The sequence below is a fragment of the Scomber japonicus genome, chromosome 21 (genome assembly GCF_027409825.1).
Source record: "Scomber japonicus isolate fScoJap1 chromosome 21, fScoJap1.pri, whole genome shotgun sequence".
Lineage (NCBI taxonomy): Eukaryota > Metazoa > Chordata > Actinopteri > Scombriformes > Scombridae > Scomber > Scomber japonicus.
The window spans coordinates 9,463,890-9,524,837 of NC_070598.1; the positions used below are offsets into that span (position 1 = coordinate 9,463,890).

Below are 60,948 nucleotides of genomic sequence, written 5' to 3' on the forward strand. Positions count from 1 at the left end.
AAAAACATAAAAATTGAAACCATAAAACCATAAACGCCTGCAGACTTTACTTCCATCTTCATATTGCATGTTGTATGTGCATGACATTCCTATTAGATATGACATCTCTTTTGTGGCTTGTGTCGAGCATGAGTAATGTTAAATGTTGATTTTAAAAAATGACAAATAAAACAATGAGTTGTGTTTAACATCTTTTTAAATACAAATTAAGTCTTGTTAACTAATATGAAATCATTTTTATAGTGTTTACAAAGTAGCATAGAAGCAGAGAGGAGCTAACAGCTAATTTAAATTATTTCCTGTTATCTTAAGATCACAATTATCCCCGTTATCTCCAGAAATCATACTTTGTTTACTTGTGAGTATAATTTCATTATCTAGTCATCATGAGATGGCACTGAACTGTTTTCTTGACATCGCAACTTAATTATGTGACTGATTATCGTTGTAATGTCTTCCTGCGTCATAGCTTAACTACAATGAAATCTTATGTTTAGGCAAATTGTGATACAGTATCTCCATCCAACAATGTTGGTTCCACTCTGGTGTCTATACACTAAATTATTAGGTTTGCTGGATCTGAATCTCTTGAAAGTCAGCGATGACAACAAACCAAAGTTAAAATAACACAGGATTAGTTAGGATTCTGACAAAGCCATTTTTTTTCTCACGTTAACATTGTTGAATCGTGAACATGATTTTTACTCATAATTTGTGAAGCTCATGTACAGTATCCTCGTGACCGTAAAGTACCAGAGTTTATTACACATACAGTATATGCACACACACAAATGAAATATAACAGATTACAGAGAGTAATCTGGTCAAGGAAGGGCACCGGATAAAGCTTTTATGAGCTGCATTAGTTTGATTACTCTATAACCCTGCAGTTTACAGGCTTGGTCAGTAATCAGATTTCCCTTTAACCCTCTCCGAAAAAGAATCTGACATCATTAGCAGCACCATTGTAAACATCAATGAACAATGTAGAACAAATTAACTTCTCACTTGAAAGTCAGAAATTAAACACCTGAAGATAATAAGCTCAATAAAGCAACTAAACTGCAAATGTATGTCAGTAAACTTTACTACTAATAACAGAATAATGTAACATTATCATTCACTTTGGTCAACTTGGACTACACAGTGTGTTACAACCTGCAAAATGACTATGGCTGACACAGTTTCAGCAAAAACTGAACACTGTAACCTTCATAAAAGTCAGCTGTATATTGCAGAACTGTTGTATTAGACTGCATTTCTTTTATTGAGGTCCAGCTGGGTGTATTTGATCATTTGGTGCACATACTATAATAGCACTAGTACAACAATTAGTAGCAGTACCATTGTTATAGTAGGCTATTAGTCATAAAGTAGGCTAGTTACAGCAGGATGCAATAGTTGTAGTAGCTGCAGTAGCATAATATAGGCAGCTTTGGAGTAAAAATAGCAGTTGTATGTTAATAGTTGCAGCAGCATTATTATTAGTTTATATTATGTTCAAAAACTTGACTGTCTTTCTTTAAGAAGAACTAAACTTAGTCTGCCAGTCCCTATTATAAGTAAATAAATGAATAAAAACGTTTTAAAATAATATTTTGAAAGTGTCTTTAGTGGTGGAGAAAATATTATTAGAGGTGCTGTAAGGACATTATTGTACAGTAGTAACATGGTGGTATCATAAAACACATTTGTCCTGGCTTGATAGCTGCTGGTGCATTTATCCATTTACTTCATGCAGAGACACCCAAATTGAATTAGCTATTGTAATCATACATGATCTATGTCTTACAAGCTTTTATAAGAAGCGGCAAGTCTAACTGGAGGCTTTTTCAAAAATAACCATTTATTGATTGATTCAAACCCGCACTCAACCTCTGACTTTGCAACTATTAATTAGGGATTATGCAAATGTAAAGAAAGCGCATGCACACAAAAAAACATTTAGCTCCTATTATTAAACTTGAACGTCGCTTATTGGCAGTTGAATCGCAGCCACACCGGAGCTGTAATCCCCCATTATTCTATCCTCCTTTTGTTTTTGTCGGTCGTGAGTGTGTGCGTGCGTTTCTTTCTTCTTCCTCTTTTTTTTTTTCCTCCCCTTCCCCTTTTTTTTCTCCACCGTGTTCTGCTGGGGACTTGTGAATGGCAGCCAATGGGAGGGTTGAGTCCCCTCAGCCTCTCAGCCTCCTCCCTGACATCCACAGCGAGAAGTGATGCAGCGCGACTGAGACGCGCAGTTGAGGTGGAACAACGGGCAACAAAAGCTGCAGTGAACGGATACACTTGGCTCCGACGTGCGCCTTCACAAGCCTGGGAAAATTTCCTCCCTAGAATAAACTTCATTATCAGGTGAGCAGGGCTTTGCTTACAACTTCTATCCACTGTGGAAATTGGCACATTTGTGGGCACATTTGCTGCTCGATCAGTTACTTCTTCTGCAGCGTGTGTAAAGCCTGTTTTGAATTGTCCGAGCCGGGGTTACTCCTGGTTGCTCATGTAACTGACCAAAGCAAAAAATAGTTGTTTCGCCTATATAAGGGCTTGATATCCTCTTGTATAGATTATAATGATATCGCTGGTGGGTTAAAATCCATAGTCTGTGTGCAGTAGACTAATTAGTGGAATAACTTCGGGCTTGGAATTTGAAATGAGTTTGAAACGGAAGTTATTTGTATTCACGTTGACAGCTTATTCATTCAACTTATAGCGGAGGTCAATCGATGGACAGCCGCTTCATCAACTTTTGTATTCAGTTGAATGTGGCTCAGTGCGTAATTCTCGGTCATTGTGGAGGGGGGGGGGAGCGGAGGAAACGTGCCTCTCCTGCAACTGAGGTGCACGACGGTGTTGCCCCGCAGCGCTGAGGTGATGCGAGCAGGCCTGGGCTCTTAAAGCACATTTGCCACATTTTGTCACGCATGAAACTTAAGGCCTTTGCAATACCTGTGAAGCTGATCCCCCACTGCCCCCCCCCCCCTTCCTCACCCCCACCCATCCCATCCCCCTCCATCCCATCCCTCTCTCTCCCTCTCCACCGATGATCTTGCTGCAGCCAGTGGCAAATCCACGGGATGCGAATCGATGCAGGTGGGACAGCATGCTCTGATAAAGGCGGATGACTGTCTATCTGCGGTTGCCTGCAGTCGCACTGTGATGCTCTGCTGCCTTTTTTTTGTACTTGCTGTTAGAGATCCCAGAAAGGCCCCTGCTTTTGAGAGAGAGCACTCCTGGAGTTGACTCAAGTTTTCTAAAAACATGTCCTCCAGCTTTATTGACATCAAGATGATATCAGATGTGTCTGTGAATATTTAATGGACTTGCTGAATAATGCAAGCAGCTATAAAAGAATTAACTTGGCTTCTTTACTTTAGAAGTTTCAGGTATTGACAGAGAGAGGTGTAGTGACTCTAACAGGCGTATGCAATCCTGAAAATTGAATTTAGTGCTTGGTAAAGTTTTACTGCCCTTCCTGTTGCCTGCAGATTGCTCCATGTTAGTTTTTGCTCTGGCTCAATGTAAGCCTGAGTTAATATGCCTGAAGGCAGCCAAGAAGTTGTTTGGGGGAGTTGTCAAACTACCCGGGGAATATTCTGCAATAATCACTCCTCTGCACACACACTTTCAAAATTACAAACACAGACGCGTGCTTATCATATCATGTAAGATTGGGCAAAGATGTTGACTGTGAAAAAGAAGATTTGGGAAGAGGGTTAACTTCATTGCTTCTCATTCATTCCTATGCTTCTCTTTTTTTATTTTTTTTTATTGAACAACTTCCTACTTGTTTTTATAAGGTAGAGAGCAGCTTGGTGAAAGGAGATTGTCTGAACCAGAACAGGTTTTGTGGTCCAGGTTTTTCATATGCTGGTTTGAAGTTCAGAGATGAAAGGGACAGAGTAGAATCTGTCGCTGATCAAAGTCATACAGAAAACACGGCAGGTACTGAATATTTAAAGGCCTTGCAAATAGAGTTCCTCTGCGTGTGTGCATGTGTGTGTGGTAACATACAGCACGGTGTATATGTGTTTATGGTCCGGTCTTTGTGAGCGCTTTGTATGAAGATGTTAAAAGGAATATTGCAGAACTGATTTGACAGGCAGGGGAATAGACACATCAGAGCCATCTGAATTTTTTAAAACCAGAGCTCAGATTACAAAAGAAAGTCCCTCACATTTCATTTTCTTCTTTCCCAAATATCGTCACTCTGCGGGTCATGTGCAGCAGCTTAGGGGATATTCCAAAAAGCCGGAGTTTCAATCTGCCGGCCGGCTCCAGCCTGTCCCTGTGAGTGGTGACGTCACAGGATGGTGGGTTTACCCGACGGCCAGACGATGATGACCGGTGACCCAAGTTGATTACATTATTTGTGCTCCAGATGGGCAGCATCATTTTGATGTGCCCTGCTCATAATATTGAACGTTTCTAGTCCTCTCTTCAGCGGCATCTGGAGCTAATAAAATCATGTCCCAGTGGTTACTGTCTCTGCTAAAGCCCACTCTCCCCTATGGGAATGTCTACGGCCTTCTTTCCTCTTCATTGTGTGTGTGTGTGTGTGTGTGTGTGTGTTTGGATACTTATGGACATTTGTTGAGCCTGCATGAGCAGCGTGTGGCTCTAATGTGTGTGCTTTACTTGCGAGCATTTGAAGTCAGCAGCAGAGAGCACCTCTGGGCATTGTAGTTCACTAGATGCACCTTGATTGTTTGACTGCATTAGTCACGGTCTGTATGATGTGATAATAAATCATGACGTTGTTTGTACAGCGAGTGCTTCGGGATTCCTCCGAAGATTTTCTTGTGCCAAATATTTATCTGGAGTTGCTGCTTTCAGTGCCAGCCAACTGGGCTTTTCTTTTCTTCTCTTTTATGTCTCCAAAAACAATGCCCCCTGGTGTACAGGACAGACTTGCTTAGCCACTTCACTAAGGAATGGCAGATTTCACATTTCTCCCCACACTATGATGTTGTCTTTTATATTTCTTGAGGCTTGTTGTGACCGTTAGAGCAAATTTCCTGCAGGCACATTGGCAGCTTCATAACTGCTCCTTACGAATGAGACAGATTCCCTTCAGAGATACCTATTTACAGAGCAGTCGGAATCGTAATTGCACAAAACCCAAAATATGGCACAATGGATTGCTCACCCACCAACACACTGATACAGGAATTGTGACGACTGTTACTAGTTAAATCTACTATTTGTGGGGGCTGGCGTCACCTTCCCTCTGAAGGTCAACCTGACCCCCAGATTGAATTTGCTATGACTAAAAAAGACATTAAAACTAGACAGGATACAGCTAAGCCACGGTGAGGCTTTTTCTCGACAGGTTTCGCTAAAAGGGATTTTAAAGCTGGACGGTGGTGAGGAGAGTAGAACGGTGTACTGTAGAGTCTGTCTAAATCCCAAAAAAGGCCTATTTTACTTTCTGTGTGTTGAGAAGATAAATACACATGGATCAGACAGTTTACACCTCACTTAACAATGGGTAATTATCTTTCCCTCCTTTGTGCAGGAGAACACCAATTACATAGAAATATACTCATAAATCTATTTTCAAAGCGGTTGGATGGAGATATGGTGTGTGTGCGGCATGTGTGTACAGTGCTGGATAAAGCTGATAGTATACGGTGCATGGCTTAAGAACTGGTGATAAGAGAAGAGTCCAGCTTTATACAGTATGGCACACAAGGACGGATGTGACTATGAAATCACTTAGATTCATGTCTTTGGGGTGGGAGACAGAGTAAATTGCTGCCAATGTTGAATAATGCAGTCTGCCAACAGCTTTTTTTCTCCCTCTTCCCCCTCAAAACTGTGGCTTGGCTCCACAGCTTTTCTAATTATGAAGTGGCTGAGAGATAGCTTCACAACTCCGATACTGTGGTTGTGGTGGTGGTGGTGGTGGTGGTGGTGGTGCTGAGCGGAAGCTGGCCGAATGGCAATCTGACTGAATTACCAACAAAGCCTGACAGACTTGCGGAGTTTAGTGAACATATTTGCAAAAGTAACATACCCACCTACCTATTCAGTCAAGAAATGTGGACACATAGACACACAGATGTACAGACGCAGACCAATACACATTTTGAAGTAGGCACACTCAAGCACACACACAGGCAGGCACAAATGCAAGCAAACAAACACAGTACAAAGAGGGAAGGTGTAGAGTTCTCCGCACGCTTCTCAGCACAATTTAACAAGATATATTAGTCACCCAGGAGGCAGCAGAAAGCCAGGCATCCACAGTGTGCAGCAGACTGCAGTCTGACAGTGGGAGATAGTGATTTACAACAAAGCCCTGTAGACCATGGCACAATTTCAGAGTTGCGGAAATGACACTGGTAAAGCAGAGGCATGAAAGTCTATCCACCAGCCACGTCTCATTTCTTACACCATTTGCCCTGGGAAGGGGAGGGTGGAGAAGGAAGGGGCAGATGACAAATCCAGTATTGTAGCTACCACACAATGCCGAGTTTAGCCTGAGAGTTGAATTCCTTTTTGGGTGTCATCTAAAATATGAGCAAAAACTAGAAGGAAGCCACCTTCAAGGACAGCGAACATTCCTCCTTTCTTAAATTCGAGGTGAAATCGATTTCTTGACCCTGCCAGCGTAGTGTTAGGCTTTGGATTGGATTTGGAATTAAATCTCTATATCCAATATGTGTGGGGAGAAAACAATAATCATCTAACAGTAAAAATCACAGATCCAGATCACTATCAAAATCTAATCAACTGTTCCTTGGCTTGAGGCCAATCTCTCCGCCAAATTTCATGGAAATTTGCTCATGAGTTTACAGACACCATGCTGACATACAGATTAACTAACAGGGGTGAAAATGTAACTTCCTTCACAGAGGTACATATGTACCTATTTATGTTTCCAAATTAAGAAAGTAATTCATCAAATATTATACCATGTCAAAATTTCATCTTGAGAGCATCTTGCTTTGTTAATTTTTATAGGGAGGTGTCAAACTTTAACCCATTCAGATCCCTCAACCATTCCAATGGAAATAATATTTCTAGGATGTCTAGATCTATGATTATAATCATCGGACTCCACCCTGTGCACAAATTCATTTGATTGGATGTATGTTCCACATCATCTAAAGTGGACTGCAGTAGAGCCACACCCCTTTCCTTTGTGATTAAACTATGTTTAAAGTAAACATGAGCAGTTATATTACTTATACATATCAAAATATCATAGATTCATATTTTTTATGCAGGATTTTTTCAAAAACATCCATCTATAGCAGTGGTCCAGGGATCTAAATGTTACCAGGAGGGAAATGAGGAAATTAATTGGGAAATATGGTTTTGATTTAGTCTGCCTGCTCTGATATGATTGTATAATGTTAATCAATCAGCTTATAATGCATCCTATTGATTATGTAGACAGAATATAGAACTCAACCCATCAACACAATGAACTGAACTAACCACTCTACACTGACCCCTTGTGTTTTTTATTAATAAAAAATATCAATTTTTTAAAGCCTCACTTTATTCATTGATATTCAGTTAACCATTTGTGAAAAATCAATAAACCTATGTTTTTGGAACGGACAGAAAAAAGTAACACATAATAAAGTATGTCAAAAATGTTTGATAGCCAATGATAATATATATAAAAATACACTTAAAATGATGGTATTTAATTATACTTAAATGACCAAATATACTAAAATGTTTTTGTTTTTATAATTTACTTCAACTTCCAAAACGGGGAATTCTCTCCCAATTTCCTCCTCCAACCCTGAAAAAAGATCAAATATTTTTACTTCAGAAAAAAAGAATTTTAAATGTTCCTAATCTTGTCATCTGCTACTCTGGTACTGTACATTGTCTTAAAGGAAAGGAGAACCTCGTGCAGGTAATGTCCTGTATGATGAGTGTGTTTCAGCCCTGCCTTGAGGTAGCTGGTGCAGGAGGAAGAGTGTGAGTGAGTGCAGCAGACAGATCATGTCCGCAGGTCCTGCCTTTCCCCTCTAGTTGGATTCCTGTCTGTGCAAAGCCCAGAGGCTTAACTCTGGCTACAGTAAGTGGACTGAGGAACGCTAAACACTGTCTGGGGGAAGGCTGCTCAACATGACAGCCAGTTAATAAGTGTATGGAAGACGAGCAAGTGCATGAAGGAGTAGAGGAGGTGGGTGGGTGGGGGTCAACATTGTCTGTCTGACTTTTGAGACTTTCGTGAAAGCAGAGGGAAGGAAAGGCGTGGATTGGTCAGGACGGGGGGATAATATTGACTGTCGGAAGACGAGAGGGTAATAGGAGATCAGAGAGTCCAGTCACAGGACAAGGAGCATTAGCGCCTGACTGGAGTACAATGAAGACAGAGACGGCAGTGAAGGAAAAGGGTTCAGTGGTGGATAAAAGAAGGGAGACTTTGAAAGAGCGTTATGCTTGTTCCAAGTAGAGAGAGGTATGGTGAGAGAAGACGATAATGATGCTTACTTTACTCCTGCAAGGCAGTCGCAGTGAGAGCTGTCAGCTTCAGGCAGCACTGGCTGGTGGAACACTGTTGGGATGCCACTTGGTATGTTAACCCCCCAGACACTGCTGACAGTATGTGATAGATTGTGGGTGTGTAATTACATGTGTGTGTTTGTTTGTGAGGTGTGTGAGGGACGGTGGAGGTAAGGCTGTTTGTAGGCCTTTGTGCGTGCATGTGCATATTGAGGTGTGTCTTTGTGTGACTTTTAGCGTGTCAATTTTTCTTGGCAGCAGTGAAAGCAGAGTGATGTGATTTTCCCCTCTAACAGCCTCCAGGAGTAATGATCCAGGTTATTGCAGATGACGTGTAACACCTCAACCTAGCGGGCAATGGTGCTGCAAAAACCTGTCCTTATGGGTGAGGCTTCAGGGAGACTGTTGTCTTGGTGGCAGCGCTGTATGCACAACTCCTCTGTCTCCCAAACCTGTCACCTTCAGATGGGCCCCTCCTTCTGAGGATAATGGTCTCCTGTCTATGTTGTGAATGATATCTGGACTCCATTGTGCACCTTTTTTCGTCCGCTGCGCTATTGTCCTGCAGAATGCCTTTGTGAGTTTTTTCTTTTCATTTTTTTCGTAGAGGTACAATGTGCAAGCTGTATTCTGAGGTGCTGTAAATGAACAGGCAAACACATCAGCAAAGGTCCTATTTACTTCCAGTCCCCAGAGTGAAAAAGAGAGGTTTCTGCCATTGTTCTGCTACCTCTCAAAATATTAGGATTGTTCATTGTGAATGAGAGAAATAGACCTCCACACAAACTACCTGCGAATCAAAGCATGCGTACCATTCTGGGACCATATATTCCTCAGGGAAGGACACAATACAAGCTTTCTGCAGCAACATGGGACATGCAGTATTAACAGTGCGCCTACTGTACTGTAGGGAAACCTGTCCCCTTTGCGAAAAGGTCATTCTTTGAGACCTCCAACAGCTGAACACTGTGCTTTGACATGAATAACTGACAAACGGATGTGTATGGGTCTCAAAGGCCTTGAATTACTGTTTGACGCTGCTCTCTGTCAAAGAAAAATGTGGCAGGACCTGCCAACGGACCTTCAAGTTGCTGAAGAAGGCAGCCTCAGCGTCCATCCCTGTGCTAGAAGAGCTGCAAGCACTCTGCAATAATTGAGTTTGATCTAATGAAGGCAATGCCCAACTTGCGTTATTGTTTGCCTGAGGACAATGTAAGAGAGTTGAATTTGTTGTTGGTAAAGATGCCGGGGGAATTTCTTTGAAATGGAAAAATTGCATTAAACATTCCATTTGTATTAATTATATTGTGCCTCTCATTAACATTGGTGCTCTTAGCAGCAGCAGCAGAGCTGCCGGTGGTATTGAGCTTAAAGCAGCACTCTAAGCAATAATATTAGAGGCAACCATCCATGCCTGAGGCACACTGAAACTGCCTGTGATGTCACCGAATGAATGAATATAGCTTTATTCTGAAGCATTGTGTCTAGACCTTTGGTCCTACGAGACATCAGTCACTCAAGTTACTCACCACTAGATTCAATTAATCATAGCCTTAATTCAATCCGATGGTCGGGCCTCCCAGCTGTAAGCCTCTAAGTGGGTTTTAAGAGAGCTGGAGTCTGCTGGTGTATGGTCCTCCACGCAAGAGCTGAAAGGACTGCTTGTCTAGCAGGGATTTAGTGACACTCCAGAGGTCAAGGGTTAGACTCACAGAAGCAGGTGGAGTGGTGACTTAGGTCTGGCATACACGTGAGTGAATGTGCCAACACAAATATGTAAGCACACACTTGTGCATTTGAGCAAACGCTCAAAAACTGGACCTGTACATTCAGCCACCCACTCATCAGCCTCCCACACAAACACAGGGAAGCAAGTGGAGGTGTGTGAGTATGTGTGTGTGTGCGTGTGTGGACACACACACAGAATACAATGTCAAGACTTGACCTACAGTAGCAGAAGCAGACACTTGTGAAATGCAGTGTGGATCTCAGTCTCATAAATAATGGACGTTGGTGAAGCATCTGTCAACTTTTCTGTCAACCCTGTTCCAGATGGAAGTCAGACAGGCCAGGCCGGAGCAGCGTGTTACATACACATAACAAACCTCCATCCAGTGTGTCTCATGCGCTCGCGCCCTGTTTACATCAGCACACTGACACACACGCTCACCTACATGCCTCATCCTATCTGCTGATTTATTAGGTCTTGCACCCAGCTTCCGCGGCCATTTCTTCTTGGCCTGTACACCACACAAACACACCGACCCAAATTCAATCATTGTGAGAAAAAGAGCAAGTCCTCCTCTTGGTTCAATAAATAAAAGTACAAAAATACATACTGCTCTCTATCTAAATACACACATATTCTCCCAACAGCTCTTAGAGTAAACGCATCAGTAGCACCTCCTCAGTTAGTGGTACAGAGACAGTAAACACACACCTCCAGTGCTCTACGTGTTTGTTGACTTAAATGTGGCATCGTTCACTTAATGTTAAACACTCTCTGTGAGTTCCTTCCCAACATAGCCACAGAGCTTTGAGCTCACTAACCATACTTCCTTGGCATAAAGCTCAGAGAAATCTGAGCTAGATGCCAAGCTCAGGGTTTGTGCGCTGGACCAAAATTCGTCAGTGGCTTGGTTTCTGTCTTGCTTCCCTTCCCCCCTGGCAGCTGGGTGGTAGGATGAGTGGGTTGGGTGCTACCGGGTGGCGGTTACTGTACGGTTGCTTTATGGACTAAAGCACTGTCTTCCCGGCCTTGTCGTAATAGAGGATTCAGCTCATAAAGCAGCATCATGATTTGCAATAAGCAGAGTTAGGGGAGAGTAATGAAGGTGTAAATCAACTGAGCCATTCTCTTTTTTTTTCTTCTTCTTCTTCTTTTAATCTGACGTTGGCAGTCTCTCCCTCTCTCTCCTTTCTATTCTGTCCGCTCCCTCCTCCTCTCCTTCTACCCCTCTTTTCTCTTTCCCTTTGCAGTAATGGAAAGCCTGGCACTCTGTAATAAAGCAGAGTGAGCAGCAGTATTAGTAAACAGTCTCTGCAATCATTCAGTCCAACTCCTTTATTTTGTGTGTGTGTGTGCGAGGTATTTTATACCCCCGGTATGGTGTTAGGGTTGTGGGCGTGGGGGCTAATGAATGAGGATGGAATGAAGAGTATTTAATTCCAGTCTGGGAGACGGAGAGGCTGTTTGTTGGGCCTCCTCATAAGAACGCCTTTGTTTTCATTTTTTCACAGAGGTTCTGAACAAAAAGCCTTCTTTTTTCAATGGCTGCATTTGGAATGTAGATGCAAATTTGCTGCATACAAGCCTTGCAAAGAAGAATAAGACCACACAGCCATCAGCAGGGCACCAGGGCCTGCATCACTTGCTGCCCTTTCCCTAAATAAAGACGTCATCAGAATTTTGAAATGGAGTAGTGAGTTGGATTGGAAGCAATCATCAAAAGAGAGGGTCCAATACTACTGAGTTAAAATGCCTGGCTGGGAATCATGTTAAAATTTCCATTCCTCGCTCCAAATCGATCGTATGGGTCCCTGCTCTCCAATATCCATGGTCACCTTTGCTATAAAGTGGGGTATTACTTCTTTAATGCAGTGGGGTTTCATTCTGTGACCAGTGAGGAGAGGAAGGAAAAGAAATGTATCTGCTGACCTCAAACACAAAGAAATGATGGCTGACGATAATGAAAGAAAGTGGCCTGAATTTTCAATACATATATATCGGTTTGCCAGTTCATGAGCAAGATTAGTTGCTTGAAGTCCGCCCATGACATTGGGTTGAATTATTTTCCTCGTCTGCCTGTTTAACTCCAGGTAGCCTCAGTGGACACGTTAATGCAGTATTGATTGTTTATCTGTAATAACACCATGCTGTTGCTGCGCTGGTGACAACAGGGGAGGGAGGAGGCAGGAGAGGGTTTGGGGAGAGAGGGGAGGGTGCCGCGGGTGGTAAGGTGGTGATAGATAACGCACTATACCCTCTTTTGACTGGTGGCTTGCGATTGTGAATATCGGGTAAAACGAGGTGGCTGAACATATCCTATCTGGCAATAGTCCAGGTGTGAAATGGGAAATAGAAACTGAGGTGAAAACGTCAGTGCAATGTGGCCTCTGCTCGATAAGGCTGTCTCCTGTCTCCGAATAATTCAATCGCCTGCCCAGACCATTCTGGTAACTTCCCGGTGCCAGTGCCGGCGTCCACCCACTCGTTGCCCCTGGGCCTGGAGCCCATATGGCCAGCTACAGTGTCTCTCCGTGACCTATGGCCGGGCCTGTTGTTCAGCCAACCCCCCCGAGGAGCTTGGTAATTACAAATAAGCTGGAAGTCACACCAGCCACAAGAAAAGGTGAGTGTGATTAAAGATGTGTGTACAGCAAAGTTCAAGGGGTGCTCCACCGGTATGCCAGCATATTGAATCGTGTGTGTCGGCAGTACTCGGGAATCAAATGCTAACTTGGATCAATCAGGCTTCTTTGTTCATTAGAGTCGTCTGTTCCCAGGAGTGGGGATAAAAAAACAACCCATCACAGCGCTCATTTCAATGATGAGACCATTGTCCCTCAGGAATAACTAGCTGAGGTAAATAAACATGAGTCACAGTTAAGGTCAGAAGAGATCATGGCTGTCTGTTGTGCATCTCAGAGGAGGCCTGAATCCCTTCTGACATGATTGGCTGAACTGTGCAGAAAGAACCTTATTTTAGTAGCAATACTATAACATCAAAATGTACCACAACAAATTAAAAATGGAAAGGCAACAAATATCCCCCTTTCATTTCTTGAGGAGCAGGCACAAAATGTGTATTTATACGGAGCATTTGAATTCAGATGTCATCACAAATTGCGTGGCTCATTTTTGAATGGTATTCATTAGGGATGGGCATTTGAATGCATTTTCTTGATCGACCATCGGGAAAATTAACGATCAATTATCGATTAATCATTATTTTTTATCTTAAAAATGCCATGATACAGGACGCTTGTAAAAGCAGCTGAGCCGAAAGCCCTGAGCAAAACCTCTTCACATATCAATCAATAGAGCACTCTTAAACACAATTGAGCCTCTTTTAGAAACACTTCCAAGAAAACAATCAAATCTAATAACAACTGAATATTACTCAGGACTGACAGTTTTTGCCAAAATATAACATTAAAGGACTTCAAAATGCACCCAGCCGAGCCGAGAGAGAAAGAGGGAGAGTGAGTGACAGTTACTTCACAATTATACTTATTTAACTAGAGCCTCATAAAACAACAAGAGTGACTCACTTAAAGGCTGCAGTGGTGACTGTCCACTGCTAACAAAGTAAAGTAACTCCAGCCTACTGATTCGTGTTGATTAGCATGTTAGCATTTTGGCATGCTCAGGGATCAGTGAGCGTAGCCTGGTGACAGTCAGTCGAGCAGCTGAAACGCTCTGACTGGACCGAAGTAGCCAGGATCCAGGATGCAGAGGCATCGTCGTGCTATCCTGGGTAGCCTGGCCAAGGTGCAGGGCTTACAATGAACTCCGTCATTTTTAGTTCGAAAAGGTCCCACGCCAAACTTCGCCTTGACCTCTTCACGTTTACGTTTGATATCTGCAGCAGCTGGTAGGTAGCTGAGCCGTTTTCTGTCAAATATCGCCCCCTGTTGGTAAGATGTCTCATTTCTGCCACGTAGTGAAATTCATTGCATTGCTTCAAGACTCACACTACGCAACACAACTTCTGAAACCAGCGTTTGATTGATAAACATTTCATGTGATCGACAACATTTTTAACAATCAATTATCGATTAATCATGCCCATCCCTAGTATTCATACTATTCACATTATTTGTGTTTTTTATCCCGAGGCCGGCCTGATCCCCGGCCACAAGTCCTGCCTGTGACAAATGGCTTTCTTAACACTTGAATGCCTCAGTAGTTTTAGTTGGGTGCAGTTTGAGAAAATTTTGTCCAATTTAAGAACTGTCAAAAAGGCGTATCAGTGCACATCTCTAGCTTTTGAATGTGTGTGGAGCCTCTGCTATTAATAATGTAAAAACAGGGGCTCCGAACTGTCGCTGTGTTATTTTATGGTGGACTTCGAGGAAAGGTCATTACTCTTAGTCGAGGGGGAAACACATTTTCTCTGTGCAGCCTTTTATTAGGGCCATATTTTAGGTGTGTGATGTCTTTGTTTTAGCTCCATGTATTATTTAGTGTTGTGTGACAATTGTGTTTGTAGCCATCTTGTTGCTGACCTGCTGTTACAGTCGATATATGCCTGAATGGAAATGTGCTTTCACGTCATTCGCTCTCATGTAATTGTCACAACGGGGAGACTGAGACAAACGTGGGAACATAGCTCCTTCACTGATTTTCAATTCACTGCACCAAGTTTGACCTTTGTGTAGTCCAATCAATGCATCTGCTTCCAGAGACGCACTATTCATTTAAAGGCAACGACTGCAGCGTGATCTAATATCCAGGTAGGACAATAATATTAAGAAGTAAACAACTGTATTGATATATAACAGCTTTTAATTACAATATTTATGATGAGTATTATTCCTACATTGATTCGCCTCTGGCCTTTTGCTCCAGACTGTGTAAGTCTAAATGTACAGAAAAACAGACTCTTGTGCTCGACTGCACAAGGCACACACAGACACTTGGGAGGCAAACACTGATTTGCATAGAGACGGAGGCTCCCATAACCACCAGTGTATTACCACAAAGGCCACAGTGGGGAAAGCAGGAAGCCAGTAGACCCCACCATTCAGCCTCCGCTATCCTCTCATCCCTCCCCCCCTCTGCCATTGTCAGTCCCTAAGAAGAGAGCTGTGTCAGACCGCAAGGCTGCTGGTGACAAAACATGTGCTCTGGTGAACACACAGGAAAGCAAACAACCGAGCATGTCTCATCCACTAACGTGTCACCGGATGAAGGCCATTAAGCTATTATTTCTTGCTCTTTATGTGCGAGGATGTCTCGTGCCCATTTGTTCTGCCGTGGAGCAAGGATGACCACATCTGTTTGCCAACAGGGTACTAGGCATTATTAATCTTCACGAGAGGACATTTAGCGAAATCAAACCTCCATTTATTAGCCCCTAGCGCAGGATTGGAGAACTGGCGAGGGCAGATAATGACTTTAAGCTCCCATTTAGTCAATTAATTCTGAGAGGTGGAATCAGAAACTGTTCACTAAAAAGTGAGAGTCAGGGTTGTTTATGATGACACAGTTCAAAAACATATTTCAGGGTTGAAAGTCACTATTTAGCACCAGAGCTGGAATAAAATGATGCTGCCATAATACAATAAGTGAATCTGGATTGAATTCAGAGAGGAGGGACCCTTTAAAATAAAGTGCTGTGAGTTTTCTCTTCCACTGCCCTGTCGCTCGATGGTAAACACAGCTATAAACACTGGTGCAACTTCATAGAAACCCATCTTTGTTTTTGTCAAAGTGACAACTGGGAGAAAGGAAAGGCAGCGAGCTGAAAGACAGAGCAGTGTGTGGAGAGGTGGCAGCCCACAATTTAGTCCAGACTGTGGAGACATAAAATCAAGTACACTAGAGGAAGGGTTACTTCAGGAACCCTCTGTGGGTTCTTAACTGGGCCACTCTGACAATGGTTGTGAGAGCTTCGGACTGAGTGATGCAAGCTCTGCTGAATGATGGCACAGTGGGAAGAGCTAGAAAACAGAGAAAATAGGGAGCTCTCATTGACTTGGCCCAGATTGTATGATTTATATGGGTTATTTGGTATGCATTTGGGCAGCGAGGCAAGGTAATGTGTTTGCAGTGAGCTCTGGAGTGGAGCACTGGGATGAATGCTGTGGGCTCACCCCTGCCTCTGACAGGGATAGAATGAGCTAATTTGTTTGGATTACTGTCATTCAGTCAAAGACACAATCTCACATTGCTGTCACGTATGATCAGGAAATTGATACAAGTCCACATTAAGTTTTTCATACCAAATCAGCATGTGTCCTTTCTGTGAAAAAACAGCTGTCACCTGAAATTTATATCACATTGTTTCTGAAAAAAGGACCTCTGATATGTTTGTGGCTAAACATCCAGAAACAGTCTGCAACTCACATGATATTGCTAAATTGGTATCACATCTTGGAAGGAAACTGAATGTGCTATTTAGAAGCAGAAGGGGGACTTAGAGAACCGTTAACTAAATCTTTGTGCTATTTGAGTGTTGTAGGTTGAATCCTAATTTCAACTAGAGGACTCTGGTGTTTTGCTCTACAGTGCTGACATTCAGCCAAGAATTTCAGTTCATCTTTGCATTCCAATTTGACTGGGGATTTTCAGCTGTTTATTCGCCAACGTTTTATGATGATGATTTTGCCCTGCTCAATCCACAGACATTTTTTTTATTTTCTTTTGTGGTAATGTCCTCCATCTGTCTGAAATCTCCTTTTAGTGATCAATTTCCTCGCCTTAATCTGTGAGGCGTGTGCATCTGTATGTCATATTGGAGTGGGGTGAAGTTATTTTCAAGACAATGCAGCAGTGTGTCTAGACGGTGTTTCTCAGCTAAACAAAAGATCGATATATATTGACAGGATTCTGGGGGATTTTTTTTTTCTGTTTGGTCGCATCTGTATCCACGTTGCTGCAAGGACAAGGGACACACAAGACTTGTTTTTCTACATTTGGGGAGCAAAAGTTCATCCAGCTACCCAGTTTTTGATCATTTGCCATTGGGAAATCTGTTGTGAACCAGTAACCCACATGGGCATTAAAGACAAATGGAGAGCCCTAGATTTGGGTCGAGCGTATGGTTTCCAAAATTTACACTTGGGGCTAAGCCTTAAATTTCACCATCGAGCAGCGTAACATGGATTGTATAGAGCACCTTTTCTCGGTCTGAGTCTTCTTTACAAACTGAGTCCAAGACAAGGTGAGGAGGGAGGAGGAAGGGGAAGCAAGGAGGCCAAGACAGAAAAGATTGTGGAACAACCTGCTGCTGACACCGCCACATATTAACAGCCTTTAAGGGCCTCCGCTGTGGATTGTAACATGACCATGTTACCTGTGGCACCAATGCCCAACCCTCCTCCTCACCCACTCCCACTCCATCCCTCACCCCTTCTCCACTCCCTTGCTCTCCCCCCTGGCTGACATTCTCCTCTCTCACTTTTAATTGCACCCCCGGGGCTCTTTCTGGGTTGCTGTGGAAGTCTTCGGCTCAACGGGCGCGATAGGGTGCTTTGCCGTGTCGCTCATATCTCTCGTTAGGGAAAAAAAAACAGGAAGACAAGGTTGGAGTGGTAGAAGAAGGTAAGGAGGAGAGGAGAGGACATTCCCAAGTCTGGATTAGGCTAAAATGCCACGCAGGCCCATTGTGTTCAACAGCACATGTGCACTAGAAAGGCCATTAGCCAGCCAGATCCAATATATATTGACAAATGCATTTGTGTGACCTGCTGTGTCCCAGTCTCTATCCTCATGGTCCTGTATTTGATAAAAACCAATAGATACATTTAATAGCTAATTGTTCTGATTTGAAATGTTATCCCAGGCAATTCTTTGAGCGTAGAATCACGGGGCATTCGAAAATTGGCAGCAGACACATTAATCTTGCTTAACCAGCACCCAACACAATGCACAAGTCTTATTGCTCTATGGCGACTCCGCACAATCTGTGACAGGCAATTTAAAGCAATTTACTTTTTTCATTTTTTCATCAAGCATTTTTTAATGCAATTAAATGGCACATGATTTGAAGCGAAGACGGGGCAGGCGAGAGAGCGAGACAAAGAGGTAGTGAGTGTGTGTAAGGAGCGAGAAAATAAAGGCAGCCTTGTGCTTGTTGTAAACACTGCCTCTTAACTGAGAGAATATAATTATGGTGTCATGTTCTATTACACACCTTCATTATGACGATGGTGCTCCCTGTGAAAGCGAACAGGGAAAGACGAGACCTGTGGCTCTTTTTCAAAAATCACCTAGAGCGACGGGTGATCGAGGAAGACGGCTGTGATCAAGAACACACTCACTCTCACTTTCTCTACCATGGATATACAGTGTTGCTCCAGTTTGTATTTATTTAAAGGGAAATTACAGTTTATTACTGTGGTTCATAGTTTTTTGTCCATCAATTTTGTGGTTTATAACATGCTGCTCACTAAGTTAATTGCTGAGATCTGGAAACAAACTCTGATGGAGTGCGAAGCAGAAAGTTTGGATAATCAGACTAAATTGCCCCCTCATTTGGAGGTGAAAACTAAAAGTTTGTATCCCTGAAATGTCGGGAATAATCCCTCATTTCACATAATCACAGTGTGGTATAGTATGGTAGGTCAAATGTGAACCAGGACTTCAATCTGTGAACTGTGATGTGTGTGTGTTTTCAACAAACAATTTGAGTAGTCACAGTACTGTTTTTACATGTTTTCACTTCCAAATAAGTGTGGCTAACCTTGCAATTTCTTTAAGTCTGTCTAATAGTCTTGTTCTCAGCAATGTCATTTTATTAGTTCTATGTAAAAACAACTTGTTAACCTCAGTGATATCAAGGAGTATGAGATTTTATAAACCAGAATTATCCTTTTAAGTCTCCCTTTATGTTTCTCTCACTTTCTCTCTCATCCAGTACAAATGTAAAGAGGCAGGCATTTTTGTCATAGCCACTGGTCTACATGCGGTACCATAGCATTCTTAACCAGCTGTGACATTTTTTGACGTAGCAAAAATAAAGCTTTAGCTGACTTATTCCTGGTTGTGGTCCCTTGTCAAGTGAATTATCAGGGCAGGGAGCTGTACAATATGGCTTCCAGGGTATGACAAATGTGGTCAAGGGGCGAGCTGTCCTTAGGGACGGCGGAGCCTTCCATATAGTGAAAGCATTAGCTTTCCACAGTGACATTATGAAGAAATCCATTGAAAAGGCTGGCTTCCCAGTGCTGGGGGACTCTAGGTAGAAAGCTTCATGAGTCTACCCCAGAGACTGACTGGTATTTCTAGCCACGCTAAAGCCTACAGCAAATCAATAGCTCAGAGTCCCACATGCTCCTCACCAGCGTCAATTAAGTAAATTCATAAAGTCGAGTGTGCTGGGAGTTGGGGGAGGGAAATAAAAAAGGAAATACTAGAGATAGGGGAAGAGGAATCAGGGGAAAATCATCCAGTCATCTAGTACATTTGGATAGGAAACAGAGCTTCTGCCATGAGACTTGTAGGTTAGAGTGAGGAGAGAAAGGTGGTCTAAGAGACTATTTCTCTACGGGCGTTATTAAGAAGCCTGACAGTCCATCTCACTTTCACCTGCCTCCATCAGCACACGCACTGTTGACCTGGGAGTCTCCCCCCCTTCCCAATGCTGAGCCAGGCAGAGGACACATGCAAAGTGACTGGCTTTCAGCGAAAAGCCTAGCGATAATGCATATCAGCTTGGGCCTATGCAAGCAAAGTAGGCAGAAGCAGGGGGGTGGGGATGGGATGTGAAGGCAGGAGAGGGCCGGTGGGGGTGAGATGGTGGGTGGTAGTGCTATAAACTGCAACGCATGAGGGAAAAGAGAAAGAGGGGACCTAACCCCCAGCTTTACCCGCCTGCAATTTGCCTCATAAGGGGAAAGCAGGGCATGCCTTGGCTGCCTCTGGAAGACAGGTAGCGTAATGGATGGGCCAGTCTCCCAGCCTGACTGCTGACGCTGCTCTGACAGGACGTTTCTACCTCTCCTTCACTCCCCCTCTCTCCCTGTTTGCCCCTTAGTGTTGTCACAGTAACTACATCTGATGTCAAAAACCTTCATCAAGAGTGTTTTGCAAGCCGGAGCTATTTTACCGTCACATCTAGAGGACGTAAACAAACACAAGATTAGAATTTGTTTAAAGAACGGCAATGGTTCACAAAAACATTTCAGAATCACCACAGCTGTCCCACAATGCTAGACGCTCTTTTAAATTCAAAAGGAATGCTGCTGATACCTATATTTTCTGACACAAATACAGCTAGGCTGAACTGAGCTGTGGAATTAAGCAGGTAGCTGTTTTTTTGAGGTCAAGACTATCAGTAACAAACTAAAACTTGTCTAAAGGTAAATAATGTAGTATTGAAACAACGGATAACAAAAATACAACAGTTTCTAAGTAATTCATCAAGTAAATGCTCAATGCTCTTTGCTTCCAGCTTCTGAAATGTAAGTTTTTGTAGTTTTTTATTTCACATGAATGTTGGTTTTGGACCCTTGGTCAAGATAGGTGTGGGTATCATTAGGATTTTATTGACACGGATATTGATACTGATACAGCTCATTGGTATCCATACTTATCAATACTCTTATTAATACTATTCTCCATGATTTTGTACAAATCAGACCTGACATTAAACGATTCAACAGTTATTAATTTACAAACATAACATTTAGATTAGAGGGTTGTAGTCAACCAAAGAAAAACTTGGTAAAAAAAACAATTTCCTTACTACAACCAATTGATTGAATGAGGGTAAAAACATATTATCCATGTAATATAGTAAACAACAACAAACTAAGTTAGCCCTCCGAGCTAATGCACGCTGGCTATGCTACGTTGTTAGTGGGTGATAGGCCTATCTAGTGTCTGCAACATTTTTTGCCGACACTAAATATCAAACAAAAGACAGAAACTTTATCACATATAGTCACTTTGAGCTGTAAATCCTCTGCTTCTAAGGAGGCAGAAGATAATATTATCTTCTGACAAGCCCACGCAAGGCCTCTGTTCCTCCAGGTACCACTCCTGCTTGTGTGCTAACTAGTCAGCTGTCTTTTGTTTTCTTTATTTTCTTGTTTACATTCTTGCGTTTTCCATCTTTTATTCCTTCCTTCTACCATATGAAAAGCTGTTTAGAACTACTCTTGCCTCTGCCTTCTTTTCACTGTGTGTGTGGTCCATGATGTTCATAAACTGAGGTAAAGCAACCTACACCAGAGCATTTTTGACAAAAAGTGGTTAGTCAACATGGCGTCTTTGCATGACGTTGGAGCCTTTGTCCTCAGTAGACTTTGGGATGGGCTTGTAGGAGTGAAAGTAAACAAGATAGTCAAACTGTCTTTATGAACCTCTGCCAGGAGAATACACAGAGCAAAATAGCTGAAAACACACAACTGTATCGAACTCCCTGTTAAGTTTTGAACTAAATCTTTTTTCCAAAAACAGCTTGACAGACTGGCACAGGAGTGGAATATGCAGCTACTGTATTTTGTTTATCGAGCCAACAAAGACACCCAGTCAACATCAAAACCCCTGTACAAAAAGTTGCTACAAAGCCATCTCAGCCAGTGTGGTGAGACATCTGTTTGTATAAAGCACAGTGGTTGTTCTGTGACACTGCTTGATGGTTTTTCTTTAGTTCTGCGGTATCAGATTTTCAGATACTAAACTTAGCACTCATATCCATGACAAAATTGCGGTATTGTGACAGCACCACTGGGTCTGTTAACCTCAACCGGCACCTTTCCTCTCACTCCTCTTCTCTCGCTCCATTTCCTTCACTCCCTTCAGTCTGTCTGGCTCCACTTCTGCATGCAGGTCAGGGTACTTAATTCATGTCCAGAGACATCGTTTCCTCATTCCCCAATATACTGTGTGAGGGAAGCCGACCAGACCTGCCATACATTGGGGGTAGACTGCACCCTCCAACCCCACACAGCCCTATCCCCTCCACCCGCCTTCTGAGAGCGTGCGATACGGAGGAACGTTGCAGACACTCCCCAGCGGACCCACTGATAACCCTCCTACCAAACCCCAGCCGGTGAACACTTGCGGCCTGGATATCGCCCAGCCAGGGAGGAATAATGAGAACAAAAGCAGAATACATGGCCTTCTTTCTCTTTCTACCTACCCCTCCTCCTCCTCCTCCTCCTCCACCTCCATCCTGCGCTGTTCCTCTTGTTCTGTTCCCTTTTTTTTTTGTTGCATTTGCCAGCAACGTGCTGGCAAATGCTGCATTGGCCTTCAGAGAATGACGGACAGAGAGAGAGGAAAGGGGATGGGTGGGAGAAATGATTGAGAGACATACAGCGAAGATATTGCGCTGCCCACATCAGGGCCCTGGTTTGCAAACAGTCATTTTGTTCAGTATCTTTACACTGATCTTAAGGTAATAAACTGGGGTTGACATTGCCCAGGGTCTCCATTGGCATTCTGCTGGGTCTGATAACAAAGTGTGCCGAGGCAGATTGTTTAAAGAGATAGAACGGGCCGCTCCACACTGAGCCTTGCACTCCATTAGATGTTGATTCAGAGGCTTAATGCAGATAAAGTAGCTCTACATGTGCTGTACAAGATGTAAGCCCATACATTGATGTGTAAAATTTCTAATCTGATATTTATCAGGTTAGGCGGCACTCAGCCTGCCCATCAATCAGATGACTGACATTCAACATACAGTATATGTGTGCACATGAATGTATATCAGAGCTTGGTTGGATGAGGTTGTGTGTGAGTGGAGGTAGAAAAGTCAGTCACATTCAGAGCTGTCTTACATTTTGTCAAATCTCTCCAGATCACTTTTATCGTGTTCGTCTCATCTTCTGCTTTGAGTTATTCAGTGTTTAGTACAGATTTACTGCAGATGTAACTTGAAAGGCAAAAAGGCTGTAACTGACAATTATTTTCATTACTGACTAAATCTGTAGATTATCTTTGGATTGTCTAGTTTATAAAATGTCAGAAAATAGTTAAAAAGCCCATCACACTCTCCCAGAATTTCAAATAGCTTATTTTTTCTAACTCCTCCTCCATGTAAAACAGAGAAAATCTGGAACCAACAAATGTTTGGAATTTTACCTCAAAAAATGACCTTGAATTAAAATTGTTGCTGTTACATTTTTGTTCAAATGATTACTCATTCAGTCAAGTAATAATTTCAGCACAGTATGGTAGGTCAGTTTGAGGCTGAAAAATCCGAAAGCAAAGGAAAATGAAAAACACAAAGTGTAATAATAAAAGGTTCACACAAACCTGAAGAGTTTTCTCTTTCAAGTCTTTCAATTAAACTAATAAACAAAATGTTAGGGCTTTAAGCAAGGATGTTTTAAATGGTCTATTGGACCTTGGATTGTGGCACCATTTTGGATTAAATGTCTCCTCATCACCTCTCTTGAAGGAAATTGTATTTAATTGCAGACAATCCCTTGTTGAGTATGACATTTTTCATGTCAAGGGTTCCCATTTTCTTAATTTGGACTATGTTGCTTCAGTTTATGTATTTGAAATGAAATGAATAGTATCAATGTTAACAGCCTTGTCAACAGCATGCATAATAACACAGTTTGAGGATCACTTAACACCAAAAGTTCTATGTCAAAATAGGGTAAAGTGTTTAAGGTGGTAGTACTTACTCAATAAAACTGGACCGCCTGATTTTATTTAAACAGTCCTGTTATTTGTCATTTAATTTCGCAGTGTTAAATTGTTTATGGTTTAGCTTTCTTCTTACTGTTGTGGTTTTTGTTTCTATGGTTTTGCATTTTTTTGGTCCATAAATTTTCATCAGTGTTGATTTTTAACTAGCACTTGAAAACATCTCTCGGAATCCGTTTCTGTTTCTTACTTTCTACTTACCACCATGACTGGATTTCAACCGTACTGCAGCTTCAAAAAGCTTGAAACTCGACCAAGTTGGTTTTGACTTCTTTAGTAACAAATTGCTGCCTCCCCTCCCAGTATTGACAGTCTGTGTTTTCTGTGTAAATGTTCCAGGTGCTGGTTGCCGCCCTATGTGAGACTGAGGAACCTTTCCTGCTTCAGTAGATTACAGCATGAGGACTGATCCGATACTCTGACCAAAGACTGCTGGACACAGACCACTGAGGGGGAAGAAGACAGAAGGCTGTGGTGGCGTGGGCATGGATAGAAGGAACGTTTGCGTATTGATGGTGCTGTGGGCCATGGTCCACTCCAGCTCTCCAGGATACGGACTCAGGGCCCTGCGAAGGACTACAGGGGGGCGGAGGGGGTCCATAGGACTGACAGGACAGGATGCCAACGGAGTGCCACTGAGGCGCTCCAAACGAGGTTGGATGTGGAACCAGTTCTTTTTGCTGGAGGAGTACACCGGGTCAGACATGCAGTATGTCGGAAAGGTAGTTTGAGAGTGTACTTTCTCTGTTTTTTCTTTCCACAAAAAAGCTCATATATCAAACATTTTTTAGATCAGTCAGCTACATATGCTTTTTTTCTTTACTGCAATATAGTCACAAATAATTTTTTCCCACCAACCAAAATGTCTGTAGTGCAGCTGGAATCAGTTGAGTATTGAAAGTTGCCGTTGAAATTCTTCTCAGATTCATAACTCCGCTTAATAATTATTTTATTAGATAGTCCTGATTTTCAGGTTTAGTATAATTTATTTTGCCAAGGTTCTTTTTAACACTTTGGACTTTGGCTTCTTTTGTTAAATCAATGAATGGGTTTGCAATATTTCTGCAGTATTGTTTTAGTATGTGCACTGGAACTTAGGTATAATATTGGCACTAGTATTAAAAAAGTGATGGCAGGGTTTATGTGCACAAAAAACAGTATATCATCTTGTTTTTTTTTTTAAAGTGTAATTTCTGTCTGGTTATTTCTGTCGATTGGGTTACCTGCATAATTGTAACTGGGTTTGATTTCATGTGTTTCATACATACATTACAAAATGAATGGGTATTTAATTTGAGTTTTTTAGACCAAACCAAACTTGCATTTTTGGCTCAGCTGAACCTTTTGCATCTCCCTCAAGATGTGATCTCTTCCCGTCTGCTTTTCCATTCCTGACAGCAGTTTGTTAGTAATAAATGAAGTAGTTGGCATGAGCAGCCACAACCACCCACCACAGCTGAACAGAGAAAGAAAAGAGTGGCACATACAGAAACTGAAACGGCATCATTAGAAGATACAGAGAGATACTTGTTCTCCAAGAAGTGAAAGCATCACAGCGTTGACCACTTGAGTGACAAAAATGTGTGCCGCAAAGACAAAGCAGTATCTTAAGTCTCAGATTTTCACACGAAACTCAAAAACTGCCTGCGGCCTTCATATATTAACTCCACAGCCTTCATTCTCTCTCTCTCATTCACTGTCTTTTCCTCAATTTCTCTTTGTTTGTTTATTCTTGAGGGAATTTACTTTTTTTTTTTGCAGTTTCCACAAAGTCGCTGTCAACACAGCACAACTTGAACTTTTTACATGCTGACATTTGAAAAGTTGCTATTTTTGTTCATTTAAAAATGTCTCATTATGTGCTGTTTTGTCAATACATATTTATGAAGCTGGACTTCCTCTGCAGCTTTTTTTAAAATCCTCCCTATCCATCAATCCAAATTAATGCAAATTTCACCAGATATTGCTTTATTTACATATTTCAGTCACACACACAAAAAAACAAATAAATTCATGACTTCGGAAAGTTTCGATTCTCTAATGGCACTAGAGAGAAAAAAAACCTGTGGTTCCTTTCTTTAGTAGAATAATGGACTGTCAGATAACATAATCATCTTCTACAAACTCAAAGGAAAAAAAACTCCTCATAATGAGATCCTTCAGAACAAATTACATCCTGTATACATGAGATATATGAGTGTATCATTCTGTGAGAATACGAGAATCATCATATCATCTGGTAGTCGACATGACATGATACTCCGATTGGCTAATGCTTGTATATCGGCCTTCCATCCATCCATCCTCAGGCTTTGTTTGCTGTTAGCTGTCCAATATATTTTGTGCTTACTGTCAGCTCTGTGGCTGTTTGCACAATGTCCATTCCACTCACATCAAGGCATCCTAAAGCGGCTGTTTTGCCCTACAGTAAAATATGACTTCCTCCAAAGGTATTATTTGTTCAACAAAATGAAAACACAGTGTCGACCCAGATAACATTGGGGGATGAACAAGAAGACGGGCCAAATAATGCTTGCTTTACATGCAGCGGAGCGGAAGTCAAGATATCAGTCTCCTCTTCCAACCTACTGTAATTGAGGAGATTTTGAAGCGTTGTGGCAAGGTCAGGACGACTGAGGAGAAAGAAAGGCTGTTTTGTGCAAGGAGTTGAATGGGGCTAGTGCTTTGCATTCCTATCATGTGTCCACGGAGGATAGAGTCATCCAACCAAATGAGATTCTGCAACATACGTCCTCCCAGAGTGAGGGTTGACTTTCAGTCCCGGCCTAAAAGGATTACAACACTCGCTATAGTATGAGGCGAACAAATACGAGAAAGAACAAAAAAGTAGAAAGGAACAAAAAAAAAAAAAAAGCGAATGAAGATCAAAAGTAAGTACCAAGCATGATCAAACCACTTTGTCTTTAGAGAGTGCTGATTGATGTGCCATTCATCCTTTTAGCTTGTAAAAGGACTAATAGCAAAAGAAGAATGGATTATCTAGTGTGGTATACACTTAAAAAGTCAGAGGCCGCGGCCTAAGAGCCTGTCTCCTGAAGACGCCATTAAGGCATCAACCTTCAAGCACCGCACTTAATCATGACTCTGAGCGCTTGTTGTTTTCCCCCCAAGTGCATGCAGCTGGGCGCTTTTCCTCATTGTCAGCTCACTAGCCAGTTGCCACATAGGCTCGCAGTACGTAGATCTTATCTGATTGCAATTACTGTTTGTTAATTGCTAGATAAAGTACAAGTGATGAATTACACCCTAAAAAGGAATGAATAGCTTTTGAGTTGAACACATGGCTCAACATAGAGAGCAACCATCTGCATCTATATCCTCAGGTGGAGGCCATGTTTTCACAATGTAGTCTGAATGAAAAAAAAAAACTACAAGAAACACAAAAGGGAAGGCTTATGTCACCACAAGAGACAACATGGCAACCAGAGAACACAGCATGTAACAAAATCACTTCTGTTTGTGGTGGAAAAAAATGAATTGGAAATAACACAATGGCAGGTTATTATAAACAAGGGAGCAGCTCTTGACACACAGTAAAAGATAGAATGATGAAACCACACTTGAATTACAACATCCCATCTCCAGTTATTTGGGAAACTCAATCTCCCCCGGTTGTTTTTTTTTCTTCTTCTCTCTTTTACGATGGCTTTATCGAGTTGTGAAGTGCTAACAAATGAAATTGCAATCTTTCCCGAACAAGCGCAACAAAAGGACTTGGAACAGGAAGGAATTAAGAGAAACGATTGAGATGAGGGGGGGAAAGGAGACTCTGGCAGTGCCTTTTTGGGGAGCTGGTTGGCTGCTAATCTTGCTAATCTTGCTGTATTGGCCAATGATTTTTTTTCCCTGCAGGAGGGGAATCGTACACTCTGCCTCTCATTAGCAGGCAAGCTGCATACAGGCCTTGGAGGGCCCGGGCTGTCACTGGGGGAAGAGAATGTTTGTTTATTTCATTATTTCTTACTTTACCAAAGGGCACATATCCACTGAAAATGGTTAATGGCCTGTGGTTGAGGAGTGTTTGTGCTGCACTATCATATCTCATAAAGTATTTACAGCCCCTGATAGGCCCCAGTGGTTCTGGGCCTAGTGGGTAGACTCCTCAACATAGTCCCTAGCAAGTGAGCAGTGTTCTCTGTATGTGAACAAACAAAACAGTGTGCACGCAAACACACTCGCCTGCAAATACTGGCCTCCAGTAATGGGCTGAAAATCAGAGGAAATTAAAAAAGCAGATGAACACAGACATTATATGCGTCCTAGTTCTGTATGACTCAGCGGTTGAGGCAACCTCGGGGAAGGACTCAAACGTCTTATGGCAACGGAGCAAAAAGGTGCAGGGATTTGTGTGTTTGTTTTTGGGGGGAGGGGATTTTTTGGTCTCTGTTCATGCTCCCCCATTACCAGCTGCTCACCTTGGCAGAGAGGCAAGGAGATTGCAATATGGCACAGGCCTGGCTGTACCCACGCCATGGCAAACCCTGCGGTCTCCAGCGGCGACCCGGAGCACACATTGGCAGTGTTTGTTGATTAGGCGATAAGTTCCCGCTAGTGCGTCGGGAGGGGGCAACTTCAATTATGCTCCTCTCCTTCGCGGTGTGAACGGCAGTGGAAGAGGTGTGATGAGGTCATGCAGAGAGGAGACCCGGCAAACATCTGTCTGACAACGTTGCAGGAGCGAAGTGATGTCTGAGCGAGATACGCCAACCTCGCCGCAGCACCTTGCGATTGTTTCCATGCTATCACCTGCCTAGTACTGTTTGAGACTCCCGTTGGTTTTGTCAGGTTGAGATTAATTGATTTTCTATCATCAAACATTCAGGTCTTGTCTCTGTAATAGAGTATTCAGTCGACCAGGTTGTGCTGAAATGAGGGGAAAATATATAATGACAGTGAAGCAGTGCTGGAGCCAGGATTTTAGATATACTGAGATCAGGAGCATAAAGTAGAGTTATAATTGCCAACAAAAAGCATAGTCAGAATTTTAGATTAAACTCTTCTCACATTTTATTATTCAATTAATATCAATATTATATTTAATTACATTTTTGTACAATTTTATCAGCCTACATAATGATGTAAAAGCTGTTTCATGAAGCCTATTTTGTTTGAATTTATTTTGTTACACTGCAAGAAATCTCTATTTTACCAACTGGCTCATGTCATTTCTTGTAAATAATCAAAAAGAAAAAATCAGCTTCAAGAAGATATTGTCTGATTCTCAAGGATAATGTACTAGGCACTAAAATCAAGAACATTTTGCCTTGATTGTAGAAAATACTTGAAACAAAAGCAACTTGAGTGAGGCTTTCCAGTGTAAAACAGTTCAACTTAAAAAAGATACAGACAAATATAGCCTCAAATAACCTCAAATAAACCAGAGAATCAGCCTTAAAAAAGACACTGTGTTCTCTGGGTGTAATTGTAAAATGTAAAATCCTTCTGTTGTGTGTTGAAAAAAAAACAAACACATAATCCCCAGAAACAACATTGAGGACATGGCCTTGGTGTCCTCAGTCATAGCTGTAGCCCTGCAGCAAAGTAAATACATGCTGATGAGAATTGTTCATAATTAAAAGATAACATGCTGGATATTATGCACAGGGACAAAAAACAAAAAGATGTCGGATGTCCACATGAGAGAAATGTATGTATAACTGACATTTCACCTTTAAGCCTCAGCCACACTGACCGCCTATCTCAAGTTTACACATCAACAGACATTTGATAGGCTATTTTTGTGCACAGTCTGAGGCTACCATCTGGCTGCATAGAAGGCAGCCAGTTCTCAACAGGCCAGGACACAAGGCCTTAAAGGCTAACTGGCTAATTGCCCTAAGCAGCCTATTTCCAGTGCCATCTTTTTGGCCTAACTCAAGTGAAGCACAAATGGCGACCAGATCGAGTCTGCACTAACATTTGCTGCACTTGAAGCTGATTAATTTCACAAAGATGGCTCGCTTATAAGTTCTCACGCACAGATGTCTGATGAGTACCACTCCACTTCTCAGCCCACTTCAAACTGAAAGATAAAGCACATAGGAATTGAAATAAATATCTTCTGTGAAAAAAATACAAACCATTGGAGAAATTATGGCATCACTTAGCAGACAAGGCTAATTAAATGAAAGGTTTTGAAATACATATAAATGCGTTATAGTAAATTCTTCACAGCTGATTCACTATAAAATATAGAACTTGAAGAAGAACTTGTTTCCAATGCAACTTGTTTCAAATCTTCTTTGAAATCAAGTTTAATTTTTCTTGACTTTAGTACAGAAAATTTCATTGTTATTTCTTGGCTTAAGATACAGATGCACTTTTTTTAGTTACTATCTAAGGCAAACTATTGCTATAGTGACATTGTTTGAATGGTTGAGTAGTTCACTCCATCAGCAGAAGGTCAACTTAGCTAAGCAGAAAGACTGGTAATATGGGGCAACAGCTAGTCTGGCTCTGCTCAAAGGTAACAAAATCCACCTACCAGCATCTCTAAAGCTCACCAATTATCACATGCATTGCTCGTTTGATCTGTAGAGAAACTAGTGTAAAAACAACCACTTGATGCTAAGCTAATCTAACCAGCTGCTGGCTGCAGGCTTATATTTACAATACAGACATGAGAGTGGAATCAATCTTCTCATCTAACTCTCGGCAAGAAGGCAAATAAGCCTATTTCCCAAAATGTCAGACTATTCATTTCAGAAGATACAGCTTTTAGGCTACAATTACAAACAGAAAAGACTTGATTTCAAGGATTTTTTTTTTTTTTTTTTGCATTGTGCTCCTCCTCTTTAAATTTAAGACCAAGATAAGACTAAGATGGTGCTGCAGATGGCTGTCTCAGTGTTCTCTTGTCTTGTTTGTAGACTCAGTGTTTTGCTTATAGTACCCAAAGCTCTTTCGCCAGAGAAGAGCTCATGAACATCAGGGTGACAACTCCTGCAGATTTATTTCCCAACGTTCTCATATCGTCTGTGAAATTACTGGACATTTTGGTCAACGGTAGACAGGGAAACGTGCCAGTGTGTTAGTGTGTCTTTGTGGACACGTAATATACACTTGGTTATGGGAATATTTCTTTCTAACATGCGTTCACTGTGCAATAAACTACATGAACTCCAGAACAGTAGCTGATTCTGCAGCACTGTTCTCCTGTCCCGAAAACTTGTATCTTTAACTGTAAAGCTTTCTACTTCCCCCGTGACTTCTCTTCATTCATCTTGGTCAATCTTTACACTCCACAGCAGACCCATGAGCAAGAGGCACAGCGCATGTTCTTTGTGGAACTGAAAAATCCAGACACTTTCAGTATTGTCCTCTGTGGCTTGAACAAAGGGAATCTCAGTCAAGAACTCACTAAATAATGTCAGCTGGTTTAATGCCCGACCAGAGAGAACACTTTAGATCACTGTTACACTACAATCAACAGTGCATATCATATCCCCCATGCTGCACTGGGACACTCTGAGATAATCTGAGCACACCATAGTTCATCTGATTCCTTCTCCCGCTGTGAGGACATCTAAGAAGTGGACCAAAACTATGGAGGATCTTCACGCATGCTTCAACTGTTCAGACAAGCAGATCTTTTCAAGACTGCTGCCGACAGTCTGAATGAGTACACAGAGGCTGCGACATCATACATCAGCTTCTATGCTTCTGGCTTAGCGAGCCGGTGAGCTAACATCTGTACTCTTAGAAACATCATCAGCAGTTCCAAGAAAACTACTCAGTATCTGTGTGTACAGACCTTAGAAAGATCACCAACTACAAACTGACAGCCCCCAACTCCACTATAGACTGGTGCCTGGCCAATGACACAAATACATTCTACTGTCAATTTGAAAGGCAATAGGACAGTCTTGACACCATCACCCGTGACAACATCCACCAGCTCCTCCTCCCCCACCTCAGTGGGACCCAGCTGCCCATCTCTGAGGCCCCCTCCCCCTTTCGGTGACTCTCTCCATCCTGGGACATTAACAGACTGTTCAAGAGACAGAACCCCCACAAAGCAGCTGGACCAGACTCTGTCTCTCCCTCTACCATGAAGCACTGGACCTATCAGTCTCAGCTGTTTTATGTTTTCATTTTAAACACCTCCCTGGAGACATGTCATGTACCAGCTTGCTTAAACACCTCCACCGTCATCCTCCTCCCCAAAATAAACAAGGACCGCAGGACTCAATGACTATAAACCTGAATGAAATTAAAATTAAAATTAAATTTTGCAGTTCACCTATAGAGCCAAAAGGTTTGTTAATAATGCAGCAAACATGGCCTATCAACTATTGCTCCAGCACCTGGAGGATGCTGGAACCTACGTCAGGATCCTGTTTGTGGATTTTAGGGTTAGGGTCTGCTTTTAACACCATTATGCTGGCTTTGCTGCAGGACAAGCTCTACCAGCTGTACATGCCTGACTCTACCTGCAGATGGATCATTGCCTTCCTTATTATTATTTTATTTTATTTTATTTTATTTTATTTTGTTATTACTTTCACACCAACATGCAATTAAGAGTCACCAATTAACCTAAGTTGCATGTTTTTGGTCTGTTGGATGAAGCCAGAGTGATAAGAATAATAATTATAATGATGGTAACAATAATAATAACAATAATAATAATAATAATGATAAATTGCACAGTATTTATACAGTTTATTCCCTGTCAATATGTGTGTACATTTCTTCTATTTAATATTCAAAATTTAAACCTGTTGCAGCTATTACCATAGAATATGATATGTTTTTGTTATGAATGCTTTTCTTTTTATACAATTTTTATTTGATATTTAGTGTATACTACAACTACACCAAGGTAAAGTCCTTTTACGTTGCCAAACCTTGGCAATAAACCTGATTCTGAGGCCAAAAGTCTCATTGTAAATGGTCATATCGTCATGCACTCTGTGTGGTACCATAGGAGGGCAGAGGAGAAAAGGCTAACTGTTGATGTGCCCGGGCTTCTTCGTGACCATACTGAATGCACATGTGGCTTTCTTTTCTCCCCCTGTGACAGTTTAATTGTATTTTCAATATAAATTGATCAAAGGGCCATTGTGAATGCACGTTGGCCTGCCACATTGATTTCTGGGAGAGGTTTTTTTTCCCCCTCTTAATTTGAGTAGAAGGGCAGCAGTAAATTCTGCTCACCACCAAGGTGGGTAACTGGGAGGGACGGGGTCACTGCAGCAGGCGCTAGAGTTCGATACTTCTAGCTGCCTTGTAATATCCTTCAGGGGAGCGAGGAGGAACTCTTCAGAACCACAAGATCTCTCTGTTTCCATAGAAATGACAGTCGACACAGCATATGTCACACTGTCTATCTCACATCTCGGCCGAAAGGAGGGGACTCAACGGTTATTAACTGAATTGTTGTGCCGGCAGAGATAGGCAGCTTGATAGACAATCATAGAAAAGGACATTGCAGCTATAACAGCGGGAGAAAGATAATAATGTTGAAGTGGATTGTTTTCAGCCAACTGAGTCTCTGTTTGGAAGCACGTACTGTAAGGCAGAACAGAAAACAAATAAAATTCTGCAGGATATTCTCCTGGCTTGGTTAGACAGAGAGAATAAGAAAAAAAAAAAAAAAGCAGGAGTTGTTTTGACCAGAATTCAAGTGGGTGAATGAAACAGTGCTACACTCTAGATCCTAATCCGAAGATGGTAAAATTCTGCAGCACATTCGACTGGCTTGGTTAGACAGACAGTGAAAGGAATGAAAACAGTCATTTTTACCAGCATTCAAGCAGGCAAACAAAATAGTGTTAAAGATGCTAATCCACAAAGCTGTTCATCTCACATGTGCCAGCTTTGCCCTGATAAAACAGCATGAATTAGTAAAGCTTCCGAGCACCTGGGATGAAAAGCTTTTTAATATATGATGAGAAGGGAGACTTTGCAATGTGCTCCCATGTGACCCAGCTGCAACGCACAATATCCCCCCTCAGTCTGTCCACCGGCAGAGCCAAGAATGCTTGTAGACACAACAACAACTCTCGTTCAAAGGGAAATATGCATCCAAACGGTCAAAATCAAACGCTCCAGCTCACTTGAGTTAACGAGGTGTCAATAACAGACCTCAGAATTATATCCTAACGCCCACAACATTCAGACGCTGTGTGCTTCAGTTTGTTCTTGACATGTTTGCCCATGTCTGCAAACATGTGCCCTCCTTTTGCCCTTTACCTCCCTCTGCAATTATTACCATGTCCCTGGTTATTAAAAAGGGGGAAAGGGAAGTAGGCAGGGAAGCAGTGGGAGGGGAAATGACTGGACAAGCTTTTGATGAGTTCTCGGAGATAAATATGTTGGGGGGATTTGGTGCTGGAATTAAAATGTCAGAGCATGCTAAGCTGCTGTTCATGCAGAAAAAAATTAAACAGGAGATAGAGAGGGAGAGAGCAAATAATAATGAGAAGATCCACAGACAAGTGGACTCTTGTGGTCCTCTGGCATGTTGGTCGTGTCCTGATCCATCAGGGATTGGCAGACGACGGACGCGCACGCACTCATGCTGGTACTTCACAAACTTCGACCCACTGGCATTCTGTTTTACAGCATTGTGAAAATGCCACTGTGGCCCTGCGGTAAAAGACATGATGACAACCTGCATGTAGCAATACAAGTAAATGCAACATTTTAAATGCTCCGGCTGTGTGTTTTCTTCTTGGCAGGATGTGAATTTCACAGAGACGAGGTGAAGCCACGAGCGTGTATCGTTGTAGCGTGATGACAGTTTACTAAAGATGATATGAATCTGTTAAATAACACCAAGCACACTTATCAAAGCTGTCAGTGTTTCTTTGCCAAGGACCAGATTGGTCAAATCATGTGCGCAGTGTATCCGAAATACTTGAGTGGAAAACTGTGATTCTGCTTTGAAATTTGATTTTTTTGACGTCTTTGGTACAAAGTGCTTATTGCTGGGATGTTTGTTTTTTTTTTTTAACAACACACTTCTCAGAAATCACCTGTCAATCATGAATTGTAGCCAGTACTGTGATATTTCTCTTTATCATGGACTTGAAGAAGTTTCTGTTCATTGCGATTATTTCTGCCCATACAAACCAGAAGATTTTCCTTGGAAGGAGTTAGCTGACATTTGGTGTTTATAAAAGCAAATTAAGCAAAAGCTTTCATGAAGTGTGTTTGAAATCACTGTTGTGCTATTGCAATTAGCAAAAGAGAGCAGCAAAGTGGAAATTTATTAAAATGAATGCCACAAACTGTTGCTCAAAATTGTTGTTTTGGTGCTGCAGGGATACATTTATCACACTTTCTTTTCTTTTTTTTCTCCACAGCTTCACTCAGATTCGGATCGTGGTGATGGAAGTGTAAGGTATGTCCTTACAGGCGAAGGAGCCGGCACCCTCTTTAGGATAGACGAGAAGTCGGGGGACATCCACGCCACCAAGAGGCTGGACAGGGAGGAGAAAGCCTATTACATCCTCCATGCCAAAGCCGTCAACCGCTTCACCAATGTGGCGCTGGAGGGCGAGTCTGAGTTCATCATCAAGATCCACGACATCAACGACAATGAGCCGCGATTCACTAAGGACCCATACATGGCCAGAGTCCCTGAGATGTCCGACATCGGTAAGTAGCTTTTTCATGATCTTTACATAATGATATGCAGTGTGTTAAATTATAGGGCTGAGAGATAATCCAGTGTTATCATTTATCATCGACTTGTTGTGGAATCATATTGTGAGCTGATCTTGTCATTTGTCACAAAACTTTCTCTTTTGTAACATATAATTTTGTCAGATGTCGTGCTTAAAGGTTCCCTGTGGAGATTTTGTTCTCTAGTAGCACTGCTTAGCAGTTTCTTTTGACTGAGTCCCCATTTTGTTTTGTCTCATACATGAGCACAAGTAAGCACATGCACACTCAACATGACAAACTTCCTGCCAATGGTTGCACACCATTCCACTGATGTACAGAAGGTATGCGCCAAAATTGGAGCAATCCTTTAATGCAAAAAATTAGACATTTTAAGAAAAATCAGCTTTGCAAATGTTTTATGAGGAAGGAAATGGATTGAAACTATGAAAGACATCAAGGATACTCAAAATGGGCTTCATTCAAAAACAGTGCATACATACAAATCTGAGCTTAAACCGTGCGTGCAAATGTTTTAAGCACAAATCTGGGATTCATCAATGTTCTTACCTGAGTTTGGTCTTAAATAGCAAACAATTAATTGAGAGCTGCCTTAGACCATGTACACAGAAATCATAAACATCTTAAAAAATGAATGTAGTCAATATTTAATTAATGTAAACAGTATATTAAAACCACCATCATGTAAAAAGAAATATTGGGCCTAAATATACAGCATTTGAAAAGGGTGAAATTGCTGACAGGTTAGTTGTGCTAGTGACGTTAGTGATGTTTACGAGCCAATCTTCCCTTTCTGAAATGATTTGCCTTCCATTAGCAGTAGTTTTTTCCATTGCGGCCCTCTTTGCCGTAAGTGACCAACACACTGTTTAGAAGAGATAACTCCACAGTGCAGCTTTAACAATACAACAGTGGTGTATTGCAATCAAAATCTATTTGGGTGAGTGTGAAAGTTTGTCTTTGACCTTGACCATTGTAGTTTGACAAAATAATCTCAAGCCAAGGTCCATTTACTTTCAATGACATCTCACAGTCAGCAGATTGTTGAAAGCTTTGGAAAAAGCAAGCGAGTGGACCTTGAGTTAAGATAATTTGTTCAGATCAATTTTATTATTTTATTATTCGTACATAAAAATTATTTCAACCAGTGTCCCACTACACTGCGAACATGCTAGAATGCCACTTACTTCATGTTGCAACTTATAGCATAGCAAATTAGTAAATCTATTGTATGTGTTTTTACTGTTGTGTGATTTTGCTTATGTATTCCATTTATTTTATAGTCATGTATATTTTTCCTTAAATTTGTAAAACATTGAATTTTTATATGATGGTGCTATTTACCATCTGCTCATGGACACTCCCACACACAACTCTGGTCAATTTTGTATTTGTGTTTGTGTTGTGTGTATGCTGTCCTTATAAAGAGTAAGTAATATATACTTTACAGTTTTGAGCTAACCCAGGTCATTGACCATTCTGTCCAGTTATGCATTATTTCTCCTGACACCACAATTCAATTTATTCCTGGTTTCTGGCCCCTTGGATATATACTAGCCTCAATCCATATTTATTATTGTTAAACTTGACCTATCTTGGCCGCGCTTTTCTATGTGACGTCACCTCTGCTTTTTCGGTTACAACAGTCCAGATGTCACTGTATATATTGTCTGTTCTAATGTCCATTAATTTCCCATTTATGAACTAAACGGGAATGCCAACTGGAAATTATCTCTTTAAATTATAGCTAATTAATACTGTGTCTTCACATTTTATTGTATAGTCCACACATTAATCCCCCCACCCCACCCTGTCTGACTAGGCCCCTGTAACCCTGAGCCCTGCCACCCCCAGAGATTATTCTCCGACACATGGAAGTGAGTGAATGAATAAATAAATGAATAAACAAAGAAAAATAGATAAATATTAACATGATATTAAATATTGAAATAAGAAAATGTAATTATTGTTTTTGGTTAATTTGAGTACAGAAGGTATTTAGTTCATAAAACCATATTTATTCGTCATAAAATATACCATATTTATGTGTGTAAACACATAAAGGTGTGTGCATGTGTGTGCAGAACTGGATTAAAAGGCTTATGATTCAAATGGGATAGAGATGTTCTAAAATGCCAGTCTTACTGGATCAATGGGACTTTATCAATCATAATAATGACGCCGACTAAAAAGGGGGCCCGACTAATTAAATGAGACTGACTAAGAGCTGTTCTATGACGGCGGAATAAACAAGGTAAAGCGTCTCTGTGACGGTTACAGCACTAGTGGAGATAATCTTTTAAATACAGTATTATTAAAACAGTATTTAATTTAATTACCAGTATTTTCGGCTGTGTCATCACAGTGAATAATTGTGGATTTCTATTTCTATTTCTATTTCTATTTCTATTTCTATTTCTCTTTCTGAAGTGCCAGTTTCTGAGACAGTACCATTTGCTGTTTTTGTATTATCATTTTTTTTTCTTGTCATTCAGCACCAAATTAAACTTTAATTTACTGTGCACTTTGGCTCTAGCTCTTAGTCTAAAAGTACATACTGGCCTCATGAATATATATAAACAATATAAAAAGGCTCCTAATCAATACTTGCATGAAAACATGGAGTGAACTCTCTGTTCTGCCACTGCTGTGCTTCAGGGACTGAGGGACATCGGTCCTGCAGCCCAGACATGTGACAGAGTTGTCACTTGGTTCAGCAACCCCAAGAGAGAGGCCGGCACTTATCTAAGGGCAGCACGGGTGCCCATGGCAACAACCGAGGTGTGATGTCACCGCTTGGCAGAGCATGTGTTCACGAGTGACTGCGTCGAGACACTGCCCCTTTAAATGTGACATACACTTTGAGTTTTATTATAGTCTCATGGCTCTGACATTCTTCTCTCAGGGATGACGATGACGTGCACCTCTTTTGACAATTGACTGATTACAGTTAAGGTGATTTACTCCCCCTGCACAAAAACTGTGATTATTCCTGGCTTGTTTTTTCAGAAAATTCTTTTCTCTGAAAGCTTAAAGTCAGCAATGAGATGGGTGATGTGGATCGGTGATATTTTCTAAAAGCCACCATGTCAGAAAAGCCTCTTTGAGTTTAATTCCCTAGTTAAAGGTATTAGTGATCAAGGTTCGGTGAACTTGCTCACCAATCCTCCCAACCTGTCACTTGTGCCATGCAGCACCAAATCAGACAGCCTTGGTCTTCTTTCTGTCTGCTTTTTGGACCCCCTTTTTTTCTACTACATCCTTCATCCATACAAATGACATTGATTTCAAAGGAGGGAAAGTCTCCCCTAACCCCTTACAAATCTTAACTGACATCAAATTAGAGAAGTTTCATGGGGTCGTTATCCCATTGTATTGCACAATTCTATATTTATACCACTTTGCCATTAAATATTTCTACTCAATTAATTTTCTTCTGCATGTAATGAGGCAACACTTGGCCCCGCAAGGCGCCATTTGGGAGGTAGCACTTGGCTAACCGTTTCCCTTTGTTCTACTGAAATAGGGCTACAGCCTCTCTGGAAGAGAAAATGGATCACAGTCGTTCGCCTGCTATCAGATATTTGGCTTCTTAGACACTCCAGATCTGTGGATACACTAATAGGCTTCTTGGGGTTTGCAAAGAGCCAGTATCAGTGCTGCTTGTATGCTTAGAGAGATATACTTAGAAAAATACATTAGGACTTATCGATTACCCATGAAAATCAATCATGTATAAGGGTATAAGTGGCCAAGGAATAAAGATTGGTTTGGGTAATGCAAAGGGACAGAAATGATCAGTCACATTCTGCATGAGCATGATTAGAAGAGGAGACGACACCTCATCAGAAGGTGCATCAGCTTAACCAATTATCCAGCAGGCAATTTTCAGCAGTATTGAGGAGTTGATCTAAATCATTGTCATGAATCTTCTCCCCCCCAGGCACCTCGGTAATTCAGGTGACAGCCACAGACGCAGACGACGCCACGTACGGGAACAGCGCCAGGGTGGTGTACAGCATCCTGGAGGGCCAACCATACTTCTCTGTGGACCCAGAAACTGGTCAGTGTCGTTTAGCAGTGAAGATGGAGCTAGTGGTGCACTCAGTATTCCTGTTTCCATGTTATTATTTCTTCTTTTAAAGGTAGACAATGAAAGATCACAATTTGGACTGTAGAAGAAAAAAAATCTTCTTTTACCAGCAGGAATCAGCTTGTTTCAACTATTTTTTACTAAATATTTAAAAGGGCGGAGAGTTTGGTGTTATATCCATGAACAATGGGATTTGGGTCTTTTCACTGAGGGGATTAATTTCCATCTTAAGTAATTTATGTCTGTAATTAAACCTTATTTTCCTTCGAAGAAAAAAAGTAGAACAATCTGCCAGTACAGACAGGAAATCTGAACTTTTTCCCAGTTTTGGGGACCAAAAAATGATTTCAAGAATTCTCAAGAAATCAAGAAACTAGCTAGTTTGCTGCACTGGAAATCAAGAATAATGAAAGTTGGATTAGTTTTCAAACAAGACTTATCAGGTTAGACTTATCTTATGGCACTCATTTTTTCCACTGGTAAATTTGACTTTGAGGACACAATTACAGACTGAAATAAGTCGATAAGAGGAAGATTTTTTTTTGCAGTGCTGAGATATTTCCAGCTTAACCACATTCAAAATTGACCACAGGAACATATCTAAAACATCAAAAGTCAGTGCCTGGCTTCACTGTCAATCACTTAGGATCAAAGAGCATGATTTTCTTTGTAGACCCAACGTTTGGTACCAGAAGGAGAAATCTACTGTAAGAGAGGCTAAGATTATAATTTCTCCCCACCAATTGCAGCCCTAAGAATTTACTGCGGCCATGAGAGATGTCTCCCTCCGACTAATGATCACAACTCCTCACTCTTTTCTTACTGGAAATGCTCTTATCATCTTGCCCTAACAATATACTGCTATTGCACTCTCCACCTACATGTGTAACCCACAGCTGAACGCAACAAGTTAACACCTTTTGTCTGGAGGTGGCCATTCTGAGAAACATAACAAATCACTAACTGGAGAAGAAATAGATGAGGCAAGCTGAGGGTAACTCTGCTTCGCCGGGGAAAGTAAATTAAAACAATTTATCACAAAATAACTGTGGAATGCTGTGAGTTTTCCCCCTTTTACCCTAACCAAAAATACCTTGTCCACCTCCTTTTCGCAGGCTGGCGGGTGAGGAGGATTTGTAGTAGAAAGAGTGGCAAATCACCAACCCCAAAATCTAGCCGCTTGCTAGTTTTAATCATTAATGTGCGATTTGGAACACATCCCGCTCGTGTCTTTTTTGCTTAAACAAAAGGGAAACGACAAAAAAAGCCATTTGCAGATTAGCGGAGGGATTAACAGTAATATGGTTTATCCCACATGTGGTATGTAAGCTGACATCCCCTCTTACACAAAGACATGCCTGGACATCACATTATAAGCAGGATTTGTTTCTCCTCTCCTCCTCTGTGTGTGTATTGTAGTCATTAAGCAATAACAAAGGTAGACAGAGATATAGAGCGAGCATGATGCTGTTTTCTAAAGCTGCTATACGTTTGTTTCCTGCAACACACGCCTGAACGGTCGCTGCTCTCTTGTCCGCGAGATAAATTGCACATCGTTAGGAGAGAATAGAAAGAAGTTGCATTGTGCCTTCATTTAGTTTTTTGTTACTTTATCGATGGGAGGAAGAAAAGAGCAAGTCGGAGGGGCCTTTTGAGTCAGCGTAGGCCAGTCTGATGCGAGCCTGAGTGATGCGCCACGTCAGCCTCGCCTTCTTCCTTATTGTTTGATATGCAATGAATCATCTGTTCACACTCAACGTGGTGAAGTTTGTTAAAGCAGTTTATTTAGGGTGAAATTTATTTTTTTCATCTTTATTCTCCCACTCCACTACTTCTGCCTGCCCCCCCCCCCCCCCCGCCCCCCGCCCCACCCAAACCTGCTTCTCTTTTATGATGCCTCAAATTCAAACGTGTAATAGCAGACAGGATTTAAGACCGGCTCTGATGGGAGATGGAGCACACCTTTTGAATATACTGCCAATTACCACTTCACTCGTTCTCTGTCCTGACTCCAAACTAGAGATCTAACGTGTCAGAGCGGAGAAGTAAGCAACTGCACGGCACTTGAAAGGCTGAACATTAACAGAGTCTTAATTCTAAAGAGAGGATAAATGATGCCGAATGCATTTGGAGGCAAGCGCTACACTTAAAGGAATACACCGTGGTTTTTGGTAGATTGGCCCTTTGGTCCACTTACCAGTTAAATCATGAGAACACAGACACCAAAATGTGCTCCTGGGTGGCCGCTCAACTCCATGCCGCCGCGCATACTGAGCAAGAGCACTGACCTTTCAGTAATAAAATGTTCTTAGTGGTTTAATTATCTGGCCTGTACTGTAGATGCATAAATCTAAAAAATGAAATATCATTAATTCAATACAGCTGATGCAGTCAGGCCTATTTTTGGAAGTATTTCAGGTGAGCACAGGGACTTTTTGATATACATAGTCCACCCGAGGAAACAGTTCATTATCCGTATGTCATATGCCAGGTTGATTTTATGAAGGTGGTACATGAAGCTACAGGACTAGTGTATATAATAAAATGATTTACAGCTGAGCTTCAAAGCTATGCATATTATTTACTGGCTGTCTTCATACTCTACATATCATAGTTACATTACTGATATATAACTGCATTCACTGTAATGTACTCACTATATTGTATATTGGTTTATTGTTCACTCTGTACATTGATTTCTCTTTATTTACTTCTTGACTGTAATGTAAATTAATGTAATCTGTGTATTATAGCTGCTATAAGATTGCTCATGTGTCATTTTCTATTTTTTAAGATAATGTCAGAAGTCTACTATCACTCATTAATTTGAGTGTAAGAGTGAATGACTTCCAGCGTAGCCCTTAAAATGTATCTCTTAATGTTCAGTTATTAATACACAGCAAAAGTGGCTCATCCTTTTTAACTTATTGTAAAAAAAATACTTTGATTTTTTTTTTTTTTAAATTCGGTTAAAACTGACCATTAGCCATGATTTTACATTCCCACACATCCAAAAGTTTAGTTTGGTGCTGCAAAACAGCTGTTCACCACAGATGGAGGGTCAACGAGGTCCTGTTGTGCTGAGTCCACCTCAGAAAATATTTGTAATACAAAGTGAAGAGTCAAATGGACAAACGAGCTGCCATGGAAACAAAGAAATAAAGAAACAAAGAACATACGTATAAGTAAATAAAAGATTCTTTTATAAAAGGGTTTTGTGCTGCAAAAAATGTTTAAATATCTGACTTCCCCCCAGATTTTTACAATCAAAATAAACACAGATTAATGATTGATGATAAAAATAATGAGTCTACAGATAGTAATAAATAGTAGTGAATAAATAAGCAGCATTTGGATATTCCTAAATGATCAGATGGATTTGATTAAATCTGGTGATTTTTCAACAGGCCTGATCAAGACAGCCCTGCCTGGCATGGACAGAGAAGTCAAGGAAAACTACCAGGTTGTGATCCAGGCTAAAGACATGGCCGGACAGATGGGCGGGCTTTCAGGAACCACGACGGTCAGCATCACCCTCTCGGATGTGAACGACAACCCGCCTCGCTTCACCAAGTGTGAGTACAGCCTTCTGGAAACACACACAGAGTGACCAATCCTCAGTCCATGAAAACCACTTGTCAGTGTGAGCTGATGCCAGGCAGGCAGCCCCCATCTGGTGTCAGTTTCAAAATGAATTTGGATTATTGAGGGAGCTCTGGGTTTTGTGCGACTAAGGCTGGCCTCTTAAAGGCAGCGAATAATTAAATATAGAGCCATATGACAGAGCGAAGGGTCCTGCAAAGTGCATCAGATCAGTCCTGTAATCCCTATTAAATGAAGAGAGTACATTCACTGGGTTTTATCTCCCCTACTCTTCCTCTCTCTTTGTCTATCTGCTGCTATTAAGTCTTTCTTCTGCTGCCTTTTACTCCATAAAACCAATGTTCTCAATTTAGTGCTCTAACTGTCCTTGGTGCATTTTTTTCCTCTTTTTGTTACCCTCTCACTCATCAATCATCAATCCTTCCTTTCTACTGCCTTCCTACTCTCTTTCAGTCTCACACATTGTCTCCCTTTCTTCTCTCATCCCCCCCTCCCCTGGCTCCCCTGCCCATCTCACTTCCTCTCTTGCATCTGGCGAGCGGCGAAGGCAGCCAGATCAGATTGACAGATTACTGGTGCCGTCGTGTTTCCACTCAGTAACAGCAAAGTGCTAACTGTACTGCAAGCGATGTATGCACACAGCCGTGGACGCAAGGCATACACGCGACCGCAGTAGTGCTCCCACTACACCCCCCCCACCCCCACACACATACCATTTATCACTCCTTCCCTCTCGTCTCTCTCTCTCTCTCTCTCTCTCTCTCTCTCTCTCTCTCTCTCTCTCTCTTAGAGGGGGAGATTGGGTGAAGGGAGACAGATGCTGTCATCTCAGCCCCTCCGCCAATGAATGAACAGTGAGAGGAGGGAGGGAGATGGATACGACAGGGATGGAGGAGGTGACAGGAGGGGAAGATAGAGGAAGAAAGAGGAAGAGTGAGGACAGAAAGACAGTGATGGAGGGAGGGGAGAGACAGACAGAGGGGAAGATTGAGAGAGGGAGAAAGAGGAAGAGATATTGTAATGGGACACCCAGAGGAGGTAGAGTGTCTGGAAGTGATATCATTATTGTCTGCCGGAGTGATGCCTCTTCTTTTTCACCCAATGCTAAATACCTGTTAGCTTAGGGAAGCCTTCTGTGGTGTGTCGCTCATAGTGTGTGTCTGCGTGTGTGTGTTTGTGTGTGTGTGTGTATGGAGGCAAGTGTCAGCGTCACGGAGACCTGCCGACTCAGGCGTTGCCAAAACAATGTCAGCATGTTTTATTAGTGTGTCAGTGCTGTTTGTCTCCGCAGGCTGTGTGTATATCACGTCCGCTCCCCTCCTGCAGTCCAGCTATTTATTTAAGCATAGAAGATGCAGCCGGGGCCGCCGCGGCCGACAGGCAGCCATCAATTTATCCGCCTCAAACCAGGACATCATCTTACAAAAAATAAGACGAGGGAGAAGCAATTAGTTTATGTTGAGCAAATTGGCCCAGAATTTATGTTACATCCTGAACTTCGGAGTAGGAGAGTGAGTCAATACCGCTTGTAGCAACTTCCGTGAAAGGCCAAATGTCTGTTTTGGAGATGAAATATGTTTTACCACATATGAAATGTCTGCTCCACAGCTGATCTACAAATGTTGCAGCACTAAATCTCCCACTCAGTTTTTTCCTTTTCACACATGCACTCCCTCCCTGGCTGGCTCTTATATTGCTGCTCTATGATTGGCTCTGACTCACTCTCTCCCTGACCTGCTCTCTTGTATTCTTGCTCTCTGACTCACCTGCTTCCATTCTTTTTTTTACTAATAGGGTCATAATAAGTGCTCAGGTTATGTGGCCCCTTAGATGTCAAGCCTTGTGGTGTTTTTCTAGCTGGTCTACCTTCTGATTTTCTTGTAAAGTTATTATTTGGGTGCATTTTCAGGCATATTCTTGTAGATTATGAAAATCTTAAAAGCTGTGATTCATCTTGTAAATGAATTGCATCTTTTAGAGGAAAAAAATAGAAATGGACAGGGAAAAGAAATAGCAACCATGACCTCTGTTGCCATGGCCCAGCTCACACACTCAATCTCTGACTCACTTACACTCCTGAGCTTTTCCGTCTCCAGCTAGTTCTTTCTTTCCTTTACAGAACATCTTGACATTGTCGCCCTGATTGACCAATTCTTCTTTTTATGTGACCACCAAAATCACAGAGATAACATTCTTCCTCTCTTTAGCTCTCTACGAGTTCAGGGTGCCCGAGACCAACGAGCTGGGGTCTGTGGTGGGAGTGATCCGGGCCATGGACGCAGACATTGAAGAGAATGCGGAGATGGACTACAGGATCACTGGGAGCGACGGTCCCAGCATGTTTGATATCAGCACCAATCGGAGCACTCAGGACGGCGTCATCATGCTGAGGAAGGTCAGAGACTCTCTATGAGGGGTGATGTGGGGGCTGGATGAGCAATGGACGTAATTTCCACTGGGAATGGTGACGGTGGAGACATGTCACCCTCACCTTTTAAAAATCCCATTGTTAGGAAACAGACACTCACACTATTGTACTTTCAGTTTGATTAAGCAGCAAGGAAAATGCAGCTATGCCTTTTCTATTCTTATTCCACTGTCATGCCAACAAGAAGCATCACAGCAAAATAAAGTGCTTTCAAACTGCCCCTCATTTTTGCCCGTCATGCTGCCGTAACTCTCTGAGGTCACTAGGGTCTGGCTGATTGTATAAAAATACACTAGGACTGAGCAACAAACAAAGATAAGACAGCAAATGACAGTGCCCCTTTACTATAGTAAATACGCAAATATGGTACCTAAAATATCATTATATAAAGTACATTTAACAAAAGCAGCAGAATGTATTATTCATTTCTTAGATTGATGTCAATGTATTGATGTAATTAATCTTTTATTTAAGGACTAAATGTTCATCAATTGTATGAGCATGGAGAAAAACTGAAATTCAAATACAGAATAGTGGTTATACCTTAAAAAAAATACAAGTAGCATTTAAAGTGGGTGAGTATAATATTTGTAAAACCCTCAAAATTAATTAGAGATTGAAATTTCAAAGCTCTTTGTAAGTCATTCCATTTGTGAAAAGCATATTATTTAAAATCAGTTTTTCCAAGTTGTGTTTGAACACAGAGCACAGATCTAGTTAAAATATCCTCTGACCTAACACAATGAGAGCACAGATAGCGAGGCAGTCTGTGCAGCAGAGCTTTATGGATAAATAATGTACAGTGCAACTCCATTTTGTGGGAGTGAAGAATCCATCACTTGTGAATAAATAAATGCAGGAAATTGCATAACCCTTGACTTTAGTTTGTCTCCACCAAACCTACACCCTTCTGAGCATCAGTCTTTAGTTTGCCAAACAGGAAGACACAACACAATGAACCACAGTCAGTAAACAAAAAAAGCAAAAGAAACTTTATTTCTGTACACTCTGACACCGAGAGGATGGACAGTAATTATTAGATCTCAACTTACACTTGCCCACACTCCATGTTCATGTGTTTTGAGTGAGATTAATTCTTCCTCTCAGCTGAGAGAAAGCAGAAACATGGATGCTCAGTATGGATCGCAGCCTTCAGCAGTGTGTTGTGGTGTGTTTCTGATGTATTCAACAGAATCTGGCAGTTGCCTTATCAAGCGCCCTCTCTGCAGCCTTCGATCGATCGCTTCCATCATGCCATCATTAAGTGGAAGATGACATAATTGCCTTTTGTAGCTGCGGCAGTGCTGTAGTGGATGTGGTGTGCGGGCAGAGTGTGTGTGGGGAGTGAGCATGCCCTAATTCTGAACCTACTAATTAAATGGGCTTGTCAAGTGGGAGTGTGTCCCATCTCTGCTTGTACCGGTCCTTCAAAGCCACATATTCCTCCCGTTGACGTGCAGTCCCCCCCTCCGCCTCAACACGAAACGGTGAAAATCAATGACTCATATTATGTTATTATTCATGGCTTCAGAAAATACCGCGTTCCATCTGGATTTTTCAAGCTTTCATTGGCTGTTTCCAACGATCACGGACCCCGGCATCCTTTCATATGTACAATAGGCAACCTGCAAGGAAGCTCACTATGATTCAGCTGCTCCTGCTCAGTGCTGGGCGCACATTCATTAAAATACACCACTGCCCAATTATTTCTATCAATAACGGGGATACCTTCAGTGGCTACAACTTCAAAAAAAGTTGAGAGAAAGAACATAAAAGCAGAAACATGCTGCCAACAAGGGCACCGCAAGTAGGGGGTTCGAGGGGCCATTGCACCCCCTCCACTTTATCCTCCTCCCACATTCTTTTAAAGTCGCAAATCACTGTATCCTCAAAAAAGCCTCTACATTGCTACAGTTACGGTAAAAAGATGTTTCAATCATTCCTGTCCACTGTAAGGCATTAAGTAAAAAGAAGCAGGCAAACGTAGAACAGGAAGAATATTAACATTTTAATCCAATCAAAGAGGACATTGTCACACAATTGAAATGCATACATTGTAAATTGCAGCCAATAAACTTGTTTCAATGCTGTGTTACATGAAGTCTGCTTTAGCTGTTAACTTAGCTCGCTGTAACTAACCTCAGCTATCATTATTGCAAACAGACTGCCTGCTTCTGCAAATGTGTCAAAAGTCAAATACAGTCAAACAAAACTTAACTTCAGCGTTAATCATGTCACATCCCCGATGTCTGAGTCAACACGCACGTTTTGAAAGTTCATCTGAATCGCTACTCGTTCATGTCAAAATTCAAGTGAATTGGTTAATTCATGATATTGCATTGAAATGACAGGTCCAAAGCATTCCCTCTTTGAACGAAGGCAATCAAGTTTATTTAGGTTGTCCATGAATTGTAGGTTGGTAGAGCGGTGTACAGTAGAGGCAGGATTATAGGGGATCATACATGAAAAATAACAAAGCTGCCTCCATTTAAACTAAAATTGGGTAAAATGAAAACCTGTATAGCAACAGAAAAACTGCAGTATAAATACAGTGTAGTCTTATTTACTGTGAAGAAAAGACCATAAAACAAAGCCAACTGTGAATTTAAAAAAAACATTTTTTTTTATTAAATCTTTAGGGGTGTCCAATACCCACTTGTAGTTTAACTAGCTACACTTATATCTTTATGAGTGTTACCCATTCAATGTGAAATAAATATCTAAAGCATTAACCTTGAAGTAGTGTCTGTATGTTATATTTAGTTTAAATATTTTTTCCCTTTAATTAAAAGATTTCATTTTAGAAATGTGTACAACCTTGATTAAATTTCAAAAAGCTGATGTTTTTTTTCATCATTCAGCCAAATGAAACATCACACTAAAGTCTTACCCTTGGCTCCAAACTCCAAATTCTCTCTGTTGCTTTGACACTAATCTGATATACTGATCTCCTCATTTAACCTAAAAAACAACAAACAAACCAAATGAACCGATGTTACCCAGCGAACACCCGCAGACAGCTTTGATTGATTGTCTCATTGAGCTGCAGAGCGTGGCAGGCATCAGGAAAATAAGTTGTAAAACACATATATCCAAGAAGGTGATTGAAAGAGAAGAAGAAGGAGGAGGTGGAATGTAACAAAGTACAATCCTATGGCCTAAGTTACAAGTTACTTATCAGTTTTTTTTTGTTTTTGAAACTAGTTGTTCCCATATTTTTTAGCTTTTGGCCCCTTAGAAAAAAACCTGTGTATTTGTTGCTCATGTTTGTTAACAGTTACCCTAAAGAGACATTTAATAACTGTTTGAGGCCTAAAGAGGTAAAACCTTCCAATATTTAACAAAATTCAATGATAAAAGGAAAGTCCTGAAATATTCATCAGGCAGAACTGTTTCCTTTCCTGCTTGCTACACACTTATGCAGTGACTCATCAGTATTGATAATATACTTATGTTAAATTTATTCAATATGAGTCACAGCCTGAATGTATGAGTACTTTTTACTTTAGTACTTACATTTAGCTGCTAATACTGATATACTTTTACTGAAGTAGGATTCTTCATGTGCATAGTATGTGTACTATATGAAGCAAGGCGTTAGTTCATGCAGGGTACGGAAGTCATACACCCCAGCTGTAATCAGCTGACAGCCACTGATTGAATCAGCACACTTTATCAGTCACACACCAATCACAGCCATTCTCACCACAAGGTGGTCCATTTTAAATATTACTCCCATCTACACTGTTCTAGCTTAACCATTGCTCACATTGCTGCTGGCAAAGCTTGCCTACACCTTCTGGTTCAGGGTCAGGGTCATCGTGGCTCTAGGGTCAATCTACAACTCATGTCTTACTTTTGGCCCAAGGGGGTCTTGCATTGCACTCCCTGTTTTTAGCTCAGCATGTTGCTGGCTAATCCAGGGAGCATCTTAGAGTGGAACCTTCAATGCCAAATAAACTGTATCACCATTTGTTACAATAAATGGTTTAATCTATGACAAGAGTGTTCCTGACTGAATAAGCATTAATACTCAATTAGTTCAACACTCAGTATTAGAAGGAAATGAATGGAAAATGGAAAACAGTTTCTAGAAACATGCAATATTTGCCACATTTATAAACTTCGAACCTCATTGGACTGAAAATCCTCATAAGAAATGTGTTTTTCTTGTTGTCACGACATGTTTTCCAGCAGAAATGCCACATCAGTCACATTATTCAATGTGTGGCAGCAGTTAGAGAAAGGCCTTTGCATGTCCAAAACAGTGCAGGCCTGATCTGTGCAGCAGCCCGTGTTTGTCCATCAACAGTCTTGTTAGTGTCCTTGAACATGCTCATTAGAAGACGCTCTGGAAAAAGATTGTCAGTTTAATGAATAAAATCCCAATCTGACCTGAAATTAAATGTGGCAGGATGCTTTGAATGGAGATTAGTTTTCCCAGAATCAACAGTTGAACATGTTGCTGCATACAAATGAATGTTTAAAAGTAAATATTGCTACTATTACGAACAGAGCCAAACAGAAAGTCAGAGTAAAAGTCACATTTAAGAAAACAGAGAAGCATGTTAAGTTACAGCGCAGCTTCTTCATACATGTTCCCTCTCTGTCTTCCAGCCTCTGGACTATGAGCGGAAGCAGCAGTACACTCTGCGGGTTCAGGTGGAAAATGTCCACATCAACCCACGCTTCTTCTCCATGGGCCCCTTCAGGGACGAGGCCGTCATCAAGATCACCGTGGAGGACGTGGACGAGCCGCCGGTGTTCGAGCGTGGCAGCTACGTCATGGAGGTCAAAGAAGATGCAGCCAGGAACACTATCATTGGCTCCGTCAGTGCGTCTGATCCTGACATCAAACACAGTCCTGTCAGGTACTGAGCCCCAATACATCTCAACTGCCCAGTTATTAAATATCACATACAGCACAGATTTAAGTTTAATTACAGTGCCTGTATTGCGTTATATAGTCTTTTTTAAACTATTAATTTATTAGAATACCTGCCTTAGACATCAGAGAGCCACATGCACCAGCCAAGACAGCTAAATACCAAACATTGTGATCTTTGGAAGTAATTCACACACAAATAATCTTTGATTTTAGATGCTGTAATGACAGAATCAATAAATTAATTTGATAAAATGGTGAAATGACACCTACATACATATAAACATAATTTAACTTTGATGTGATGTTCAGTTTTAAGATATGACTTTTTCATGTCTTAAACCACAACTGTATAAATTCATAGACCGCCAATTTAAAAGATCTTCTACCCTTCTACATTGTACGCACAGTATGAAATGTGGTTATAATAAAACTCTATTATAAAATTTTAGAGGGAAGGTTCTGTAATAAAATGTTCTTAAGGTTCACTGACTTGCTTTCTCTGGAACGTTCAGCTGTATCTAATAGTAATGAAAAAGGCTGTGGAATATGGCTGACAGCTCCAGAAAGAAATAGTTTGTAACCATGTTTTTAGAATATTTAATCATAGATGTTGAAAGAGTGGTTATGCTTCTTAATCACTTACCTTTGTTAGTAAAGTTACAGAAAAATGTTACCTTTTGACCAGTGGTTTATGCATTTGTACATTTGTATAACCTATTACATTTGTTACTCAAGTAATATATGTATAAATATATATATATATATATATGTATATATATATATATATATATATATATATATGTGTAAACTATTTAAATATTAACTTTCATATGAAAGTGGAGCTTTGTCTTTAGTTTTTATTGGAAATATGACATAAACACAACTTTGAAATGCATTACGTGACCTTGGCATTGTTCTGTTAGAAATACCAAATTCTGCCAATCTGCAACACTGAAAAACATGACTAAAGTTCACTTACACAACTTAGTTCTTAGAGATACAAAATTATGCAAGTATTTTATTAAATGGGAGTAATGGCAGTGAGGTGTGAGGCTGCACTTCGGCTCAGTCTGAAAGACTTTTTCATTTTTATGGTGCACTAAGGGAGTTGGCTCTCAAGGTTGAAGTTCCACCACTTTATTGCAGGTGTCAAATATGATATCATTCTCTTTTATCACCCATCATCAATGAGGTAGCTACCCCGTGGCATTTAAAGCTGCACAGTGGAAGAGGAGGGCCCGGAAAGCCCGGGGGCTGCCTGGCATGAGGAAGACTCTGAGATGGTTATCTTTATTAGCTTGTACTGCTCGCCACGACACACGCAGACACGTGCACATTTAAACATGAAAACATGCACACATAGAAGTTAGTAAGCAATGTTGAGCATGACAAGGATTTAGCTGATTTAGCAGGACCATAACGACCTATTTCACATCATAGGTTAGCTAATCACTCAATGTCAAGATGGAAGTTCACCTGATATCCGAGTCAGTCGAAACCTGAATGCAAGACAATATTCAAGCCACTAGTCTGAAAACGTTTCTCTTTTCACGTTTTCAATATATTTATTCATTTTGCAGTCACAAGTCTATCCTAAAGTTGCCCTGCTGCTGGCGTGATGGGCCAGCATATTTTAAGCTGTTAACTCTTAGAGAATTTTATTAATCCCAGTTTCAATTAAGCATTTTACTGCTGCAGTCGTCTAAATGATGCTTTGGGTCTTCAGCTTGCCAAGGGCGCTTTATATTTTGGTGTGAAAAATAAAACTTTCTAGAGATTTAATTGTGTTCAAAATATAATTTATCCTCAGGTTTAGACATTCATGCAGCTATAATCAATATTTAAATACTTAAAAAAGTATCAAAAGACAGTATGTAATGTATGTAATGTAGGTTTGAAGTGATGAACCTACAGAGAATTATCACACTCTGCAGCTCCCCTCAACTTTTTAGAGCTTTAAAGAAACTTTTGGCTCATTGTTTAGCTGTCCACTCTCAGCGCTATTAAGTGTTATTTTCAACAGAAAACTTAATGTACACTTCCTGTTGAGCACCAAACAACAGCCACAGTCAGCTGTAGACTAGCTGGTGAACATAGTGGAGCATTTAGCCTCTATAGAGACAGATTTTTCTCTCAGGAGTTGGTAGAAAGCAAAAACAAAGCAGAATAAAAAAACTTACATTCACAAGGTGGACAGAAAAAGGACTCCAAATGAATGATAATGTCACTCCACAACTGCTGGATTTATAAAAATCACCAACAAGATCAACATTTTACACGAAAAGTGACAATATGTCATTTGTGTTCAAAACTTGTTTCTGCTGCCCCCAAGTGGCCAAAAAGTTTAGTGCAGGTGTAAAATCTGTAACATGCTCAGAAAATTTGAATATTTGAACATGTGTGTTCCATGAAAAATGGCAAAGTGATAATGATCATGTATTATGATCAAAAGCTCCAAAATAGCTGCCAAATGAAACTTGGTATGGAGGTGAGGTGTTTTGTCAACTTGGGGCTAAATTAGTTTTATTAGCCCTCATAAAACTGCTTTCAACAGCGTTTTAATGACCATATAATTAAATTCTCTTAAAACAACACTTGTAAGTAACCTACACGTCTTAGAAAACTTTTATCTACAATGAAGTCACGTCAAACTAGATGTCTTTTGACCTGCAAATCCCAAATCAATACTTACACAGACTCTTGTTCTTGAAGAATGTCTTTAGAAAATGCTGTGGCAGGCTGGCCGGTCATGTCGTCTCTGTAGAGGGGAAAGAGGAAATATGTCCCAACCCGCTGATCACTAACATTTCTGTAACCCTCCATGTCCTTCTGCCTGGCCTCCCATCCAGCCAGCTGCCTGCCTGCTGAGAGCAGCACTTTGGATGCTCGGTCAGGACGAGGAGCAGTTATCTCTCTGTCATTAATCAGAGGAAGGGTTCGGCCCAGCCAGCTGAATTATTGGAAATATTAGAAAAGCAATTAGTAAAGCCCACGGCCGACGCAGATTTAACGAGGTTAGAGTTACTGTCTGACCGGTGAGGTGGTGGAGAAGCAGGCGGAGATTAGGAGGGAGTGTTTAGATAAAGACACTAAAATGGTTGATGCAGGCGAAGCAGCAGCAAGGGGGTGGAGAAGGAGAGGTGGAGCTGGGGAGGGAGGATCTGCGTAGAGAGAGAGAGAGAGAGAGAGGAGTAGTGCAGCGGTGCATTGAGAGCCCCGGTTCATAGTCTCCCCTCGGGGGTCTCCTTTCTCTTACGCTAGCCCTCCTGATGCCTGCTACTCCATTAATCACACTGATGTATCACAGTAGTCTAGGAAGCAGAGAAAAACAACACGACTGAATAACCTGTTGGCTTGTGTAAGTCTGTGTGTGTTTGAGTGGGACTGCAAACACTTAAATCCATCAATTCTTAGTTTCAAAGAAGACTGTAACACACAATTGTTAAAAGGTTCAACTCTCAAAAAATCACACAAAAGAAAATCATAGTTTTACAATTATCTCCGGTTGTGGCTAACCATACATTGTGTTTTTCTTTCTGAAAGATATCTGTCTCTTAGACTTCTGCTGCCAGTCCAATGGAGATGAAAAAAAACCTCAAAAGCAACTTGTCCTTCTAGAAACAATTTCCTAGCAAGTCTGGATAACCTGCACACCTCATTGTCAACAGTTTTTACACAAAGTACTTTATACAAAATAAATAGTCTTTAAAACCTGTTGACATGTAGGTCTGTGGATTACCCAGAGTTACCAAGACGTTGTTTTGTGTAGTTGAGTTTTCAAAAAGTTTGTTTTTTCATATTTTCTGCAGCCTCATTGTGTGGGTACGTAACCATGAAGCAATCTGCTCGGTTAGATAACAAAAAGGGTAATTGAGAAAAAAATGTTATTTTATTATTTTATTTTATTTATGACCCTTTAAAGCAACAACGTGATTCTGAGAATGTTTGGAATTTTTTGAGTTGCGTTTATTGAGTCCTTTACTTTGTTTCATTCAGGCTGATAAAAAAAAAAAACTCTTCAACAACGCTGGTGTTTCTTCTGAGGGCAAACTGCTGCATGGATAAATGAAAAAAAAAGTAATCTTTTTCTTAATGTATTCCTTGTGTGGTGTGAATAACAAAGAAAGGAAATAATGTCACAGAGCGCAGACAAGTCTATCATGTTTTGACAAAGTTGCAGCAACTGAAATTAGACATGTTTTGAATACCTCCCACCCGCTGAAACCTTGCTAATCATGCTGAATAACAATTTAACCAAAAACTCACCTGCAAATGTGAACACTTCACACCTGAGAAGCTCTGTAAATTTGACTTTACCCTGTTTCCTTCACTCAGGAAACAAAACACACCACCACACACACAGCCTGTGGAGTGTACACTTTTAGAAGCTGTTTCCTCTGTGTGGTTTTTTGCAGGTACTCTATTGATCGGCGCACAGACATGGACAGAGTGTTCAACATCCATGCCGGCAACGGGTCAGTGTTCATCCTCAGGGAGCTGGACAGAGAAGAGAACGCCTGGCACAACATCTCCGTCATCGCCTCTGAGTTCAGTAAGTGCAGCAGCAGCGGCAGGATGAGAAGCAGACATTTCTGTTCCTCCTCTTCTGCCAGCCAAATTGGATTTTTGGGATTGATACTAACCTCTAAATGTTGTTTGCTGAAGTGAAAAAAAAGAGGGTTTTGAAGAGTACTAGAGGCAGCTGCAGCCAGTTCACCCAGTGTTGGCTGGTAGCTGATGTTTGCTCATCTACACCTGTTTTAATTTGCTGTTAATGGTGTTAGCTGTTATTGCAAACTCATATTTAACCAGTTTTCTTTGTGAATTCACAGTAATATACTCTTTCACTGCACTGATTTCATCAATGCAACAATAAACAGCCATACCATACTCACCGCTCTGTCGGTCTGAGAGTCTGTTTTTAACAGAAAGTGTTAAATTCATTTCACTTGCTTCTACTTTTCTGTTTTGTTTTGTTTCTTTCTTGTTAGGGGTGAAGGTTTAAAATGTGTTGCGCCATAAATATGAAACATTTATAATGTAATTCCTACCACCTACCACCTCCCACGTTTTTGTTTTACCTGACCATTGTTTGAATAGCAACTTTTACTTGACAATTTAATCCTGATTTGCTTCGAACTTATTGTTCAGAATCATGTCACTATCTTAATCACACAATTCTTGCATGGAAACCGGCAAAATCCACTCACACACACACTGCACATGTACTATGTTTGATATGCACAGTCTTAAAAAAGAATATTAGTGTGAATTTACTGTGTCTACCTCTGTGTTTCTTAGACAATCCGCGACATACCAGCCGTGTGCCGGTTTACATCCGAGTCCTGGACGTCAACGACAACGCTCCGACATTTGCTACCAATTACGAGACGTTCGTGTGTGAGAACGCGAAGGCTAATCAGGTTGGTATGACCAAACACAAAGCCGTAGTCATGGTTTCATCTCGACTCCCTATTAGTATTATGTATACGCGTCCAGTAAAGCATGTAATTAGCAGACCACAGAGGGAGTTTGTAAATCTGTGCTTTGAGCTAGTACGAGTGCTAGATGGATGTGGTATTACTTACTTATTAAACACATCTAGGGAGCAATTTATTTTGCATTTAGCTTCTTCACATCTTAGGTTGATAAATACATTTTTAGAGCAATTTTATCCCCAAAATAAGTCTTAAAGGTGCAGTGTGCAGGACTTAGTGGCATCTAGTGTTGAGGTTGAAGATTACCCCTACCCTTCCACTTCCGAGCATGTGGAGGAGCCTACGCTCGCCACCAAACTCACTAAAAACGTGAAAATGCCACCTCAAGAATGTTTGGTTTGTACCTCCTGGGCTACCATAGAAACATGCCTGGCTTCTTGGAAGAGGACCCAATGTAGATATAAGTCTCATTCTAAGATAACAAAAAACCTATTTTCAAATATCATATTCCATTACTGCCAAATTCGCCCTACTAGATGCCACTAAAAACAGGAAACAGCTGCATAGTTTACTTTTGAATCCCATTTTCTTTAAAACTTGAAACACGACATTTGAGTCTTGCAACATTGTCCTCTCTGTCGTACTGCTGCCATTTCTCCCAAGTTGACCAACATGTGTTCTGCACTGTTGACACAAAGTGTATGTTATATGGTAGATATCAGAAGTACTGGTTGGTATTTAGTGCTGGATGCTTTTTTGTATATTTGCATGCATCTTAAAAGCATTTTAAATGTTTACTGTCGGGGAAACTGAGGGTTATTACTTTGTAGCTCATCATTTGTCTTTATGAACTCCCCAGAGAGCAAACTATCCATTTAACCACAATACTGTGTACAGCTGGGTAATTTAGCAAAGCAGCTCATGTTAACATTAACATGTACAACCAGATGCACTGTTGATATCTTTAATTAAATGTTTTACAGCATATATACTCAAGAATAGACATTTGCTTGATTGTTTATATCTACAGTATATAAACTGGATTAAAAAAAAATAAAAATCTGTTAACTGAAAATCTAATTGGTTATAATGATAGACAGATTGTACATAGAATAGAATATTTTATCCGTATTGCTCACTCCTATTTTAAGTTTAAATATAACTCACTGTTAAACATCAGCATGTCTTCTTAACTCCAATTTACATGATTAGAATCAGCTTATAGCAGTTGTTGAGTTGTGCACCTTCACTTTGCGTGCTACGTCACTTGTCTTTTCCTTGTTTCAGAGGATACAAACCGTTAGCGCCACGGATCCTGACGAGCCACTCGGAGGACATCGGTTCTTCTTCAGTCTTGCACAGGAGGCTGCTGGGAAGGCTAACTTCTCTGTTCGTGATAACAAAGGTAATAAAGCTAGTGTTTGTGGTGATCACATTCACTTAAATCTTCATTCCCATGAGGCACAACATTCTGTTGTTGAGCTTCCAACACATCCAGTGATGTACTGTTCGTGTTGTGATCTATTGATACTCTGCAATTTTTCATTTCACAGCACTTAAAGCACATTCAAAGACCAAATCAAATTTTGGAAAAAGTTTATTGAGCGATTCATCCAAGTTTATCGACTGCTGCATCTAGTAGTAACTGGATATTCTGTTGTGTTCAGACAATACAGCCTGGATCCTGACACGGAGGAACAGCTACAACAGCCTACAGAAGAGCATCTACCATGTGCCTGTGGTCATTTCTGATGGAGAGTTCCCTATGCAAAGCAGCACCAGCACACTGACCATCAGAGTCTGCACCTGCGACCGTGAGGGAAACATGAAGCTGTGCAACGCAGAGGCTCTGACTGCAAGGGCGGGACTCAGCACGGGAGCCTTAGTGGCTATCTTGCTTTGTGTCATCATTCTGCTCAGTGAGTACTGGCCCCAAAAAGAAATACAATTTAAGAAAAGCACTAATAATTTAATCAAACAAAATTGTATTTATTTTTTGACCCTAACTGTTAATCTTTTAAGTCTGCTCTAAACATGGCAGCTTGCCACTTGCAGGTGTTAAAGAGGCAATTTTGTATTTCACTCCTTAATTTGATTCATTACTTCCTGTGGGTGGATGATTCTGCCAGTGACCACAGCTGATGTGTTAATTTGATTTGAACAGCAAAGCAGCAAACACCTACAGCATCTCAGCTCAGGGCACAGAACACTGTGCTTTAGAAAAGGCAAGACAGGTGCATTTTAATGTAAAACTGCTGCTCGGTGCAGCTTTGAGCAGTGATTTAGCTGTTAGTGTTGCAGCTGTTTTAGCTTTGGGAACACTATTACTACCTGTCCTTTGAGTCTTAACACAGTGCAGATGTTTCAGGGGTCGTATTCTTGCCTCACATATGGTTGGGTTCCTGCAGATATAACAAACTTTTTGACTTCAGTCATAAAAATATTCAAGCATCTCCAGTATAAAACAGAAATGGTTCAGGGGAATTTATCCTATGTGAAAGTTAATGTTAATTACTGCAGACTGACAAAAAAAATCAGGTTAAAAACATACAACAGCACTGACTTGAGGCCCTTTGAGTTTTCTAAAGCACCTTTTATTTTTTTTGCAATAACCATATTGTCAATGACCTGCCCATGACTGATGTCTAACTTAACCCAAAAAAGACCCGGTCAGCTTCAAATCCATCCATCAAATGCTACACAAGTTGTGTTTCTAGTGCACAGTGTACTTTGCCGTGTTCTTAAACTGCATCCCTTTGTGATCTTAAACAGCAGTGGCCCTGAGGAAGGAGAAATACATATTGCATCCTTGTGGTTGCTGAGTCTTTTCTACAAAGTCAGACAAAGTCCCAGAACATCAGTGAACACTCATGCAACATCAGCAATTCCCAAAAGACAGTCGCTGGCCTACAGAACAAGGAGAGAGAGAGCAGAGAAACAACAGCAAAAGTCACCAAACTCTGTTATTTGTTCTCTTTGTCTGTGTTCTCCCTGCAGTGATCGTGGTGCTGTTTGCTGCCCTGAGGAGACAGAGGAAGAAGGAGCCTCTGATCATCTCCAAAGAGGATGTCAGAGACAACGTTGTCAGCTACAACGATGAAGGGGGTGGAGAGGAGGACACTCAGGCTTTTGATATCGGTACACTGCGCAACCCAGAGGCCATTGAAGAGAGCAAGCAAAGAAGGGACATTGTCCCTGAAACCTTCTACCCTCCGGTGCGACGGCCAGTGCTTCCCCCCACCCGGGACAATAACGGGGACGTGAGGGACTTCATCAACCAGAGGCTCCAGGACAACGACAGCGACCCCACAGCGCCGCCTTATGACTCCCTGGCCACCTACGCCTACGAGGGCAACGGCTCGGTAGCGGAGTCCCTCAGCTCACTCGAGTCGGTGACCACCGAGGGCGACCAGGACTACAACTACCTGAGCGAGTGGGGACCCAGGTTTAAGAAACTGGCGGACATGTATGGGGGTGACGACAGCGACAGGGATTCCTAACGAGAGCCTGACACACAGACGAGGATAGAGTTCGAAACACACTTTAAAAAACTTTTGGGCAGTTCTGGTGCATGTATGGCGAAGAAAAATGGCGAAAGAACAGAGAAACGGGCACTGTTTGTCCCGAGTGCTCTTTCACCGCCATTGATCACCATTCAGTTGTCCCTCCGGTGACCAGACGTAGGCTTTGTGTGTCCAGTCAGTGTTAGTTGCGTTTTTGCGAGGGGCACAGTGAAAAGAAACTTTGTGTCAAGACTTTTTTTTTTGTGTGTGTGTATGGGGTGTACATGAGGCCCAAATATATCTATACTGATATTTTTTGTTTTGTTTTTCCAAAGCTGCCTGTGATGGACACGTTCAACAAGCAGTTTTGTAAACCAACAGATATGCCTATGTATTTTTCAGTGTTTCTGGGACAAAAACATGCTGCATATTGTGAGTTCTATCTTAGCTTGTGTACGTACGGTTATATGATACAATACGCTGTACAGTTGTTTTGTTTTTCTAGGGATTTCTATCATCCAAATGATCCCCCGTGTCAGCGATGGCTGCCTCACATTAACCACTTATCCACAGTTATGCTTAAGATGTTAGTGCCAAGAGATTTTGGCATTGTCATTCCTAATGAGAAATCTCTTAACAGATTGGATGTGAGAGGAATACGACATAAAACTTTTATGTCAGTTGTAGCACGTTGCAGTCCACAAGTGGCTAATATTCATAAAGGTTTGTGGTGACGGACTGTGGGATTTAAGGCCACAACAAACACCCGCAAACACACCATCCTGTCATTTTTGCAGTATCTGATTTTCATCTCTACACAGCTTTGAGCATTCACTGTGAGGTGAGCCGAAATACCAAATATTTCCTTATTGAGCTGAATGTCATCAGAACCATTTTCTCTGTGGCTGAAAATGAAGTACACGGGATAGTGTTATTTTCTATGTGACGTTGATTAAAAAAGAAAAAGAAAAAAAAAACACAAATCTAATGTGCACCAGGCTCAGTTAGAGGAAAATACTGGTCTTGTTGGACTTTTTTGCTCATCTCAATTTCTCTCCATCATTTCAGAGACGTGAAAACGTTTCACACTGTACAGCATCCTGGAAGATCAGTAAGTCAAAGTCCCATTAACTCATGGTGCTGAGAGGATGAGGCTGAGCTTGAAACTATGGCATCAAATTAGATTAGATGACACATTGAGTGGACAGTTACCATTAAAATTCATTGTGCAATTTTATTTTCCTCTTTTAAATGGCTCATTTAATCAGATCAGGTAATGAAGAAAAACAGGAGTGAATTCCCTCAATCAACAGCATTTAAGTTGATGTACCAAGAGGGAATAATAATATTTCGATTAGACTTTCTAGAAAAGTGACTCGTGCTGTAACCTGAGACTGTTTCTGCCTAACATTCATGTGACAAAAGCGTCAAATCCATTTTGTGTATAAAAAGAGTTGCCTTCAATTATAAAAAGGAAATATACGCAGTAGAAAAAGGCCTATAGACTCTTGGTTTTGAGGTCCTT

The 60,948-nt window shown here is 41.2% G+C and overlaps 1 protein-coding gene across 1 annotated transcript; it reads left to right on the forward strand.

Moving 5' to 3' along the window:
- The first annotated feature begins 24,327 nt into the window (after nt 1–24,327).
- LOC128382854 (cadherin-6-like) lies at nt 24,328–59,432 on the forward strand. Its single transcript, XM_053342850.1, has 11 exons — nt 24,328–24,537; nt 35,149–35,443; nt 39,414–39,533; nt 42,971–43,138; nt 45,374–45,561; nt 50,212–50,465; nt 54,898–55,034; nt 55,784–55,905; nt 57,208–57,325; nt 57,588–57,839; nt 58,918–59,432. Exons 1-11 carry the CDS (start codon nt 24,328–24,330, stop codon nt 59,418–59,420), a joined length of 2,367 nt encoding a protein of 788 aa, XP_053198825.1. The 3' UTR covers nt 59,421–59,432.
- The last annotated feature ends 1,516 nt before the right edge of the window (nt 59,433–60,948 follow it).

What these genes read in the sequence shown, in the direction of transcription:
- LOC128382854 (XM_053342850.1), top strand. Translation starts at nt 24,328, where the DNA reads ATGGTGCTGTGGGCCATGGTCCACTCCAGCTCTCCAGGATACGGACTC. An exon ending in ATCAAACACAGTCCTGTCAG is followed by an intron (nt 50,466 to 54,897) that starts GTACTGAGCCCC and finishes GGTTTTTTGCAG; the next exon opens with GTACTCTATTGATCGGCGCA. An exon ending in CGTCATCGCCTCTGAGTTCA is followed by an intron (nt 55,035 to 55,783) that starts GTAAGTGCAGCA and finishes TGTGTTTCTTAG; the next exon opens with ACAATCCGCGACATACCAGC.